Source organism: Molothrus ater, chromosome 3 (genome assembly GCF_012460135.2).
Source record: "Molothrus ater isolate BHLD 08-10-18 breed brown headed cowbird chromosome 3, BPBGC_Mater_1.1, whole genome shotgun sequence".
Lineage (NCBI taxonomy): Eukaryota > Metazoa > Chordata > Aves > Passeriformes > Icteridae > Molothrus > Molothrus ater.
The window spans coordinates 58,165,030-58,224,280 of NC_050480.2; the positions used below are offsets into that span (position 1 = coordinate 58,165,030).

Here is a 59,251-nt window from a genome sequence, read left to right on the forward strand (position 1 = left end):
TTGCCTCCACTCCCTTGGCTTTCTGAACACATGTTCATATTTTAAAATCAATTTTAAATTTAAAAAAGTATTTTTCCCTGAGCTGAAGATCTGAAGGGCTGATCCTAAACTGGGGTCTGTTCAAAAAGTAGCAAGTCTGCCTGGGGAGCCCTCCAAGCACAGAATGCTCATAGGCTTTTTCTTCTGCAATATCTGCTTAAACCCGCTAGAGCCTAACAGAGGTTAGAAAGAGCCTGTCCTGACAGCTTTGTCCCCCACATCCTCTGAGGCAACACTGAAGCAGCCCCTGCCCCTCATCCTATTATCTGCCTTCCTAACTAATTTAGGAAAAGAGTTGTGTAAACAACAGAAGGGCTAAAAAATATGCTTTAAAACAAGATGCACAAAGAACAGATTCTATTGTCATCAAAAGAATTTAAGGTGAATCTTGTAAGCTGATGCACTGAAGTGGGGGATGAAGACAGAACAGATTTTAAGATGGGCTTGCCTGGCAGCCCTAAGATGAGCTCAGTTGGTTAGGGCATGGTGCTAATAATGCCAAGGGTGTTGGTTCAACCCCCTATATGAGCCCTTCACTGAGGAATTAGACCCCAGGATCCTTGTGGGTCCAACTTAGAATATTCCCTGATTTTTTGGTGATAATTCTCCTAAACCAAATTACCTCTCAAATTAATCCTGACTTAGTGTAGATCGAATGTTACTATTTCCAAGCTTGTTTAGGTGATTAGTACTGAACAGTTTGGCCAAAAAATTTAATAAGATTTATTCTTGGCACACATTTAAAGGTTTATTCAGTGATCATGAACTTGTGATTTCAGGAGAACAACTGGTCACTCCAGTTCCACTGTGCTGTCCCAGTTCTTGAATTAGGTGACTTAACCATTCTTTTTTTTTCCATGAAATGTTTCCATTTATGTGACAAATATATGTTGCTTTGCAAAAGAAACTGGTTTGCAACTCTTCTACAACTAACCTTCCAAAAGATTTGTGCAATTACAACTTACATTTGCAAAAAAAGTGCACAGTAAGCAAATGAAGATGCTTGGAAATGCAGCCATGGGAAAAGGTTTCTACATGTCATTGAAATGTCTATAAATAAGTTTTCTCACCACTTATTCTAGTGGTTTAGCAATCCAGACTGTGGGTAACAGTGTATGTCCATGTAAACTATACCATTTCCATTGGCTTCACAGGGGATCTGACACTGAAACCAATGCTAAGTCTTGCATTTTTGTGTTTAGAATTTGCAGACAGGAGAACAGACATCTATTTGTAGTTGTACTCCAGTCATTTTTAACAACAATGTGCAGAAAAGTTAAACTATCCATATTCATCAGCGAGAGGAAATGCCTCATAAACTCAAAATGCTGCACTAAGGACCCTTTCAGTTTTACTCTTTATTTCCTTAAAGAATGCTTTGTTTCTACTGCTGTCTTGTTACCATTCAACCCTGAGAAATACAACCTGCATGCTTTACCAGTCTGCCCACCCCCAGATACGCTTACAGCCAAATACTGCTTCCCCTTCCCTTTTCAAAACAAACATCCTCTCACTGCTCCCCACTTGCTGCTCAGAAGACCCTACAGAAGAGGCCAGGGTACTTTGAGTCAGCACAGCAGAGTATTTTTATTTTTTTTCAGAGGAGAACCTACAGAAGGCTGAAATGTGCTTGAAACTGGCATACCTGGCAGGATAGGGCCCCACGAGTCCCAAGGGCCACCCTTAGGGGCAGGGTCTCCTGGGACCAGAGACCCCAGAGCTCTTTTGAGCACTCTTCTGACCAGCAATAAGAGGAGCAGTGGGCAGCAGGGAAGGACAGAGATTCCAAGGGTGCTTTGATGCTGCAGCTGGTAGCAGTTTCTGCTGGGAAGGGGTGAGACAGACAGGACTGACAGCCACCAGGCTGTGGATAGGCAGTCTGGGTCACCAGGGTTAGGCTCACAACTAACTAATGAGCTTCCTGCCCCCCTTAAAAATATCTTGGTTTTCTGCTGTTTACTTTCCACGACCACAGAAGCTTCTAGTTCTGTGAAATAAGGACTTCACACCCTTTTGTCTAGCTCAGCAAGCAAGAACAGCAGCCAGTCCACTAGTAACAATCATCAAAACTATTCCCTTGGCTTTTATGCTTCTTGAGGTATTTCAGGTTTGCATATCACAATTGCCATCCATACCAAGATGCTATTTTCAGCCCAAGAACTGAGTTGCTTATGTGTCCATTTAATTATCGGTCTTAGAAGTGCTTTGAAGTGTAAAGGCTAATTACAGAAACAGCAAACATTAAACCAAACTGCACTCCTAGAGTCACAAGTTAAAACTAAAGGGTACCCAAAAGTCAGTGTTTGGCCAAAATAGGCCAATAGAGCTTGTAAAGGCCACATTTTTATTCATGGGTTGGGATTTCTACTCTGTGAGGTCTTGCAGATAAAATGTTAACATAAGGACTTCCTTCTCTGAAGTCCCATTCCAACGATACCTAAAAACATTCACTCTGAAGACAGGCAAGGGGCAAAGTTGCATAACTGCTGGAATTTAAAAAGCAACAATACACGCTTGATCATATGGCTTTTGACACAGTCTTGAGCTCCTGAGACTTTGCTCTTGAAAAGACTATCCAAAAAACTTTTTTGTCTCAGAGCTCATACCTAAAATACATTTTTCTATCAGTGCTGCCTATAGAGTTGGGTGGGTTCTATTTGTTGAGGACACATAAATCATTCATTGATGTAAGTGTTAATCTGCTGTTTTCTAATTTGCCTCCAGGTTCTCCATAATCACCTCTCCAAATGACAGGAGGAGCAAGAATGATAAGCACCTGACACTGTTGGAAACCCCAGTCCATATCAGATCACACAGGGCACATATGACTTAACAGTGCAAATACAGCCAGGGTCTCACAGCTTTAGGGAAGTAACTAAGTGTATGTGATAGCTAGCAATAAATGTTTTGCTCCCTTGTAAATGGTGCCTGTTCTATTTAAAACTGGATATATACAGCATTTTTTTCTTCCTTTCAAACTAAGCAGAAGGCTTTTTTAAAAATTTAAATAGTTATTGTAATATTACTTAGAGCTGATGCTTCCTCCGATCGACCTCTAAAGAATCATTGAATCATTTGGGTTGGAAAGGGCCTAAAAACCATCTAATTCCAACTTCTCTACCATGGGTAGAGACACCTTCCACTAGACCAGGTTGTTCAAAGCCCTCCAACCTGGCCTTGAACACCTCCAGTAACGTGGAACCACTGCTTCTTTGGGCAACCTGTCCCAATTACTCACCACCCTCACAGGGAAGAGAACAGAGCAACTGAAAAAGAACATAAAATGAGAATTTTTCAGGGGAATACCTATTAAGTCCACAACAGACTAGCTGATGCCTACCTTAATAAGACATTTCAGTGCATTTTTAAAAACTGTCCACATTGATATTTTTAAAATGCATACCCATGAGGAGACTGACTTATTTGCTGGCTCACCCTGATAAGAGGAAGCAGTGTCCAGGTTAAACACCAGCAGATGATATAACTACAGAAATGATCCACAGATCAATAAAACCTATACGCCCTGAGTTTCCTTCCTGGAAATTGAGGAAATTGATGCACAGTGTATGTACATTATGTCCTTTATAGGGACACAGCAGAGTGTTCACACCTCACCTCTGAGTGAGGAAATTTAGATATCAGCAATAGTCCTTCCACTGAAAAATTCACACCATTACCACCTATGGTGGAGTCCTGTGTCCAGCTCTGGGCTCCCAAGTACAAGAAAGATATGAATGCACTGCAGTAAGACCAGTGAAGAGCTGGTGGGATGGTCCAGGCCAGAACTCCTGTAGTGAGAGGAAGAGCAGGGAGCTGGGCTTGTTCAGCCTGGAGATAGAGCATTTACTGCTGCAGCCTCCTAATGGGAGGGGGTAGAGAGGACAGAGCTAGGCTATCCCCAGAGCTGGTGCTCATCAGTAAGGCAGGGGACAAACACCACTTGTCATAATATGAAAAAAATTCTGATTAGATATTAGGAAAATAGTTTTGCCATGAGGGTGATTAAACACTGAAACAGAGGCCCAGAGAAAGTATGGGATTTTTGATCTTGGAGATACCAAAGCTTGACTGGATGAAGTTCTGAGCAACACAATCTAAGTTAGCCTGGCTTTGAGATGGGGATCTGGACTAGAAGATCTCTAGAGGTCCCTTCCAAAATAAATTATTCAGAGATTCAATGAGAATGTGTCTAAGTTATATCAGCAGAGCTGTGCCTCCCTATTAATTGTCAGGAATTTTAACCGTTACATGAGAATTTGGAACTGGATATATAATCGGCATAGGAAATTAGATTTTCCCCTTTAAATTAAACTGTCATGGTAGGCAGGAAAATAAGCAGGAATTGATAGTGCTCTGTAGTGTATTGTATAAAAGCAACTGCTATTGTTGCTTTTTCATTTCTGGATAGAACTTTACCTTCCCAAGAGCAACAAAAAAAGTATTTTGGAGCAATGTAAAACCAGGCAGGTAAGTCAAGTCCTTTTTATTTTCCTTTTGTGCCCCATAGCTCTGCCTTCTTCTATGCATTATTTGATTCTGGATCACATGGAACCTAAGAGCTGTTGTCACTGCTCCATTCCCTCAAGTTGCTGTATCTTCTTGTTGCCTTTTCCTTCACTTCCCCGGTTCTTATCCCTCCTTTTTCCACTCTTTTGCAAATGACAATAGCTGCCTTCAGCTGTACCTGATCCACAGATAGCAGAAGAGCCAGAGGGTAATCTGGCTTCTTTCGTGTCCAGGGAATTAAACTCATTGTTTATATGAGTTGCTGGAAATAATGGCTGTCACTGTATGAGAGAAGATCACCAGGACTTGTCCAAAACCAAGGCACTACCCCCGTAGGGGCCTGGGACTTGGACTCAAACTTGGGCTCAGACTTGGAACCAGATCATAATTTGGGAGCCAGGAGTCTATTTTGCAGCGAAATGGCTGTTTTGGGAGGCAGAAGAGAATTTGTGACAGTCAAACACTTGGGATCCAGTGGAAAGAGTCCCACAAACTATTTGCAGGAAAACTGTTGCCATTTGGTTTTTTATCCTCCTCAAAGCAGGGCTTGCATGCATTCCTTGTTAATATGCTGAATTGCCGCATCAGTTCTTTCTCCCAGTGGAAAAAGCCCATGGATGTCAGCTAAACCCCTGCATTAGCATGGCCACAGAGCAAGCGACCACCACAGCAAGCATGTTTGACCTCTGAGAGAAACCTCTCCTGCAGCCAAAAATGAAATTGACAAAACATCAGCGTTTAATACTTAGCAGGTGTAAATGGGGTAATTCTGAACCTCGGTGTGATAAATCTGTCCTCAGATTATTCTCTCTATATGCTTTCAAACTTCAGCACTGCTATGGCTCTTAGAAAACTGTATTAAGCTCAATGCAAAATTCAAAGTACTTAGGTATGTACTGGAATTAAAAGTTTATTTTTTTTAAATGAAACTGGTAACTGCAGCATTACATTTAGACTGAAAAGGCATCCCTACTTTTTAAAGTACAGAAATCAACAAACAATATAACAAAATAGGAAAATTCAACTAAAGAATGCTTTGGTTACCTCTTAGATCACAGTGAAATCATTTACTATGGATATGATCCACCTGTAATTTTAACTAAAACAAAGTTCATATGTATGTTATTCCACCTGTGTGTATAGGCACGTACAGAATATATCTTTGCAGCTTCACTTTTTTGAACTATCTGTATGTAAGTGAAACAAAAATAAAATTTACAGGTCTTATGGGACTCACTGATTAAACTTAATGAGCTAATCTGAGATTTACTTTAGAAATTTCAAATAATCAAATAATTCATACAAAGGGAAAGATTCTGATCACTAAAGGAATATGATTTGTGTGCAACCTCTTTGAAGGATAAATTCAAATCAGCTTTCATTGCAGTGTATTTTACAGCAGTTGTTACAGACCTCAGGTAAGGGTGAATGCCAAGTTCCTTCACAGGCCTTTGCACTTAAACAGGTAATTATCATTTGGTGGTATGTACAGGAATAAGGACTTTTTTTTAATTGGAATTTTTATAATTTCCCACGACACAATTTGGATTAACCAGAAATAGGGGGGGAAAAAAGACTCATTTTTGGCTCCTGTAAAGCAGTGTGGTAAATAAGTGATAGAAAGCTTTGGCTCCTCACCTGAGATACTAAATTAATGTTGGCAGTTCCCAAGTTATTGCAATGCAGATTAAACATGTTAGCTGGAGCTGTCAGTGCCTGACAAGCTGATAGGAATGCTCCCTTTTCTTGGAATTACAAAAGAGGAGTAGGAAAGTTGTAGGAGTTGCATCACCTCAGCTAGATGATACAGGACATTCATCAAATGTGCTGTCATGTGGAATTGAATAAGCAGGGCCTAAAATCAAAAAGCTTTCAAAGAAAACTCAGAGTGGCGAATAAATCTGAAACAAAACTTAATTTTCAGAATGAAAAATTCACCTCAAGAAAACTGAATAAGCGAAGGATCCTGGCTTTTACAAAACTCGCCCTGTGTGCATGCACGCGTGCATGTGTGTGGCTCCTGTGGTTATGGTATAGGAGGCCATTGAATTATCAAACCAGTAATTTTGCCATTAGTTCTTCAGTTTTCTTCTTGCATGCATATTCTGTGGTCAAATCCATTAGTAAGTTAGAGTGATAAACACCTGGAGTCTATCAAAAACAAAGAGAGTCTTATTCTATATGTACAACCAGCCTGGCAAACATAATGAGCAAAGACTAACCGCATAATACAGAATTCAAACAGGAATATGTTTTTTATGATGTGCCAGCATAAGGGAGATCAAAGACTAAAGCCAAATAAATAGCAACTGGGTACCAGCAAAGGAAACATATTTAGAACGTAAAGTAATCAGAAACAAACCCAGTGTATGCCAACACCCTCTGAATTCAAAAATAACATTTTCCTCAATTTCATTAAAGGTTTGAAGCCTGGGAGATTTTATTTTGATTTTCAATCTACTGTTTTTATGACTGGAAGGGAACTTTCATTTCTCACAGACAAAGGAAAATGAAGAATCATCTCTTCACCCCATTGCCTACTTCCATAGGGTGCTTTTTGGAGTTACCCCACCACCACCTCCCTGCTGCTACCTGATTGAATTTTCCTTGGATGCTTTGTGGAATTTGCCAGCTCACATTAAGCATTTATTGAGCTCAGCTCCTTATCTGGAACATTGCCTGGCAAACTGCAACAATCTGTCTGGCACCTGGGGATTGACAGAGCAAATTTTCCAGGTGTTAAAAACAGACACCCAGAATTACAAGCCAACACTATTTTGTGAGACAGTTTCATCTAAAGGGAAAAGCCCAAATGACTAATTTCCAGTGTTCTGTTTAGTACCTGCAATGTATCTACATAAACAGTTCTAAATGACTACTAGTACTAAAAAAAAACACTTGCAGGGTGGGGAGGATGGTCGAGGGGCTGGAAGAAGGAGCAGGGAAAAGATACAAGGGTGGCAGTGAATCAACAGGCTGAGCCTGAGGGCAAACAGCTACATCTGTGCTTGATTTGTCAGGGATTTACATTAGTGAAACTTTAACTCTTCAGATGATAAGTAAGATTACACTTACAGAACAAGTTTATGCAAATAAAGCTTAGTCTATGGAGTGTGTGAGTCCAGACACAGTGGATTTGGCAGGTTTCACTGAGCCTGGTGGCTGGGTTTAATAAGTGCATTTACATAAAGGATTAGGACATCTGGAAAAGTAGCATGGTAGTTTACTGAGATATAAATAACGTTAATTGAGAGGTCACAGTATGCAAAACACTCCATACATGTAAATGAAAATCATGGAAAATGATGGGGCAGAGGCTTGCATCTTGCTCTTGCTATACCAAGCTAAGCATTATGTACTCAAAGGCTCATCCATGCCTTTCTTAGTCCTGATTTCACTCCCCATCACAGAACCCCATTTCATGATCGATATGACAAAAAACAGTGCCTTTTTCTTAAAATCCAAAACCAAAATCAGTGGTTCACTGGCATCACTTCATCAGTGGTAAACTAGCATCAGGAGATACATAGAATTCAAAGGATCTGTAGGAAATTACTTAAAAACTAAATAAGCAGTGTGCTAGATAACTCCATTTCACCCCAAAGCCCAAAAACATGCTCCCATAGCAACAAAAAACATCTCTTTTGAGCAAAAGAACACTGAGAAGTCTCTTTACACCTAATTCCAACTTGTTTTAAAAGTTCTGTGATACATACCAGAATTTTGGCTTTGCTAACTAGCCTACTTGTGAACTGGTGAGAATGAGATAACAAGCCATTTGCAAGAGCTATGCTGTACCTCTGCATTAATTTATGGCTTGGTAGGCAATTTTAATTCATTTTCATTATTCTTGAAAGTATAAAATTATTGTTTCCCAGCTTATCCAACAGTCCAGCAGAGCACAGGCAGACCTTTTGCAAACTACTATAGTGTCCTTATATTTATATTTCAAGCTCCTTCCAATAAGTATTTTTTTAGAACAATTTAATATTGCTTATACAGAGCTAAAAATGGCTTGCTTTGGGGTTTTTTCCTTTCTCCAGGTTTTTAATAAGTTTTTCTGGTTTTTCTCCCAAGCTATTGACTACATGCAAACAAAAGATTTGTCCCCATATATATATATATATATATCCATTGAGACATTGCTCTGCACACACACTGCACTGAGGTGTACAGAGGAAAAACAATGGTAAACTTTTGTGCAGTAATGTACTCCTCTTTTGGTTGTGCAAAAGCCCTCTGTGAAGAGACTTGGCCTGAAACCTGTTTAGAATTGATGCAAAATACACTGAAGAAATACACATTCACAAAGCAAATTATGTCTATTCTCTGACCTCAAAATGATCAGTTTTGCTCCTGTGCAATCCAATTATATCATTGCTATATTTAGATGGAGTGAGAAGCTGGTTGAAATATGGAGCAGGAGCAGCTGGGCTTGTGCAGTCAGAGGGAATGTTACTGCTGTATATATTGACCTTATCCAAACAATTCAATACATAAAATGAAAAGCCAAGACATATAACCATGAGGTATGAACATATCAGCAGCCATGTTCGAAAGGGATTAGGTTATGGAAGGGCCAGTTCAGCTGTGTGCTGCTGCTGGCATCTGTTAAGAGCACGGGAAAACACTCCTCATGTTTTGGTCAGTGAGCCAGATGTATCACTTCATTCATCCTTGCAGTTGGATGCTGATAACATCTGAAAGCAAACAAAGGTGATGATTTGGAGTGGCTGCTAGTAGGCACGCAGTTCTCTTTCCACTTATCATGCTCTGCTTTGGTTGGATGTTTCCCAGCAGACAAGATTATAACTTGCCTTAGAAAAGTGGTCATGTTCACTAAGAATTACAAATTGTGGTCAGAGTCCAAATGTAGATGAGGCTACAACACCCCAAGAAATACAGCCTAGCATGGTTCTGTTTGTGGACTTCTCACCTGACAAAACACATGCCTAAGTAATTTCTTTTCCTCCAGGGTTTATGATAGACAAATGCCAGCAGTCTTCAGCTATTTGGTTCTCTGTGTGTCTGGACTAGTGAGCTCCAACCCATCACTGGCACAGTCTGAGGGGCTTCTGGCCTCCTCTGCTCCTCTTTGGCATTCAAGCCATGACCCACTCCTGAGTCAGCTAGCTTTCTAAACTCAGAGTTTAATTCCATGATCTTTGAGAAACATTATAAAAATTATCTGCCATTTACTGTAAACCTCTCCATCAAATTCCAATTATTGTCAACCTATTAAATCTATTTTTGGTCCTTACTGCAGGATATTTATGTCCAAAGGAATGATTTAAATATACTGCACAGTAACTGTGCAGTAGGTTACAGGGAAAGTTGCCCAAGAGCAGCAGCAGATGTGAGCTAGAGAGGTTTTGTTGCATGGGACAGAGTATCTCACACCACTGTGAGTAATTTTGGTTAGGGCTGCCTGCTGTACAAACTTTCTCTTTTTCACATCTCAGGATGTTTGTTGTTAAGGACACTTGGTGAAAAGAGTCCCATTTGCCTTGAAGTGATGATACAGCATTTTCCTAACACAGTATAAAATGTACAGAAAAGCACCTTATTATTCCCTGTCTCTGACCAAGTTAATTGGATATTAGCATTAGAATCATGTTAAGTAATCTCTGTCAAATCCTATTAGCTCCCTTACTCTCTTCCAGAGTATCTGCTGAATGATACAAAGCTTGCAGAAAAGCTAATCCCTATATACCTTATGAGAGCAGCCAAAGTATTTTGTTTGTCAAAGTAAAAGAGACTTTCAGGCTTCCCATCATCCACACCACAGGGACAGCTTACCATTCTCCCATAGCAGCCTCAGCAGTAACCAAGAGCAGCAAAATGGAGACACTAACCTATGCTGCAGCCATAATTTTCACAATTGTTCATAACCTGAGTTAAGAATTTAAATACAAAGAATATACTGAAATCCAAAGCTATAGTTCCCACAGCAGCTATAACTCAGTCACGGTATTTGGACATACATTGTGGGGTATAGACATAGCAATGCAAAACACTAAAGCTACCTCTGGTTATGGTTGGCTGGGGGAACCATAACTCTGAGTTTCCTGACTTTTGTGTTAAGATCTCAACCATAAATATTGCTTTAATGTAACTTTGTGCAGTGGGTTTACATTGGCATTGGGAGATGCTCATACGGAAACAGCAGAGAGTTAGTGTGGATGCTTATTAAATGAGTAATGCCTTTAGAATAATTGCTGGGGTGAAATCATGGTCCCAGTGAAGTCAAGACACACAGGGTTTTAACTCAAAAACATCTTATTCAGGGAAGAAAGCAGCAAATAAATGTCGCAGTGGTTTTGATCTTTATTAAACAGGAAAGAATTTCAGAGCAGTTCCCTCTCTCCAAATCAGGGCTCTAAAGGAATAATCCGTTTATTCTAAAGAGTGATACGAGTCTCAAATAGCATATGGCTGGGGGGCACATTGCCTCCACAGAAAAAAACTTAGAGGTTATTTGTTTTGTTTGGTTTTGTTTTGCTGTTTTCCACATTAAATATCCCAAAGTGACTATTTTTTCATAATTATTTGCCAGCTAAAAAGAATGTCTTACTTATTCTGACATTTATCAGTTTATGGCAGTAGAGTTAATAGTCTCAGAGATTACCCAGCAGTTGAAAAAGGTCACAACTGAAAAATTTTCAGCAGAAAAGTTTCAGCTAATCTATGTAATTCAGTTGCTAATTTTTGAGTGCTTATTTTGAAGGAGAGCATGCAATACCATTATTTTGCCTGCTAGGATGCTAGAGAATATTTTTTCCTAGAGGATTGGTTTTTAGCTTATCATTAGTTACTTGAACGAACCAGCTTATTTCATTATGGGAAGAAAAAAAAAAAAAAAAAGGAGAGACATGGGCTAGTCACAAGAGGAAAAAAAAAGTATCATGTAGTGTGTAACCAGCCAGAGGAATTCTCCTTTTGTGCCAAACTGCCTTGTGTTTTCAGCTGGGAAAGACACTCCACAAACCAATAGCAGATGGTGGAGCTGAAAATAGGTGCTTTACATGTTTGATTCAGAGCTAGCATTTTGTTGTCTAGTTGTCTCACAATTTTGCTCTGTGTTATGTTGTGCAATCACATGTGACACACTGAAACCAGCCTTACCATCCCAGTGTTTTCTGAAATGGGATTCTTGATGCCATGGGCAAGAACTTGATGTGTTTACTGTTCTTGGAAAGGCTTCCTCCATTGGAAGCCACCCTTTGAGGAAAATTTCAGCCAACTTATCCTTATGGGAAGGGCCAGTGGTGCCACTAGAAGAAATCTCTGCTCAAAGACTCTCTGGGGAAGAAATCCAGATTCCTTGGCAAAGGCTGGTGTAGAGAGGGAGTCTGTGGAGAGAAAGAAAGGGTGGTCTCTGCAAAGTGGTTTTGAGCCATCCAAATACAATGCCACCAGCTTGCTTGCAAAATAATATTTTCCAGCTCCCTGCCAAAAAATGTCATGTGGCAGTACAGTATTTTTAGCTGCATGAGTTGAGTTCTCTCTCTCTTTACTGAAGCAAGGCTCTTAGATTGCTTTGCCATGAGCATGAAATGGTGTGTGTTGGTGAGGACTGAAGTCTGATTATTGAGTGACAAAATCTCAGAGTTAGTGCCTAATAACCCTATTTAAGGATGAAGGGTTTTATTCATTAATTTCAAATCTACACCCTTCCATGCTGGTCAGGCAATTGCTCAATTAGAATTCCTCATCTGAGGAAAGAAAAGGAAGTGGGGAAAAAAGGGCAGAAGAAAAAGATCACTGCATGTCGATCTGTGATAACCTTCTTCCTTGAGACTGTTTCTATAATGCTGCAGTTGCCTCTTTCTCAATTTTTCAGAATGTTCCTTGCATGGAAAAAAAAAAAAAAAACAAAAAATCCAAAACCATGATAGAGACAAAAACATGAAAACAGGCCTCCAAGATTTCCAGATAGAAGCTAATAAATGCAGGTCATTAGCTTCATGTTTTTTTCCAATTTAGGCCTAGTGGCCTTCTCTTACCTAGGAGCCTCTTTCCTCAGTGACGTTTTACTGAAGCACGATCTCTCCATATTCTGTTTTCCAAACTTTCTGCAGTCAGTGGATGCCATTCCCATAATTTCACATATAATGGCTCTCCCAACCCACATTAAATATACCCCCCCCCTTTATTGTTGAAATCTGTGTTATAAATGTAAAAGTATGAAGCTGAGACCCTAACCCAAGTCAGGATAACAAGCCTGACCACAGTGCTTCAAATGTCTTCCATGAGTTACTTTTGTAAGTACGCTTGTAACCTCTAATCTAAAAATCAGTAGGAAAAATATCCATCAGCTCCAATATTATCAAGTGTTGGGACAATATGACACAAAAAAGTTCTTGTATTCAGTGCATCAGATTCAGTAATCAGTGCCACCACTAGCTCAGTCCTCATACAACTCGTGCTTCACTTTTCCTAGCTACTTAATACGACTAGTTAGAGGAGTAGCTGGCTGGCATGTCCCTTTTGTGCCACATGTACATTAAAAAATGTAAATATTTTGTTGTGATTAATATTTCCAGTGAAAATATTAACAAAAATATGTCAGAAAACTATGGCAACTCAAAGCAACTGCGGAGGTTCCCCCAAAACAGTCAGTAGGAGCACATGTGCACTGGCAAACATGCTTAAAAGGATAAGCAAAACATATTTCATGAATTTTGCTTTGAAGAACAAATATATTCATGGCCATTTTACTCCCAAAATAGGGGAAATGATGCCTGCTGCAATGCAATATAATATTCTCTGGAAACAAAGACCTGCTATGTTTTCTTAACTGCATATTAAAATAACAAAGAAGTCTAAGCAACAAGATATGGTGATTTAAATTTCCCAACTGAAATTTTTGCATGTGTATCTTTGGTACATGCTTTGGCTAATTAAAGGAATAGAACCAAATGAACCTTAACATAAACCCTTAAGAATATTACAATTGCAAAAATTGACAGGAAAGCAATCTTGTTTAAAACACTGAAGTATTCTGTGACATAGGCATTTTTAAAAGAGGTTTTTACTTTGCATTTGACACAGCTTTGTGTTTGTAATTTGCTATACAGTTTTAATTCTGCGTTTTGTAGTACTTAAGGTCTGGGTATGGGTTTTGTTTAATTTTTAAAGTGTTCTGCTTATTTTTTGATCTCTGATAGAAAGTTAAAAAATTAGGGAAGTTTTAAAGACTTGCTTAAAATATTTGTCAGATTTTTTGCTTAGCAAATTACAAACTTCTTGCACAAATGTTAAAGAAAATGCATAACTTACCTACACACAAAAACATAAGTCCCTCTATATAGTTCCAAATGGATTTTCCTTGAGATTTGCATCCAAAGTGCCCATCAGCTTCAGAGACAACTGGAATCTTATGGCACTATCACCCCTTCCTGCTACCAGTTTCTTCCTGACATGCCCTAAACGAAGAAGCAGGACCAGCTCAGTCCCTTGGGGCCTCCTTGGAGGCCCCCTTGGAGCTCCCAGGTAGCTCATCCTCCACTCCTGGAACGGAGCTCAGAGTCCCTGTGTGAGAGGGGCCCTTCTTCAAAGAGCTCTTCAGGCCTAGTCTGTTGGGCTCCAAAGACTTTAAAATCAAGAACCAAGATATGCAAATTATTGAATATGTTAAAAGCTAGGCCTTCCGTGGCCATGTGAAAGCAGATCTTTCTCGCAGCATGAATCTTCTTGCAGTCACCAGCTTCACTTTAGTGGCAGTGCACTTAGCAATTACAATTTAGTCCTTTTCTAATATTTGCATTGACATACTAATAATATGTCCAATACCTGTAGACAAAGAACTGATACAGGTCTGTGGAAACTACGGAAATCAATAGAGCTGCTTTAGACCTGGACAGGTTTATGTGGAAAAGAAATCTTGTCCTGTACTTCATACAAGGAATCTTTGTTGCTGAAAACTGTGCCATAATTGCAGGTTTGTTTGGTTTTTCAGCTTTCTTACTGGGGCAAGTGCAACATCCTGACCTCTCTCTTTCTTTCTTTTGGAGGCTTTGTGCATGATAGAGAAGTATTTGGCAGAGGTCTGCTTTCTTTCTTTTTACCGTTTTAAGATCAATGATCTTTCTCTAGGGTACTTTTGGATGCTGAAGCAAATGTGATTCGTAAATGCAAATTTTTTTTCTTTTTTAAGGATATTTACAAGTTCAGTCACCGTCAGGTTTTTATTTAAGAGGATCATTATCAAATGCTGAGCCGGAATGGCAAATGCATTATTTACTAGGAGGTACCCTATCCTGTAAAAAAAAGAGAATTTGCATTCTATAAAAATGCAGAATAAAACCCCATGCTGCTTCAAGCAAAACAAAACATGCATCTGATGAAGGAAAAAAATACAGTTAACGTATTGTCAAGAACAGTATTTTTCTCTTAGCACAGAGCTAGTAGTGTTCACAGACCTGTCTTCTCTCCTGTTTGCTCCAGTAGTAAAAAATGGGAAATTTCAATAATATCCCAGAGGTCATCCAAAATTTGAAGGCCAAACCATTGCTGTAAAGGAAAATGAGCGATATCATTGTTTCGGAGATGTGGTGGTTGAGCTATGGTTCATGATACAGTTCAGCTACACTGCACATGGAAAAAAACTTTCAAATAATTTATTTTTATTTCTCTGCCATGCACAAGTTTGTAAATTCACAAGCTAGAGTTTGAGAAAGTGTGAAAAGGATTCAGACTGTTTCCTACAGTTTGCAAATCAGGACCAAAAATTTTAATCCTTGCAAAATCCGAGGGAATGGTTTAAGAGGCTTCAACAGCTCTCTAAGACAGGTGGTACCAACACTCTGAAAATGTAGCTCATTTTGGAGCACAGTTTCTGGTGGCTGCAATCAAAGTCCCAGGTATGCACAAAACCCTTTTCAATGGACAACATAGAAAGCTTGGCTTCTCTGCAAGCAACATCACTGCTTGAGTCTGAGTTGGGATCTCAGCTCAGGCTTATCCTGACTACTTGGTGGGTGGCCTTGGGCAAAACTCATGCACTTGAACAGCAAGAAGCACAGCACAAAGCAAAGCAAGAACTGTTTCTTTTGTTCAAAATCACAAAAGAAAAATGTTAACAGTACTAATCTGTCCCTAGAATTTTAAAGAATTTCAGAAACTATGATTTCAAGCACCCTTTGGTTCCAGTCAGCGCTCAGCATCAGTGGGCAATATCAGCCCAAGATAACCACTGGTAAAAAAGACCACAGGACACTCAGAGAGAAGAACTAGATCTCTACCTTCTGTTGCCTCCAGAAGAGTTTCAATGCAAAAAGCATCCAAGACAGAGCAACAGGCAAGCTCAATGGGTGTCTGATCTTCCCCACCACAGGTACGGTGGATATTCCACCAGAAGGCTGGAAGCAACCTCCAGCAGGCAGCGCCAGTGGTGAGAATACCAGCAAATATGTAGCTGTGACAAGAAAATTCTAATTTTTATTTTCTAGTATTTGAGCTATCTCTTCAAAGAAACTTTCATACCCTCTGGTGTGAAGGAATGAAATGAAATTCTGGTGGGCAGATTCTAAACTCAGGAGGAAGCATAGGGTGACTGTCAATTCAGACCTAAGGAGACAGTGATGAAGAAATTTTACAATCTTTTACAAAGATTCTCTTCATTGTTTTAAGGAGATTGCAGGAAAGTCAGAACCAGCTGAGCCAAATGCAATTCCCAAACTTGTTGAATTTCAACTGCTGCTGTTAATGACATCCAGGATAGAAAAAAAGAGTCTTATAACTCATTATGTACTTGTTTTCACCCTATTATCTTCCTCCAATATATGTGTTACTATAATTCATTATTTTCACACTTATATTTGTATTTTCATTTGCCTCCTTCACAGAGTACACCAAGAAACAGATCTATTTCTCTAAAATGTAAGGATATGAGAATGCAAAGGCATTTATTCAGACTAATACCTACCTTTCCACTCATATACAAAAGGAAGAAACTGAACATCTTGTTCTCCTGGTGCTTCCTGTGAGATCACATCATCCACAATGTCAAAGTCTGGAAACTTCATGTAATCAAACATTCATAATGTAACAGTTTCCTTTTACAGTAACACAAAAAAACTGGTGAAAGAGCAAAACACAGCTATGATGAGGTCTGGTTTTCAGCATTTAAACCGGTGTTCATGGCTCTTGGGAAAGAAGGAAAACTTTGCTTGTGACATTTTGCAAAGGTGGTAATATTAAATCAACTCTGCTAGTTTTGTCTGAGAGCTGGCATGGATTTACTCAGATAACTTCATCCAAGTTGTTTTTTGGCCAAGGAGATCTTAAAGTTAAAAACCAGATAATCTAGTAAAACAAAATAAAAGGCCTAATTAGTGATGGTAGCTCTGGCCTCATAAGAAAATAATGTGATGGATTTGGAACACAGATGAGAGCAATAGCTCCACAGAAGTGTTATTCCAGCCACAGAAGGTCTTAAATACACCTTTTAAAATGTATAATATAATGCCAGATGGTTGAGCCACATCTGAGATTTTCAGGGCATTCAGTATGCGATCAAAGTTAAGCAATCACTGAAAGAGAATAAAATTGCTAAGAACCTGCCATTACAGTTAATGTGTGCACTGAAAAAATTGATTCTTGATCTTGTTCAGTAAAACTCTTGGTGGGTGGCATTTCTGTGAAATAGGTGTTAACTGGATTTACTCAGTTTCAGGTCATGTTTTTCAACTGAAAATGTAGTTCTTTCTAGTACTTTAACAAAAAAAATTAATATAAAGCAATAGTTTGTATAACTAATAGCCAGACTTCTGTATTCTCTTGTTATAGTCAAAATTACATTCAGCCCCTAATCTGAGTCTGGATAGTTTCACTCATGAACATGACTAATCCCTGGCTGGACCACTCTGCAGCATCTGATCAACTGGAAGGTCTCAGAACACATCTCAAGTTAGTCCCTGCACAGCACAGATAACCTGGTGCAGCTGCTGCCTCCCCTCTCATCACTTCTGGTTAAAAAGTACATGGTATGAGAAAGTTGTTTTAGCTCTGTTTCTACCAGGCTCTATATTATCCAGGGTTATGGTCCTTCCTGTCTGCCCTCCTCAGGCTGCAGTTGACATTTTCATTGCACAAAGTAATTAATTGGCCATTATAAAAAGGGACCATCAGAGCCTTAATTTCAAGGCCAGATGTTGGGACAAACAGTTAGGAAAGGGGAGACCTCTAGTGACTTGATCTGACTGATGATCACCATCAATAGTGGTGAAATTATTTCATAACAGGAAATATTATACTGGCTGGTTGCTTAAGTTTTAATATAAAACTTACTTGCATCTGAACTGGACCTGACTTTTTCAGCAACCTGAGGATATTTTCATTTTTATCCTTTGATGAAATTAGGCTTTAAAATATTTCAACTCTTTTGTTATGCTAGTAGAAAAACATCAATCAAATTCACGCAGCTTCTTTTGACATCACACAAGATGTAAGAGGGGAACCCTCTCACCCACTGATGCCATTTCCTCCAACAGAACGAAAAAATCCAGATCAATTCAACTAGCTTGGCAGGCACAGAGGTAAATGTGCACACAAAGAGAAGAGGACAGGCACCAAGATGAAGAGAAAAGCACCGTCCAGGATGATACCAGAAATCCACCACTCCTTCTTCTGCCCCCAGCCAGAGCATGGTGCTGCCTTGGGGTGCTATGGCCTGCCTTGGTGACCCTTCCCTCAGCAGCTTAAATTTGGGACAAAGTGATGTTTTCTTTGAACTGAGAGAAACAACTCTCTTTCCTTAAGAAAAGAAAAATGAAACCCAGCAGTGTTTGGGGATTTCCTGAGCTGGAACGAATCAATCTTCAGCATCCAGTCCCAGATATGGCAATAAACAGTCACAGCATCTGAACCACAGCTCTCCAGTGAAGTCTAGGAGTAACACAGAGCTGCTGCCTGCTTACCAAACTGGGAGTCTCCACCAGTATCTAGGCAATTAGCAATGCTCTGCCAGTCACCTCTGCTATAGGACTTCAAGCATTTGAGTATCGTCTTTACTGTACTGCTAAGCTGCAGTATGACTAACAACACTTTACAACACTATTTTAAGCTCTATTTTAAGCTCTATCAAAGTAGTAACCCTAAAGGAATAAAACCCAACCAAGCAACAAACTTCACAAAGTTTGTCACATTTCTCAAACCTAAACAAAAACATATTCTTCAGATGATTTTATTTTACACCTTCTACATATTTTTAAAATCAGAAGGCACTGAGATGGTTTCTCTTACATTATTCTGGGGATGAAGAAATATACCCCAAACAAATTTTTACATAGATAGATAGATAGATAGATAAATAGATAAGATAGGAATTGCAGAGCTCCTAACACTTTTCAATACACTATAATGATTCACCAGCCAAGCCAGTTTAGTCATGCAACAATACTTGGTTTCTCTTCTCTGCAGCACCTCATGTCAAGGAAGGATTATAGCAACAGCAATTTGTTTCAGATTTACTCTGTCAGATCAGCTGTTGATGGCTTCAGACCACCCTAATCTGGGAGAGAAAATGAAGCTCTCTGTTGACAGAAGAGCCACTGGAGATTTTCTTGAGGCACTTCATTGTTTATGTAAGACCATTAAGGAGGCTGGGGTGATATGAGTTCAAACTCTTTTTCAAAAACAAAACCGAAACAACTTTAGATTTATGATTCTGTCTCAGTTCTCCTCATGAGATATGATATTCTTCTTAACTCGGATTAAACACCAATTGTGACTACTACAAAATCTTTGGTTTCTTCTCATAGAACACTAAACAGTAGCTTAGCTTGGGGAGCTGTAAATAAATGAACTGCATTTTGAAACAAACTCTAGAGTTTACATCATCTTTACTATAAATTGTAAATTAGGTGCAATGGAAGTTACAGTAGATCTTTATATGCTACTTAGAGGTAAGGCTTTCAAAGACATCTAAGGAATTTAAATATCCAGTTTCTATTAATTTGAGTAGAAAACTATACTCAGCTCCCTCAGGTAGTTTCAAAACCTTCATCTTAAAAGACCATTTTGTAAACCCTAGACTATTAGATCCTTGGAGAGATTCCCACTGAATTTAGGAGAGTTAGATCATGCTCTTACTGCCTTTCCAGAACATGGTTCTCCTCCTTGGGCAGGCGTCAGGGTCTGCAGCACTGTGACAGGGCCCCAAATGCCTCCCTTCAATCCCCTAATTGGTCACTGGAACTTTTTCTTCCTAGAAAGAGAGTGAAACAGGTTACTGTAGTGCACAAGCAAACTTAGAAAGACTCCAGCACCTACCTACAGGGTCTGTAAATTTCCAGATTTTCTGGATTGATGAAGCCAGCAGATACTGTAGTCTCTTCACATACCTGGAGAGTGAAAAACAGGAGATTTTGCCAGATACCTTCAATTCTGGAAGAGAGACCCAGGGGAGGGCATTACATTATTTTATACTGAGGTCAACAAGACTGCCAAACTGCTTACATGAATGGCAAAATTCCTATTGTCTGCCATGGTGCTGGGTTGTCCCCAGGCAGCATATCTGAGTGCTGTGGGGAGCTGCAAACCCCCAGGCACCAAAGACACCCTCTTATGGGGGCTGTGACCCCCCATAAACTCTGACCAGCACAGGGAAGGCACCTCCCCCCCCCGAGCTGTGCTGACACACTGTAGATGTCCCGACTCAGGACCTTCACTCCAGGAACAAGCCCTGGCTGAGAAATGTGTTCAATACCTACAGTGTCATTTGAGGGAACTTGTTAATTCTCCATCTTCGCAGGAATGGGCTCTTTTCCACAGAACTCATTGGAAGCAGAAGTTAAACTCAGGCTTCATTTGTGCATGAGATTTAAGTTTGCTTTTTCTCCATAGGAACAATGCTATTTTAGAGTTCAGATGGCATAATGCTGAATATTGCAAAAATGAGAAAATAACCACAGGTAGTTTTAAACCAAACACAAAATTATATTAGTTGCACTTGAATTTAAAGCCAAATTTTTGATTAGGGCTCCATTTATTGGCAATTCTGGGAAAAGGTTTCAGTATAATCCCCAGTTAATGAAACCTTTGCTAGTGAATATCCTTTGTCAACACTGCATTTAATGTGAGAAGTGCTTATACCTGCTAGATCATCAAAACCTGAAAAGCTAATAGACTCAACTGGAATGTAAAAAACAGGGAGGATTTTCATAAAACTTTAATAAAGGGGTTTGGCCTAAAATGGTGTAGGGTGATTCCTTTAAAAACAACTCTACTATTATTATTCTCCAGTTTCCAAATACTTTTTTGCCATGAAAATTGACAGACAGCTATGCTAAATATATATATATATATATATATATATATATATATATATATATATATATATATATATACACAGTAAAGTATTTCTTGGAAATGTTGCACAAGTAAAACAAAAAAATTCAGTTGTAAAATCCCTAGAAACCTAGCCAAGCTGGGCCTGCACTTTAGATCCTTTAGGTCTAGTTCATCACTTACAGAGCCACACAGTTTACTTGGATCTTGGACCAAGATCCAAATAGACTGGCCCAAGAGAAATCAATCTTGACCACTGCTAGCAAGCAGCCAGGGGAGATGCTGGTTTAGTTCATTGAAGTGCTGGACTCATCTGCTGCAGGTTTCTTTCCATTTCAGTGCTGGAATCCATAAAGTTAGAGGGTTTTGAGAAAATGGTAAAAAAGCAGGCCCCAAAAAGCCAGCAAGGACAGAGAAATGCCAAGATAGCAGAAAGAGTTTTAGGCTGCAGCTTAGACATGAGAAATAGAACAATAAGCCTATGTGGTTTGTCCTTTTTGGTTGCAACAAATTTACTTAATGTATATTTTAGAAGGCTAACATGAACGAACCATTGTGTTAGAAAATAGGCCACTATTGTTTTAACCGAAGCTACATGTGCGCCATGAAATTGGGTAGAAGTAATGTCAATATGCTTTTGCTCTATGTGTGATTGGCTGAAACTTGGAAAGATTTTGCTTTATGCTGTGTTGTAACATCACGTTTCTTTGGCATTCTGTTTAAATCAGTGAGCTGTTCACATCGAGTGTCTCCATTGTTAAGTGTTGAGACTGATGTTGAAATAAAACAGCTCAAGACACTGATTTTCGAATGTTCCGTCCTGTTCGAGTATGTAAATAGTTGCCAGTGGCATTCAGGACATACAGTGACTGACAGGAGCATGACAGAGAGTTGATCTAATCTGCTCTCCATCCAGCATATCCACCCTCTTCTGCTGCAGGGGCAGTTGGGGTTTACCTGGGTGGGGATATCTGTTTCAGAGGCATTTTAGAAAAACTGTCTTTCATGAAAGAGCTGTAGGATGGTGTTTTCCTACATATTTTTAAGAGATTCCTGAGGACAAAGGTGAAGTTGTTGGTCCTGTTTTTATGTCATTCAGAAATGTTTAGGGGCTATCTCCTGCTGATAGTGTTAGAGGAAAGGTGTTTCTACTTTAAGAAATTTGACAACTGCTACATAGTTCTTCTTCCCACAACTTGAAAAACTGCAATTTTGTAGTCAGCCCCCACACTGCTTTGTTTCCTCTAGTCTGATGAAATTATTCTTGCACCACAGTGTCAGCGCTGCTGCTTATCCACCTGAAATTTAGGTACTCCCTTTTCCTGCATGAGTCTTGACATGAAGCCACAAGGTCCAGGAATCCAACAGTGAGAGAGACTTTTAAAGAATTTTTCCCACTGCATGTAGCATGTGCTGAGACAGGACTTTGGAAATTCACTTAATGCTTCCATGAACACAAGTAATGTGTGAACGTGCCTGTGGCTGTGTACTTCCCTATGAAACCTTAGAACTAGGATTAAAGTGACTTTCAGGTCAAGCTGGATGATTGCACTAAAAATGAAGCACTTTATTTTTCCTTTAAAATTTTAAAATCTTCATTTCAACCATGTTGACTTTGTGTTCACAGAAACAGGAATGCTCATGGAAACAGTATTAAAAATATTTTTAGATACTCAGGAAAAGCAAATTTTGAAGGCCTACAAAAAATATTTGCAGTGGAAATCTCATTCCTCTCATTCAGTCAGGAAACAGAAATACACTATATGCATTGCAAAGCCATTACATCTGCTTGAAGTGTGCCAAGAACTACTCATAAATTAACTACAGACGTAGAATACTGTAAATAAGTTTGATGACAAACTAATCAAAATATTCTCAATGGCAACTCAAATTTTAAAAAAAGCAAAAGTGAAAACACTTGTTAGAAAACAAAGTATCACAGACTGCATCTCTAACTTGACTGTCCAGTTAGCAGAACAACTGTGGTACTTTCTGTCAAGCATATCCCTTGAAAAGCTGACTGGTAGGAAAAATTTTTGCTTTATGTTTCTTCCCTTTTGCTTGCCACATTCCTGCTTACTTGACTTTCTCATGATGATGCTGCCTGAGTCACATCTATGGGACTGCACAGTGAAAATCCTAGGAAAATAAGGGAACTGCCCTTCACCAAGGACATATCCTGGGTTCACTTCTACACCAGCACACAGATTTTTTCCCGATTTCTTGCAAAAACCCCCTCTCAAATTTATGTTTGAAGTCCCCATTTTTAAAAACACCTATGGCCATGTGTAATTTTTTTCTTTGAAATGTGCCTTAATGTGGTGCAGACCTGTGACTGACATTAAGCATGCTGTAAGCTTGCTTTTCCATAGAAATTCTTTCCTGAATTTGAGCTTAAGCACCCAGTTACCAGACAGAAAAACAAATTCATAACCTCTTCTGTTCCTAGTTTATTAAAGTTATAATCATCACAGTGCCATACTGTTTAATACCGTACAGCTAATCACATCCTAAAAAAACCATATTCGATTGGTATCAAATGTTAGGAGAGTAGAAGCCAAGGTTATGATATCTGCATTTGGGATTTGACATGAGTATAACATCACCCTTGTCTTCTTTCTTTCAGCAATGGGTAGAAGAAATGTGAGCAAAACAATGGATTTCAGTGACAGGTGATGTGCTCATCAAACTTCATACACATTCCTTGAAATATGGGCTCATCCAAACCCACACCAAAGCCTGCTAAATGTCAGTGAATTAGGGGTTTGAATTCCTCTCCAGAAGCATCACTTTCTTGGTTGGTGAGGAGAAAGAACCATTGCATCAGCTAACAGACCTAAAAAGGAAAATCAGTATCTATCTAATTTGTTCTGGAATCGCAAAGTGCAAAATTTTTCTCAGTATCTATCTAAATTGTTCTGAAATCCCAAAGTGCAAAGTTTTTCTTTCTTTCCCATGTAAGAAAATTTTTCTGTGAAGCAATAGGGTTATTTAAAGTTAAGCAATAAAGCCTTAAAGTTCAGCAATAGTGTAAACCTCAATTTTAAGTTGTGTTCTGGTGAATAAATTGGTTACCAAACTAAAACCCAGAAGCTGTCTTAAAATAACTTTACATTTCACAAATAGGGTTGATCAAACATAAAAAAATAGTTTTCACAAGTAAGGAATGCTGTAAGAAAAATTGTGAGGAAAAGATAAAACCTGGAAGTGCTTCTTATAAATCATTTATTATATTATAAGGAAAAGGCCCAAGACTCTATTGTACAACCAAGGATGACAACAACAAGGCTTCAAATGTATTTTTGACTCCATAGCAAAGAGGAAAACCGCAGAAATAGAGTCACAAGTAACAAGTCCAAGAGAGAGATACAAGAAGACTCATACTATGAAGTGCAGAAAAGTGATAAAGCCAAAAATCTTCACCTGATTTGGCTAGCAATAAAAAAAACAAAACTAAAAAACCACAAAAAATCTTAATAAGCACAAAAGCCAACATAATGTAGGATGAGATGACAGAGATTAGAAAACAAAATAAATAATTTTCTTCCGTATTTTAAAAAGATGTTATTCTTTCCAATGCAATTGTAAGTCTGAACACAACTCTGAGGGGTCCTTGGAGACACAGCATGAGGGTTCAGGCTGATTTTATAGCAAAAGGGGTGAATAAGGGGGTGAAGCACTATGATGGCAATTGAAAAAGCAATGAGAGTGTTAGTGAGCCACCGAGGCAAGAGCTACAAAGGAATAGGGAGCAGAAGACAGTGCCAAACTGTGACCATGTCTCACCGGGACAATATGCTAGTGTGGGCTTATGTGCTCGTGTGCCCTCAGCACTGGAAATGTTTATGACATTTTGAAAATTAAGAAATATAATAGTCACGAGTATAACGTAAATAAATTTAAATATAACAGACTCCTCCTGCTTCCAGCCAACACAAACTATGAAAAGAGAAACTCAGGGACAGTCTGCCTGTGGAAAAACAGATTATAAACACTTAGACAAAATGGAAGGTAAGGGATTTCGCCATTCTGGGGAGTATCTTGAGGCTTAACCCCTTACACCAGGAAAAGCTTTTTGCTATTGGTTCAAAGCAATCATTCTCTGGACCCTTGTTCAGAAGCCCATCACAGATGACCAAGTGAAGGAAAGCACCCCTGCAGACAACCCAGAAAACTGCTGCTCAATGCTTGACCCAGGAGGGCCTTTCCTAAGCCCTCAGTTTATAAGCCCTGAGAGCTGACCAGTATTCTGGCTGCTCTTGTGATATTCCCTCCATTAGCATCTGTCTCACCATTTTGTGCTCTGTGTGCAAAGTCTCCACAGACCTTGGTGTATGCTGGCATTTCACCAGTGCTTCAGGTGCACAACCTGTGACCACGGTCTCTGGATGCTGTCTTAAGATTGGAAAGTAAACTCTGCAGGTGTAGCATTGTTATCACCATGTTTAGCCAAGGAACATAAAGAACAAAATCAGTATAACTCAAATACTGGCTATTTCAGAGGAAAAGAAAACATAAATTATGAGACTTTAAAAGATCTGACATGCCTGCAAAAGAAAGAAATTACATAAAAGATGCACAGCATTATACCAGTGGATCAGAAAGTGAAACATCAAGAGTTAAAACTGGAGAAAAAATACACCTCAAGAGGTTGAGATATTACTGTAAAAATTCTTTTCTATGGAAATAAAATTGCCTTCAGTACTATGTTCAGTTTTCATTGGACAAAATTATTTCTACATACACAGTAACAAACAATGTTGTACTGTCAAAAAAAAAAAAAAGATGATGTTGAATTTTCCTCCTCAGGATTTCTTAAATGAAAAGAGCTACATCTTTTTCCTTTTACGTATAACATTATATGAACCTCAGCCTCCTTTTATGTACTAATTATTCAGAAATATTGTCTAAAGAGTCCAGATATATTTTAGCATTTAAGTTGTCATGTTAATCACTCTCATTGATTATGAAAAAAGAAATTTCTTTGTCTCTACTTCTATTTGAGGGAAATATTTTGAATTTAGTTAAAAAAACCAAATAATATTTATTCTTTTATAAGAAATAATTATTCTTGGTTACCTAAACAGTCCACCAGATCTTTTATCATTATATCCAGGAAACTTGCAAAAATCACTAACATTTACATTCATACTCTTAAGGCACAGTTTGGCCCAAGGAAAGGAGCAAAAGGCCTGGCTTTTCTTAGGACATCATTCAGACATATGTTTATTTTAAGTTCTATTTTCTATAATCAGAATTGCTTTCATCACAGAGAAGTTAAAAGGAGACATCTCAATAACTGCAGTCACAACAGATCACAGAAAGCAGGGCACAGGAAAATACATTGAATCATGTGTTTTCTGACTTGAATACCGACTTTTGATTCCTCTGAATTACATTTGCATAGTGCACACCTCAAAGCATTTAAGTCATTATTAAGCTCTTTAAAATCTAGTTTTGTTGTTTTGTGTGAAAAATTTCCCCATTAGACTAGACAGTGTTAAGCTTGCTGGTGAGCACAGGACTAGCACAGGGCATAAATCCTTTCCAGGCTCTGAAACACTCTGAAAGGGCTACACATCTGCACTGCAAGCTGTGTATCTCAGAATTTCCTTGTATCTGAGCATTTTTAAATTTGCTGGCTTGTTAAAAAGAAAACAAATAAAAACCACAACAAAACTCCCCCAAAGCCCCACAAACAACAACCCTTTATTACTTTGAAAAAATGAAAGCTTTTACTAGTAAAATACCTTCTTGCAGTGCTCAAGTCCTTTAGTTCAAGTCCAACAACCTGAACTAACACTCAAAGCAAAGAATGTTCTTGCAAATGCCCAAAGAAGAGGTTTGTGTCTGACTGAAAAGAACCTATTTATTAGAGTGAAACCTTAGCCAGATTTGTTTTCTTCTCCAGCAAGGACAAGAAAAAATTAATTCTGACATTCCTTTTTCCCAGTGTATAAAAGTGTGTAAATAAGTTCTCATCTCTTTATTTTGCAGAAGCACAAGTAATTCTTCATAGGTGAGTTTCCCATTTATGTTCAGAATTGTACAGAAGCCTGTACGCGTTCATGCCAGAAGAGGGATAATTTTATGCAGTCGGCAGGAGGGGACATGGCTGGCACTCAGAACTTATTCTTTACTACTTCATGTCATTTTTTGGCGGTGGGAGAAGGGCTCTCTTCTGAGCTGGCATAGAATGGTGGAGGGAGCAGCCAGGTATTGTCGGGGGTTTCCTGTGTGAATCATTCTTCTCTTTCTTGTACCCTCTGTCATTAGTATTGCTGCTGCTACTGTTTGTTTTCTTATCTCATTGCTGTTTCCAGTAAATTGTTCTTATCCCAGCCAGTGACCTTCAGGTTTTGTACCTCCAGTTCTTCTCTCCATCCTGCTGCAGGAGAAGGAAGGAGCACATGGTTTGGGGAGAATCAGTGGGAGCACTGAACTGGGAGTACCATTCCCAAATCACAACATGGTTCCATTCTGTTTCATGCAGCTATTACAATATTACAATATTGAATCAGGTCACTGTTCACTAATTATCAGTTCAGAAACACCATGAAATACTGCTCAGTTCTTCTAAAATCAAACTATTTGGCCTGATAAAATTAAAATAAAAAAGAAACAGAAACAAACCCTGGAAAATATCTTTGTGAAACTTGCAGGGTTTCAAGGAGACATCACAAGAAAATTATTTTCTTTCTATTGCAGATTTTTTGAAAATAAAAAACTGGAGAGCTTCTAATCTAGAAGTACATTTCAACAAAGATGACTCCACATTACAAAAATAAATCTATTAAAATATTGATCAAAAATATATAAATAAGTGCTACATAAAATTTCATCTCTGTGAAGTAGGGATTTTCAAAAGAAAATAACTTGCATTTGAAATATTTTTTACCTAGCTGAAATAGAAGGTAAAAATGAAGACATGCTGCACTACAGCTGCTTGCTTGTTAGGAGCCAGACTCCCTGCACACTTTAGTCCCGTCAGGTAGTACCTGAATTCCTTAAGTAATCCCACAGAATCCAATAGGAAACCTCAAGGAGTAAGGTACAACTCTTCTGATTAACAGTGGCAGAATCTGACCTTAAGGTCATTTTAATAAGCGTATTGGTTACTTGCCATTTCCTAAGTATCCCTTTTCATAACACATTCCATAAAAATAAGTTCTAGAAAGATATGGTTTCTCCTGCTCCAGTACTCCAGACATTTGGAAACCCTGAAGAGAACAAAAGACGGCCTGCTTGTCGCAGACACATAAGTGATAATGTCATAACCTGGATCAGGTACCCACAATGAAGGACACCCACAGGGAGTTAAAGTCCCTGTCCCACAAGTTAAAGACCCACAAGTCCCAAACACACCCATTCCCCTTCAGTATCTTTGTAGGTGTGTCTAAGCACAGATGTTGAAATGTGAAGTTGCTCCTGGTTGTCAAATTCCTCTTTGCCCAGTGTCATGAGCAAGTTTATATTCTGAGAAAAAGACAGACAAAAATATCAAGCTATTCCTTAAGTACCAATTTAAAGTTCTGCCATATCAACAAAAAGTATCTTCTAAAGTGCAGAAATATCTTATGCAAATTGAATTTGTTGGTAGTATTTGAAAAGTAGACAATAAAAATGTGGTTTTTTCTCCCTCTGCATTATCATCTAGTTATAGTCTTTGTACAATAAGAAAATAGCACATGGCTTATGCATAGACCTGTCCAGTATAGAAAAAATGGAAAATATGCAAACCAACTCATGCTGTCACAGAAAAAATACTTCAGGTCTTGAGTGCAAACTGCAATATCCTATAGAGATTAATATAAGCATGCCAGGTTTATGGTTATTCGTTATTGCACTTCTGGGAAAATAGAACAATATATCTTGATAGTTTTAAATACATATTAGATCCTCTGAGTCTCTTCTGATTATTTAGCCCATATTTCTGTCACTGTATTTCAAAATGACCTTAGAGGGAGCATTCTGAATTTGTGAAGTTAGGAGAAAAATTGGCAAAAATAACTTTAAAAGGTTACTTAAATGCTGACTGAAGCAGTCTCTCATCAGGAGACCAGGCAGAAAAGGGAAAGCAGGAGCAGGAGACAGCAAGCAATAACTTTGAACTGACCCTCAAGCCTCAGCTACCAAATGATGCTCTCAGGATCTCAGAGACTGCATTTCCCATAATGGGAAATAAATGTCCATTGTATTCTGCTCAATTGAACAATTTTCTTTGGTCACAAGACTCAGAAGCTAAATATTTCTAGCAAACACAGGTACTTACAAAGTCTTCTTTTAAAGTCTGTTCTTATTTTGGCCTTGGGAGGGCAAGAGAAACTTGGCCCACCCCATTTAAAGTGTAAACAGATCTCTCAGTAGGTACAGAGGAAAGTGAAAATTAATTAGCCAGCTTTTCTTTTGTCTTACAAAGTTGATGGGGAGGAGGAAAGGTCTGGAGAAACAAAACTCCCCTTGCATAAATCCTTTAGGAATATACCTGAATAAGAAAAGATGCCAGATTACTTCAGAGATGTAGTCTGTGCACAAACTGAACAGAATTAGAGAGCAATTCATGTTAACTGAGATAATTTTTAATGTATTTCAGAGGAGCATGTCATGGCCTGGCCTAAAAGATGGAATAGGCATTATCCTGGTAGGCATGGAAACCATTGCTGAGGAGGTCAGAGTTTCAGCATGTGAGGAAGGAAATGAGTATATAAGATGAATTTTGCAATGAGAAATACAGTATTAGGTAGAACAGAGATTGGTGGTTCAGAGGATGATGAGGAATTCCCCACCAACACAGGTGGTTTGCCAGCACTTTGTCCTCTTGCACTGTTTGGGCACGATGGGGTGACTCAGGGTAGCCTAGAGCTGTTCCCTTCTACAGACCCTGTTCTCGTCACTGGTGAAACCCTTGGGCATGCAGTCACCTCTGAACACCTGAGCCTGGGATGTCTGCAGATGCACCTGTGGAGAAAAGTGAGGTACAGCCTGGTAACAGCAGCAGTGAAAAGCTAAACATTTCTTACCTATTGCCTTTTGAACTCACCCCAGCTAAATGATCTTCCCTGGATCTTGAGGATGATTTGTATGTGATAGCTAAAAAACTGATTATTATTTTGTTTACCACACGCAGCAGCTTGCAGGGTTATAACCAGCATCCCTGGACTCCAGTTCTCTGGGGATTTTTGCTGCTTTTACAGCCCTGGAGCTGTCCCCTTTCAGAAGGTAGGACTCCCAAGAACTGCATGTTTTATTCGCAACATTGACATTGATAAAGCAGTCCACCATCTATTTCCTCCTGCATGTAAGCAAGCTCATTAACCACAACAGCTTTATTTTTGTAATTCAGAAACTCTACTGAACAAAAAATCAAAACACCACCCCAACCCAAAACCTATATTAAGTAGAAGTTCACACTTTGAACTCAGCTGGTTTTACATAGGTGTGTCCAAGGTGAAACTGTGACCCCAACATTACCATAAGCTTCAACAAAACCTTGAGGTGGGACCTGCCAGTAACAAGAGGGGGCTGAGAAGAATAGAACTCAGTGAGAGATCTGGTGAAAATCTCCCTGCAGCATCAATCCTTGGTAGCTCCTACAGATAACCATGTGTTCAGGTCTCCATCAACAAACACTCCAATTTTCTGAACTCTTGGTGTGTTAGCCACCAAAAAAAAAGAAGAGGAAGAAGAGGAAAAGAAAGAGGAACAAGGAGAAGAAGAAAGGAGAAGGAGAAGGAGAAGAAGAAGAAGAAGAAGAAGAAGAAGAAGAAGAAGAAGAAGAAGAAGAAGAAGAAGAAGAAGGGAAAAGGAGGAAAAGAAGGAAAGCAATGCTGGGTTTAAATTTCTTAGCATTTCAGCCTGGAAATTGCACAGAGACTAATGAATCGGCCCAGGCCCCCCTCCATCCTCAGCTAGATCTGCATCCAGCATTCCTCTCTATGTTTACAGTTGGGAAGAAATTGAATTAACTACATAGTATTATTTTAGCATAAACGAACAGGAAGACTGCACCAAAATTGATGACCCAGTGGGTGTTGCCCCTCCCTGACTGTACTGTATATGCAGAGCTTTCTAGACTCAAATTTATTGGTTTGTCAGAAACCTTAGTTATTTTCATCAAGTTGAGTTTTACATTAAACATTCCTCAACTTAATTGGAACCATGCAGACACATTTGGGCAGCATCCATACTCCTGCTCAAATAAAAGGGGTACTTTGTTACAAATTCAGCATACTTCGCTGTTAAATTATATTTTTCTAGCAATTACAATTAAATATGAAGTTCACACTTAATAGTAGACCTTGTAATCATGTGGGAGCAGTTCTCCTTCCATGATCATCATGCGTGAGTGGGAGAAGGGAGAGCACTGTAGCCTAATTTTAATAATGAAATAAACAGTTGTGCTGGTGAGTAATTCAGGGATTTTAAGACAGAGCATAGGCAGGATGGAAATAGTTTAAGGAGCTTATTTAACCCTCTCACCTGCTACTTCTAGCTCACTCAGGAATTCCCACCAACCAATTTCAGACAGAGAGGAACAGCACCAAGAGATATGGGAAGGGGCCAGGGGGTAATATCATGCCTGGTTTTTCTTGCTTTTAGTCTCCTTGTGAAAGTTGTTGAGGACAGCAAAATTAAGTTTGCACAAAGATTTTAAGGTTCTCCTTTTTCAACCAATTGGTTTCTGAATTTAATAACAACAATTTTGTAAAAATGCTCTGCTTTTCTGGCATTTGTCTTGAAAAAGAGGTAATGTTGTTCAGAAAATTGAGACATTTTAAATTTCATTTGTGGTTTTATATTTTCATGTTTGTTCCTGTAAAAAACAGGGTCTTTCTATTATAAAAACAGAGTGTGAAATATTCCAACAATTACATGTTATGGTGGTATTTCTACTATCTTGAGACATGTTACTACTGACATCTCATGGAATTACAGAATACAAACAATAGTGAAAAATACAAAATATAAACCTTACAGGAAAACTTTCTCATTTCTAATTTTTTTTTTCTGAAAACAAAGCTTTGAATTGGGATTGGTACATGAGGAAAACATGAAAGATAGAGGGGTCTAGGCTGAGAAGACACTGGGATGAAATCTGCTTTACTAAAACAAAGAAAACCTAAGATTAACCCAAAGAAATTATGTCTGCCCAGCTCAATCTAATTTCCTAGTCTTTGCCCTTAAAATCTCTTGCTGTCTTGCAAATTAACTTAATTTCCACCCTGTCCATTATAGGCAACTGAGCTTGTCCTCCATGAGGTTGATTCTGCCTAGCTACTATCACCCATCAGTGACAACCCAAGGCATTCCCTGCTTTCTCTCTGCTAAGCTAGGTTCAATATGTTTGAAAGAAATCTCCAGGTATGCCCAGCTCAGAAGAAAAGTAAATTATGAGACTGATGCTCTGTCAGCAGTTCAGACAAGCTGCCCAGCCAGTGATGGCAGCACCCTGCATTTGTGGACATACATTTGTGGCCAGTTGGGGATGTGCATTATCCTAGTTTTGTCTGGGAAAGAGTTAGCTTTTAAAATTAAAAATTAATTTTTTTTAGATTTACTTTTTTTGTAGCTGGCACAGTGATGTGTTATGGACTTAGCATGAGAATAATGTTGATAATACACTCATATTTTTATTGTTTTCTAAGTACTGTTTCTACTAAGTCAAGGATTTCCAGATTCCTATGCTCTGTCAGTAAAAATGCTGGAGGGGCACAAGAAGGTGGCACAAGAGGTGGCACAAGACAGGACAGCTAACCCCGACTATCCAAAGGGGTATCCCATACCATATGGCCTCATGCTTGGCACATAAACTGAGAGGAAAGCTGGGTAGGGGCTGCTGCTCAGGGCCTGGCTGGGCATCTATTGGCGAGCAGTAAGAAACTGCACTGTGCATCACTTGCTTTGTATATTTTTTTTTATTATTATTTTCTTCCTTTTTTCTCTTATTAAACTGTCTTTATCTCAACCCACAAATTTTCTCACTGTTACTCTCCCCCATTCTGCTGGTGGGGGACTGAGTGAGCAGCTGAGGGATGTCTAGTTGTCATCTGGGTTTAAACCACAAGATGCATATGTGACATGGGCCATGGGGACAGGATTTTTGTCCCCAGACATGTCTTCCACACTGAGCATGCTGCGGAAATCTGCATCAAGCATCTGCTGGCTGAGGCATGGAATTTAAAGGAGTGATTTCCTTCTTCATCCTGCACATGTATCCTGTTTGCGCCCACCATTGTTGTTCCTACATAAAGCACGCCTGGAGAAGCCAGTTCCAGGCAGGAATGTCTTGGTTGTCTAGGATGGGTAAATTAAATAACTCAGAGCTACTGAAAGCACTATCCTACAGTGCTATCACCCTATTTTTGATATTGCAGCAGGGAATTAAACCTACAGGAGCACACTGTTCTCACAGAGCCTGCCTTACTGCCTCCCTAGAGTGACCTGCTGAACCCTCCTGGTCAGACCCAGAGCTGCCATCCCTCTTGGTGGACTGGTCATCCACAGAACTGACATCTCTCTGGAGGGTTGTAGGGCATAGCAAACCACTTGCCCCATTCAACCTTTTCTGCTTTCACTTCTCCTCTTTGCTCTTGCAGCCTTCATAGTGGTAAATACTGGAGAGCCCATCTACTTCAATAATAGGGGAGTGCTGCTTGAAGCACTGAGGATCTCTTCAAATGCTTTGGGGGTTCCCAACATAGCTCCAAGCCAGAAGCACTTTTACTTGGTACAGCTTAGCTTCATGTTGGTCTCATGGCACTTCTTTCCACTGCAAGTTCATTTTAAGCTGGGAATTTTTTTTTTTTTTACACTGGGACTTTTCTACAAAAATGACAAAAATGACTGCACAAACCGCACATTGAACTTTGGAATCCATACTGTTTGACTAGTTTTGAAATTTTACAAAATAATGATCCTTACAACATCCAAGGGCTGTCTCCACTCTGTTACAAAGTCCCAGTGGGTTCCAGACGACTCCAAGGCCAGCACCTTGTGGTTTATTTCTCAAAGATTCTCGCTGCCATGCTCCAGCTCATGCTTTCTCTGAGGGTGGCCAGATTTCACCACACATGGACAGCACAAGGAAAGTTCATGTGAAAAGAAAAAAACAGAAATATTCTACTGAGCCTAAGTCACAGCATTTCTTTCAGGACTTGAACCTAATTCCCCATCCTTCTGCAAATATGCCTGAAAAGGCATTGCATGGAAAACAAGACTGCATTGCAGCAAAAGATGCCTTCTGCTCTTTAAACAGTCCCTCTTCAACAACACATATTCTCATCTGTGCATTTTTAATAGAAGCATAATTTTTGTCATATGTTGTAATGAATAGCATACAGCTAAATGGTGCGTATAAGACTGTAATTCCATCTGGGAGTTTGTTGACATTGATAAACCGCTTGGGTTTTGCTTTTGTGGTTCATGCCATTACAGCAGCTCAACAGGATTACAATCCTGTTAGGTATAGCTGGTTATAGGCATTATACCATATGATAATGATTGTATGTTTCATTAAAGAAAGTATTTAAAAATTAAATTGAAAATTCTCATCAACAGTCTGATAATATGGTACTAAAAATTATATTTATGTTATTACCTGAGTTGCTGTTCTAGTTTTTTTTTTTTTAAGATTCCTCATCTCAGGCAATGAAAATACTTTAGTTGGATTTAATTATATCTATGCTGTGGGACCAAAGCATTTCCCTTGCAATTTTGTGGCATCACTACTTTTATAGGATATGAAAGCCAGAACATTGCATTGCCCATGAAGAAAAGTGAACCAGACAAGTCTAGTAATTTCATAGTCTAAACCAAGTCATACAGATACAAATAGGGAAAACTGCAGGTTTACATTTTTTCCTGTAATTCCCAGTCACTAGCAGTGATAGCAGTGGCAGTGCTAAGGGTGGTTTAAAAACCCTGCGAAAAGTAATATTGTCCTTCAATTCTATTGTAATTAATAGATCAGCCAATCCATGTGTGCATTCCCCTGAGAATGAAACTTATGTTAAAACACATTTCCCTCTTGTCCTCAAGTAAAAGCATTTCCTCTGTGAAAAGGAGCTTTCATTCTTCTGCACTTTACTCCCAGTTTGTCTGGATCACCATGGGTTTTAAAAATTTCAGTCATGCAGCCCATTTCTAGCATGGCTTCACTCTGCTAATTGGCATTTAGTTCACAATGAAATAACTGCACTTAATGGCTTCAGCAAAGGCCGGATGCTCTAGGCTGGATGAAAGGGAAATATTTCTGATATGAACTCTTCCACTTATACAAACCACTGGAATGGCCAACACTGCCTGATAGTTGACTGGAGGCACTGTCAGATCTGATGTCCTGCTGCTTCTGTCATTGTTCTCTGTGGAAAGGTTATTATCTGTAATACCCCCTGCACTAGATTTTCAGATTTCGCTTTTTGCACCAAGCATCACCAGCAGGAAAATCTCAGGGGATGGATCACAGTAGCCCGCAGGCACAGGGCACACGGAACAGAAAGCAGCTGCATTTATTGGACTGGATGAACTTTAAAAGTCCCTTCCAACACAAACTATTCTATAATTCTTCCCCTTCCTACTGCTGGCTTTACTGAGCTGCTGCTCACTCAGGACCCACAGGTCAGTCTCAGGTGCCTTGCTGCTGCTCCCAGACATCCACTCTGTTCACACACAGGAACTCTTGAACACTGCAAGAGAGTAGATACATACACACCATCTCCAGTCAGCAAAACTGGGGAAAGAAACTAGGGGATAAAACTGCCCAAAGAGTCAGTTGAAATTATTCTGCTGAAGCCTGCACTGGGTCATTGTCTGGAGGCTCCGCAGGTGATGAGAAACTTCCAGGCAGAGGAAGTATTTACAAAGCATCTGCTCTAAAGGCCAAGCTACCATTTAAAGTGTTAGGAGATATTGGGGTACATTTGCCTGTTTATCCCCATTTCATCAGTTTCGGACTCCACTACAGACTAGGAAAACTGAAGTTTCAACGTAATGGCACTTCCACCCTGTGGCTAGAACCTTCTCCATAGTTCAAAATCTTTGCAGCCATAGCTTCCACAACAAAATCTGTGGAGATGTGGTGCATACTGGCAAGAGATGTTTGCTAGCAGTGTTTAAACCAGCTACCCACATGACAGAAGGTAAACCTCTCAACAGAGCTTTTTGCTTCTATAAGAACATAGACCAGAACTGATGGTTTAATTAGTGGCATGTTTCCTTTCTTCTCTTCTGATACTCTTAGCTGACAAGGCTGTATATGCAAAATGTTTGAATGCAAACAAACCTACTACTTCTGAGAAAGCCACACAATGGCCAGCAAACAGTTCCAGCATTGATGGGGGAGTGAGGGGGCTGAAGCAATAGAGCTGTGACATGTGGTGAAGCAGTCTTCTCCTGGATCCCAGGCAACATCCAACAGCAACACACAAATCTCCGGGGTGGGATTTAGAGTTGCAGCTTTTTCATACAGAAATTCTCTGGAGATAAGGTGGAAGGAAACGGAAGGCAACCACCAATGAATCTAGTTTTGCAGTGATTGAAGATGCCTAAATCCTTTCACTCAACATGTGTACTAAATTCTCATTAGTCTTAAAATAAAACAATGATCAGAAAAGATTAGTGTATGGTTCCTTCTCATCAGGGTCTGTCTTTCTCATCCAGATATATCTCTACATTTGGCCAAACAATACAGATTTTTCCTCTGTTAACAGTCTACAATTACAACAATTCCTGTGAGGACAAGATAGAAAGGGAGGAAGGCTTGAAGGGCCAGTCTTCATCCCATCTTGCACATCATTAATAACACTGTCAGTGAAATAATGAAGTCATCCACATTATAAATGCAACCAAGAGAAAACAAAATGTGATTCAAGGTGGGATCAGTGAATGACACCATCAGTTTTTTAAAATAATATTTAAAGTAGGCAAATTTGATCTGAAACCATTGAAAGAAAAATTTGGGAGACCGTGAGGTCATTTTTGCAGTACCCCTTTCGTAAATGTAAAGGCACTTTGCTGTAGGTTAGGATAGGATGGAGTTAATTTTCTCCTCAGTAGCTGGAAGGGTGCTGCGTCTTGGTTTCAGGATGAGAACGATGTTGGTAACACACTGATGTTTGAGTTGTTGCTGAGCAGTGCTCACTCCAAGTCAGGGAAGCAGCTGTGGGGCAGCTGGAGTTAAACCACGACACACATCAATGGAAGTTACACTACATACACACGTAAAAGAGTCAAAATTAGTGTATATAAGTTATGATACTGTTTTCTGATGAGTACTGAAAAATTCCTGGAAAAACACTTGATAACTGTTTAATGGTTTATAATACTTTCAGCTGAGTGATTTCCTGCTCTAAGGGGAAACATGGCCCTGCAGTTAATTTCACTGTGTTTGGAGAAAAGGCCATAGAGAAGATTTTTGGTATTTGTTTTCGAAGCTTAGTTTTATCCTAGGATGAGGAACTCTAAGCATTTTTACAATGGCTGAACCAAGAATGTGCCAGACATTATTGGTCACAACACTATGGGTAATGCAGCTACTAATAATTTCTTTACTTCAGGAGTCACAAATTAAATAATCCAGAAAAAATTAATCAGGGAACAGAAAGCTAAGACTGAGTAACTCAGATTCTAGGGCAGGCATAGTACATCTATCAGAATTTGTAGGCAATTTGCAGCTGGAGCTGCCAGGGACAACTAGAAGGTGGTGTTCTGTCCCATGGAAGGGGTACAGCCATTCAGCAAACCCCCTTCAGCTCCTTCCTCCTTCTGTCCTTCACGATCAGAGCGCATCTTTCCCATACGGTGCTGATCTTGGCACTGATCTGGAGGGAAAAGAGTTTAGAGCTTATCTGTTTCACATTTTGTAGAGTCACTTTGTTTCCAACATTTTGTGAAAGCAAAATTTTGCGTCTTTCTTAGGGTTGGACACATTTGTGGCTTTGCCCACATTATATATTGTGATGGCTAGATACAATGCCAAGTCCCAGCAGCTGGTCTGTACAAGGGATGGGTATGTGATTCTGATTCCTTATTATGAAGGAGGGAAGAAATATGTGTCTCTATGTCTTTCAGAGTCATTTAGAGGGAAGAAAACACCTTAACAATGACTTTTTAAAATGTACTATTCTGAATAGACATGCTGTGGAGAAGATAGCAAGGATCTTCTCTTGTGTTAGATGTTTCTACTCCAAATAAAATTATTCCTAGGACTTCATAATCTCCAGACCTGATTTAACAGTTTCCAAATCACCTTCCACTGAAACCAATAAGAACAACGGGCCCAAGTGTGTATTCGCTAATTCTTCCTTTAAAAGTAGGGGCAGCCACAGTGTGTTCACATTTACTGACATTTATTAAACTGACTTTCAGCATTACCAACTGGCCACATGGATTTTGCAGTCTCATGGACTGCAATTTGAGCTTTGGGATATATTCAACTTACACACTGAGAGCAGAACTGCAGCTTTGGTCAGTTTTTAGGTGCTGTGCTCAGGGTAAAGCAGCCATTTGGTACTGTGTACACACTATTTTTAAGCACTGCCCTTGCCTTTGATTTTCTTTCAATGCCTTCCCCCGCATACAGCTCACTAACCAGGCACAATCCACTTCTTTCTATGTGGTGATTCCTGAGGTTTTGTTGTTGGTTTGTTGGGTTTTTCGGAAGGGAGATTCTCCCTATTCCTACCAAATTTGGAGAACAGATAAATACTAGTGGCTGCTACTCAGATTTCAGCAGACAAAACCATGGAACGAAGAAACAAAAGGTTGTTCAACTCAGGCTTTTCCTGTAAAATATTAAGCCAGGCCTACTTAACTGGGGTACTCTGACTTATCACTCCCTGAGGTGTCTTTTTTCACAGTGCCATGAGGGTCCATGCACGAGAGGTATGCAGGCACCTGGACCAGTCTTCAAAAGCTCCCCTTGCAGTTCCGGAGGAGTAGATGCTTCATTTCACTCATCCTTTAAATATCTGCTTTAAGATGAGATAAAGTGACCCCATTTGTGTTTTCCATTGGCCATAAGGAGAGTCAGGGGTGCTTACTGTACCTTGTAGGTACATAGGTTTTGTGTACCAGTTTTTAAGTCATAAAGAGAGACACCAAGGGAGAGATGAGGAACCTTACCAGAGCCTTCTTGGTATTCTGTCCCATGGACTGCTTCTGCATTTTACTTTAGAGTGTCATTCAAAAACAAATGCAAACAAAGACTCAAGAAATTACTGGGACATAAAGGACCAAACTTCTTTCTCCCTATTCCCAGTCCAGGATTGTACACACTAAACTACAGATCTCTGGGCCACCCCTCCTTCTTGCTTCAAGATTTCAACATTTACACTGCACAGGTCCTGCTTCAGCAGCACTGGGGAGACACAACCTACATATATGGATAGAAAAGGCTGGATTTGTTCAGAAGATAAAGCAGTTAAAATCACTTGCAGAAACTTTCTAACACAGGAAAAAAATAAAAGAATGAATATTTATTTACTGGAATAAAAATATACCAAATTAATGTACTACACATTTTAAAGTACTTAAGGATCTCATATTTTTAAGCACAAGAAAGTGTGAAACTCTGACATCATTTTATTAAAGTCAAGAAAGAAGTGGGTAGAGATAACATGAATGTTTGCAAGTACATTACCTTCTTGTGCAAGGGAAACGTGTATGCACATATGCACTTATATGCGTGCAAAACATACAGTGGGGGAGTTAGGAAAGGAAACAATTTAATTTTTCTAGACTCACCAGAAAAAAATAAAAATAGATTATGGTGTATTTTTCCTGAAAAAAGCAAATTAAAAGCTGTAGAATAACAATGAAGAAATTTCTTCTTTGCATCAGCACAGATTTCTAAAGGCTAGCTATAGGCTATAGTATATAATATGATGAATTTGTAAATGTTTTCATGAGTAAAAAAAAGAATATTATCTTAATTAATTGGAAAAAATTAAACTACAGCAAAAAGCAAATATTACCTGCTTGATGCAAATGGCAGCAGTTGTCATGACTTTATGCATAGCTCATATTTAAAATTAGCTCATATTTAAAGCTTTAAGGATTTGTTTGTGTTTCTCATAGTCTTCCTGATTGCCTTAATCTTATTCTATCATATTCTTCTAAATATGGGAAGTTTACTTGGAAATGTTTATTTTTTTTTTTTCAGTTCAACACAATTTCTTGAGATAATTGTTTTAACATTGCCTTTATGGGTGGGCTGTTCCAAGGTCAATGTGGCACATCAAAATTTTCTTGAGAGAACCTGTTGAATTTCTTTGTGACTTTTCTCCCAGGGCTCAAAACCTTAAAAATTATGTTTTTTCTTCCCTGAGGTAAGAAATGAGAGCAATGAAAGCTACTGGCCTTCTATGCAATCTAGTCAAAGCTTCTTCAAGGCATTTTCTTTCCCTGTGTTCTTTGTTTTATGAGTTTTCTCTTGGCTACCCAAATAATTTTCAAAAAAATTCAGCACAATTTCACTAGTGACTGCTCAACAACTATCAGTGAGGGGACTTTAGGTTGTCCAGGCCTTTCAGATGGTACAAACTGCTTTCAGATCCAGGAACTGTTGCAGCCAGAAAAAACTGTCTCCTTGGAGATGGAGGCTGTGAGAGACCACAGGGCTTCCTACAAGGACCAGGGAGATATTGCTTGGATAAACTTTTATAGGTCTGAAGAAAATTAATTCATAATTCAGTTATAAATTAGCTCACTATCCACATAAACCTGTTTAAGGAAACCAGAGTTGGCACACACTGACACTCTCCCAAACCCAGACACTGCAGTAGTCACATCACAATTATGAATCTCTTGTTGGCACATCATATGACTGTCAAAGTAAAGGATGATGGCAAAGTTGTTTGGAGGTCAATTTATCAAATTTTCTGATTGAATTAAATTAAACTTCTGCTCTATTATTAGCAGTAGATGGTGACTTTGTGTACAAATTTTTGATCCATGATACATAAATCTAACACAACATAGTCTGTGTCCTAAAGGTATGTAGAAGAAACACACCACAGAAATAAAAAGCCACACTACCCTCACTCTTTGGAGCTGGTGATTTGAGGGACTGATTTGCTCTACACTTTATAGCAGTCACTGGCAAAGCTGGGAAATGATTCAAGACCTGTGTCCTAGCCATAAAACCATGCTTGCTCTCCTGACATGGAAAGAAACAGGAACATGCCAGAGATGCAAAGCAAATGCCAAGTAGAATGGGCCCCTGAAGTATTTTTCTCCCTAGAGAGAGATTAAAGCCTTGCAGTACTTATAAACACCTGCCTAATGATGACAGAATTGAATTTATTTCTTCTAGCAGCAAAAATGCCTCAGAAATAAGATACTAGATGCCCTGTTGAGATCATCCAAAACAGCATGTGTTGTAGTTATCACAAACTTCAGGTGATAGCCCGAGACATCTGCAGCACATGTACAATTTGGTGAACACTAAGGTGCAGCTTGTAGAAACTCTGCCTGGGACCCTCCAGAGACTGTAAAGTAGCTGAGACATGATAAGACTTGAAAGAACACCTCACTTCATGATCCTCCATCACTACCCCTGCACAGCAGCTCCAGTGGAAGCACTGCCAAATGCCTAAGCTGTGCACCTTCTCCTTCAGCTTATCACACTCTTAGGTTAGTGAAAACACATTTCTGAGGCTGGGATAATAAGTTGGAAGAGTGATCTTAACACAGAACTGCTGCACCTTTTCCTCTGGGAATCAACTGTCCTCCAAAAGCACTTATGCCACAAAGTATTTCTAAAAGAAGATTGGGATTCAAAAATGTTAATCAAATGCAACATTTTAAACAAAACTTTCTAATTCCTCTTGACAGATCTACAAGGTCAAAAACCAAAGTTGTGCCATAACCAGCATCCATAAGAACAAGTAATATCACACCTATACAAAAAAAACTTTCCATCTCTACCATGTGTAAAATTGGTATGAGTAAAGGCAATGTCCATTAAACTAAATTTGACAGTGATGTTAAAGGTGAGGGGCTACAATTTATATATTGCCTGTAACACAGTCAAATTGCTGGTAGAAATGGCAAAGCAATCTAAACCACAGCCAGCCGATATTGTTGGATTTCTTTTCTCTTATTAGAAAAAAAAGTTTTCATGACTTTTTATTGATAGAAGACGTAATCAAAATGGTCCCTTTTGACTGGAGAGATTTAATCATGCAGGTTGAGGAGCAACCCTCTTTGCAGGTCATAAATTAGGTGAAAAAGATCCATGTTTATTTATTTTCATTTCTTCTCCTCTGGACAAAAATCCCTATTTTATTATCTGGAACAACTGGCAAATATTTTAAAATATGGTCCTTACAAATTTAGCTTCATTCCTCAGATGTCAGGCCAACAACAGCTAAAAGAAAAAAACCAAATAAATTCTTGCCCCGTTCACCCTTTCACCACCTTCACAATCCTGTTCCTCTCAGGAAAACTTAAGAGAACTGGTGAACATTGCAGTGTGCCAGAGAAGTCAGTGCACACAGGCTATTTTAGATCAAAGGGAGAAATGCCTTCTGAAGTGCCAAGAGCTTCCTTGCTATTATACCAAATAAAAGTGCCAGTTCATCTTTTCTAATGGATTAAATATTATGGAGAGAGAATGTATCTAATAAGGGCAGAGCTGGGTGACAAAAGACATTATGGGCTGGACAAATATAACTTTCAACTCCTTTTGGAAATAACCCATCCTGGTCCACAAAGGTGACATACTTGGAGGGCAATAGAGAGAACATGCCAGCTTCAGCCCTGGATCAACTTCAGCCAGTAGAAGATAAGTAGATTCAAGAGCGATGTAATTCCCAGGATGACATTGTCACAGAAGGTGCATCCACTGCAAAATCAGAGCAAGCTCAGAAAGAAGAAGCTCAAGGACATTTTAATACAATTTCCCACAAGTAAAGATAGAAAGATAACTGTATAGGTATATTCATGGTTCTCATATTTTCAATTCAAATGCTAACAAAAAAGGTTTTTTAATTCTTTCACTTCTGAGCCACCCTTAGTCTGCTAGACTGCACCTTTGAGCTGTCTGCTAATCAACCAGATTCCTAAAAAATCTTGCTCCCTGACTTCCAAAGGATTGTAGCAGCTACCTCCTCTTGACTTGCTTTCTCTGCAAGTACTGATTTATTTTGTACCTTTTCAAGTCTGTGGCCTTGAAACCAGAGGCTCTAGGCAGCAATTTGAGCTCTTTTAGCACTCCAAGGGCATGCCCATCTGAACTTTTTCTACCAGAAATGCCCCATGTGGTGAGACCAGTGTCCATCACCCAGGCTTCTGTCTCACACAGTGGCTGTTGCAGAGGTGGCTTAAGGAGAGCACATGAAAAAGGCCACTATCTGAAATCTAACCCTCATGCTCCTTCTGCATCCTGCTGTTAGATTTCAGGTGTTAGAAATATCACTGCCTTCCCAATAGGATCTGGTTTGCACCTTTTATCCATTAATTTGTCTAATCTATTTTGAAACTCTTGATGTGTTCTGACTTCACACTTTCTTGCAGCAGCCAGTTTTAGGAGTTTATTACAGGCTTTGAAGAAAGGCACTTTTAAAAACCTGTTTTAAATTACATCCGATCAGTTTCAATACATGTTCCCTGATCCAGTACTGTAGGATTTGGTAAACAAGTTTAGCACTCATCTTCTGCACTGCCTTCTTGCAGAATGCAGAGACAAAGTGTAAGTGATACTCAAGGTGTGGAGGCACAAAGATTTTCTACATTGGCAAAACGTACTCTTTGGTCTTGTTCTCAGTACCATTCCTGATATGGGCAATTTTAGCTGCAGGTACACACTGAGACAATGCTGTCAGAGAACTGCTAACTCAGCATGGCTTGGACTGTTCTAAAGCATCACAGAATTGTTTTGGAGACACTTAAATTAACTCCAAACAAGAGGTTAGATCACAAAGCCAGACAGGATAATGCCATGCAGAGGTGCTTGCTTAAGCCCTGGAAGATTTACAGCTACACAAAGGCAGTTGCAAACTCCTCCTAGATTTGGTAGCAGCTTGTCCATCTAGGATGCCTACAACCACAGCACATCAGGTAAAGCAGGCAGGCCAACAGCCCTCCTGAGCATTTGAAATGTCTTCAGAACAGTACCTCTCTTTTTGGGAGCCTTCTTCCCTCTCCCCAAGCTCTGTATCTAATGTGAACAACATCTGCCCTCCATGTACAACGGAGTTAATAATTACAAGAAAAAAAATCACAGACTAGCAAATTCTCCACAATTTAAGACTTGTTTTCAGTCATCAAGAAACTTTACCACTATCCCATCTGAAGGGCAAGGCATAGCTGTTATGTGTTAGTGGAGGATGGAAAGTATGAACAACTTCCTCTTCACCCAGTGCTGCATGTCTTCTCCCTCCCTATGTATGCCACTGATGCACCTCAGAAAATATTTATGAGTTTTCATTCAAATACTTCAGCTGATAAATTTAATATCATATTCCCTGGGGTAAGCAAAAAATAAAATATTGCATTGGCCTTCGCACATGCGGATATTATATTACTTTACAATGAAACCCAGCAAGCTGCACGTTACAGTTTTTACCACAATCTCCTTGGTAGGAATGTTTCAAATACATTGCATATGTGTGAATACAATGTAAGCATACTGAAACGCTTTGAACACTGTAATACATCAGACACTTGAGTCAGGGAGGGAAAAGAAAAAAAAAGAAAAAGCCTTCACCTATCTTGGCTCTTATCTCAAGTCTGTGCTGCTCCTTTATATGTTTGACAATGGTGTTCTTTGGTCTGATGGATGGCGCTACTTACAAGGTATGAAGCGAACTTCCAAATAACTGGATCCTTGACCACATCCCCCAGACCTGCTAGCTTGTTCATCAAGTATCTCTGTAAAGGAAAGCAGACGAGAGTGCTTGCCCTGTGTAGTACATCTCCCACAAAAACGGATTAAAGGTGTCGCAGCTGTACAACAAAGTCCTTGGGTTTAGCAAACACATTTCCACACACCGTAAAAGCCCCAACACCTGACGTGCTGGGGTTTTACAGGGCTGCAACGCTGGAAAGGAGGCATAGAAGCCGGCAGCACTCAAAGGCATTAAAGAGTCACATTCCACATTGGCTTCCTGCGCGGCGAGCCCGCCGGGATGAGCGCGGCCGGCACCTGCTCCCGCTGGCCCGGGCTCTCCCGGCCCGGGGCTCGGCTGCCACCTCCTGCCCGGCCCGGGAAGCGCCGCCGGGCCCCGCCGATGTGCCCGACCCCAGCCTGCCCCAGCACGGGCACCCGGGACAAGCAGAACGGGGGCTGGGGTCCTCGTCCTCCCAAACGGGACTGCTTCCCCATTCTACACTTTGGGAAATTACAACTCATAAGCTACAGGCACACGTCCACGCAGACCTCCAGTCTGAGACTCTTCTAAACTCTTGTTTTTCCGGAATAAAGCGCTCCTGGTAGCTTTCTGTGCTTAAACCAAAACGTCCATATGCGTGAGCATTATTCATTCCTAAAGAATAAAGCAAAAAAGGCAAAGTTGGTGCATCCAAGGAATGAAAACACACAGTCAATGAACATTTCCAAATGGCTTACCAACCCCCACACAGGAGCTTGGCAGCACAAATATTCATCACCATTTTTAACCATAAAAACCACAGTCTTCATTTGGGTTTGTTGGGCCTGGTTTTGAGCAGGAAGGTTGGTTTTTTTGGTGGTATTTTTGGTTTTGTTGTTTGGTTTATTTTTATGCACACTGCAGATTTCAACCCAATAGAACCTTGGATCATTCATAGGGTCTGCTGGTTTGCCTTCAACCTTCCTGACACAACTGTAGAAAAAATAGCATGTGACTGCATGTTTAAATAACACATACATGCCAAGAGACTTTAATAGGATGGCGCACACAGCCTTTCTTTCCCACGTAATACCATCTTGAGCCTTGAAATCTACCTTTAAAATGGCACACCCATGTGTCTGCATGCATGCATCTTTGCTCTTCCACTCTTCTGTCCCTTGACAGTTGTTCTCCCTATGCTTTGCCACTCATTTTATGGATTTTTATTGGCAAGAAATCAACGGTGGGAGAGAGAGGGTCACCTCGAGGCTCATGGCCAGATTGTCTCTGTCTCATTGACTTAGCCTCTTGCAATTGTTGCTCCACCTCCACCTGCTACTAACCATGCTGACCAGTCTGCCTCTTCTTTTCTTAATATAAGAAAAATTACTCAAAATACATGTCCAAACAGTAGCTTTAGGGGTGTTTTCACACAATTACAAGTAGAAGAGGCACATATATTTCCAATAACTTTCATCTGAAAAGGACATGAATATGGTCTTGAGGGTCAGATAGAATGATGATGCTGTTCACAATGATCAAAAAAGGATCAAGACATACTGGTTTTAGAAGAAATTGTGTAAGCTGTCGTGCTGAAAAACAAAGGGTAGATAACCATGAGGGAAGAGTCAGAACCAGCTGAGATTTTTATTTGGAGGGAGGGATGGAAGTCAGCCTCTGCAGAAACAGGATTTGAATTTACATGGTTTTTTTCAAGTACAGTAGCTTGCTAAGTTTTGTGCTCATAAAGGTACTTCTTGTACATGTGCTGACAAACATTCTATTTTGCTGCTCTGAAAACAGCATAGCTGAAGGTTCTTACTTGAATTTTGTCCATTCAAATACATGGATGAAAAGGAATATATACCATAGCTCTACTGACATATGAACATTTTTATATATATGGATATCTAAGGGTGTTTCATTTTTTTTTTTGTGGAGGGGTTCTACAAAACATGACCTCAATTCCTTAAACACATAGTCTTAAAACTAGAAATCTTTTATTTTTTTCACCCATTTGCCTTCCTAAACCTGTCCTAAGCATCTGCATTATGTTATCCAACACACTGGCTGCTAACAATACAATCAATACAAAAGGTTACTTAGGGGTCATGGATTTTTTTCTGCCCTCAAAATACAAAGCTTATTTTAACAGAGATCTGACCGCTTTCACTGCAGAAAATGTCTTAGAACCACTCAGGTGAGAAGGAAAAATAAAGCATACTGGAAGTATGATTTTTTTTTTTTTAATATGAAAAGAGGTAATCTAATAAGCATTTTTCTGCACATCCACATAATATATGTTTTTTTAAGTTTCAGAATTTTATGATAAATTTTATAGGGCAGGAACCTGGCATGTCAGGAACTGACACAAATACCTTTTTCATCACTTTTGGAAAATAGTATCTGTCTGCTTACACATTAGCCTATTGTAGAACATCAACATACTAACTCTATTGCTCTGCTTCAGTGTAAAACTTACCTTACCTTAGACCTTAGTCAGACTACAGCAAAGATGAACAGATTCCTGACACTGACTGAACTATAGGACAAGCTAGGTTAATTTGTACCTAAACATTTACTCCCTCATAGATATATTTTTATATAACTCTGTTTTGTGCCTCTTAATCTTTCAGCAATAGGAAATACTAAATATCAATAAAAGAATTTTTTAAACAAACCCATCAGGTACAGTCCTGTTGCGGTTTACCAATACAATCCAAATTGTGTTTGTATTGTAAATTTATTTTAATTAAATTTTTTCAAAAGCATACTTGTTACTTTAAGTATCCCCATTTCATGTAATATTGTGTTGCTCAGAGGTCTCAGTGAAAATATTTTAAATACTTTTACTTACAAACTATAAAAAATCTCTCCTAACTGTTTTTGAATTAAAGAGGAGGGGAAAAGCTCCTTAAGAAAAAGTGATTTTCAGATTAGTTTCCATTAGTTCATATAATATGACTTGGACGCTTCCAGAATGGAAAGAAGGAAGCATGGTAACAAATGGCTGAAAGTTTAGATATTTGTAGAGCGATTGACTTCTGTAAAAGATTGTATCATAATTTAGAGTAGATCAGGTACATGAAGCAGTTGATGTCCATGGTTTTTGTGGTGGACTTTCATACAAAAATATGCACCAAGAAATTCAGTGCACCAAGAAATTATGAATGCATGTGGGATCATTACATAAAACACATACTAACCACTCCATCTGCTCAATTTATTAAAGAGAATCTCAAAACAAACATTTGTTTATTGACCAATGGCTGAAAACATTTCTGTGTATTTACTTAAATGTCTAAAACCATTGAAAAAATAATTTGTCATTACTTCTGCTTTCCTTAAGGCTGAAAAATACAAACCACATCTGATTTTACCTAACATCTGCTATCTGGTTCAATGGTCTTGATGCCTAAGACTTTTAGCTGTTTGTATTTTTCATATATTTGTAGCTTTGTAGATTGCTAATGCATGGCTGTAGCTCCTAGTAATTTTCCTGTCCTCTTCCCCTACATTTAGGAACAATAAGCTAACTCCTAAACACATTACTAAAATATTGTTTAGTCTTATTCCAAGAAGAGGACCAGCTACAAGGATGTTCTGTTATACAACCAGAATCTGGACTAGAGATAACAGAACTGGGGCAAAGAAGCCCTTGGCTGCATCCAGTGAGGCAGTACCCTGGGAATTATTACCTAACCTTTTAACTGGACAATATGCAATAGGTATACTAATCAACTAACCTTATAAAAATTATAGAATAACTGTGCCATGTTCAGGTTTTGCCATATTGTGTACTTGAAAGCTTTCAAGTAAAGGTTTGCTTTTATGTTATCACTCTAGATGTGTTAGGGAAGATTTGTTCTATTTTCCAGGCAACAGTCTAACACAAATTACAAATCTTACTAAGGCTTCACATCCCAAACAGAGAGATCGTCAAAGCTGACAAATAGATATATGTTCAGAATTCCTTCACATCCTCTTATGAGAGACCTTTGTAAAGTCTTCAGGAAAGGGAGCAGGTTTCAGGGACAATGCTTGCACCAGATTCAGGAATACAGACACCTGAGGAACACTGGCTTGCAGCTCTTTCAAAGCAAACAAGGAACAAAATCAGACAGAGGCAATTCTTAGCCAGAAGTGTTATTGAACAGAAAATATCGGGGCTTAATTTTTTAAAGGATATTTTGTGGCTTATTATTAAATATATTTTTTTCTATATGTGGGATTAATTCTCACCCTTCATAAAGTAGTTAGTGCATTAAATAAGACAGGAACATCTCTTCTCTTGGCAAAGCAGGCAAAGTAAACAATGCTCTCCAAATTAATGGCTGAAGCCCACAAAAGTGCTTGTGCAGCAGCAATTTGCTGCTGACAAGCCCTGATGCCCCAACACTTGTGCTACTGCAAATCACACCAGCACATTACAACGGGACCCTGCTGTGAACAAGCTGTCCTAAAATGAAATTACCTTCAAGTGAGCTCTCAGACCACAAGCACACACACATCCTTTTAACCAGAAGCAGCAGATTAGCTGTGCCACTATCCCAGACTCCAAAGGATTGCAATAGTGAAATATGCACCGTCATGGGAAACAGGGGAGGTCAGTATAACCAATTCTACAGGAGCTGCAGTCAGGTCCATGACTCCATCAAAGCAGAAACTGTGCAAATGTGGTACTGCTGCTGCTGTGCAGATACTCAAGCTTTTGTGACCTACAGCAAAACACACAAGCAGAAAACAGTAGTGGTCCAGATGACACACAGGTGGTTCTGAAAGAAAATTAGCCTAACTGGTTTCAAGACTTATATCATGTAGGGTGTTCTCCAATGCCCTCTGGGGGTCTGTTGACACCTTCACAATGACTTACCAGATTGTCTTCAAAGGACTTCATTAGCTTTCTACTTCACAGTGAAATATATTTTAGGCCTGTAAACACCTACCCTTCCATACAAAACCACCCAAGCCTGCTATTGTAGTTCAGAAAACAAAAATAATTCTGATGCTTTTGCCAACCAAAAGCCACAAAATATACATCGAGAAAATCATTCTATGTTATTCGTTTCAAAAGGAAAACATGAGTGACATTAAATATGATGAGCAGAGGAAAAGTCAGGGTCAGTCCTGGAACCTAACTCTGAAGTCTTCATTTTCTAATCCCATGTTTAGTGCTGTCCAACCACATCCATTCTGGAGATCAGTAACATACCCTGTTGGGCAGGAGGGCTGCCCCTGAATCCCTCAAGTAGAATCCCAAAGCCTACTCCTCCAAAATCTTGTCTGAAATCCTGTAGTACATATAAAAATCAGTACATGTTCTACTACAGTAAACAAAAATTACCCTTTATCAAGAAAGCACGAAGATATTGATTCTCTTTAGTCTACAAAGCAGAGGCCTCAGAGAAGTATTTACTAAATGATGCAGTATGAAGGAGTAGTAATCACTTCTTTGCCTCAGCCAGTTTAGAAAAATAAACCTTCACAAAATATCAAGGTGAATCAAAAGCCTTGGCTGGAATTTGGATCTCAGGAAATTTTTGAAAATAAACCAAACCCTAGGGGTTATTTTAAGCATGAAGCAAACCTAATCAGTTCTCCAATGCTTACTCTGAGTAAGCTCCAAGGTCACTTGGTAAAACTTCAGTTCCTGGAAAAGTCCTAATTTGAAACCTAAGCATTTTGATAAGAAAATTTATATTTCAACCTAAATCCTTCTTTCAAAAAACATTTAGGAAGTGTTGATTCTATTCCAATGAAAAAAACTTGGCATGAAACTATGCCATTCCCTATTATTAACATTCATTGCTATGTAAAACAGTACGGTAACACTAAAAAAATAACATTCCTGAATGTTCACTGAGGTGTCATTCTTCTGCAGCAAAACATTGCCTAACAAACTTGCTTGTAAACTACAGCTCCCCTTACTTGAATCCCTTCAAAGCAATTAAGAGGAAATCCAGTAATCCAGCTACCACTAATATTGCCATTACACTGGTATAAATCAAGCACAAAAACCATTTTGATGGTATTTTTTTCACACTAAGTTAAAACATGTTAATATTTTGAAAACCCAAATGGTTTGTGTCAGCTGGGCTTTTCTCAACTGGGTTGCAGGCTTAATACATATGAATTAAATAATGGAATAAATCATGTTGGAAATGATCATTGAGTCCAACTGCAAACCAAACACTGGCAAGCCCACCACTAAACCATGTTCTTAAGTGTCACATCTACAGGTCTTTTAACTGCCTCCAAGACTGCTGATTCGACCATTTCCCTGGCATTTTCCAATGCCTGACTGTACTTCTTAATACCTCACCATGCCATTTTCTCTTAACCTGTAACTTGCTACTTCAGGCATGAGACCCCCACCTCATTACAACCTTTCAGATGGCTGTAGAGAGTGGCATGGTGTCCCCCAAGTCTCCTCCAGGTTAAATAACCTGCTTCCTAACTGGCCCCAGACCCTTCACAAGATTTGCCAGCCTCCCTTGAACAAAATCAAGTACCTTAAGGTCTGTTTTCTGAGAACATGCATTAGTTTACCAGAAGGACACAGACCTCACATATTTGAGCAGGTGACTTAATCAAGTACACCTGAAAATGTTACTACAGAAACCTTCTCAATAACCCACGTCACCCAAATCTTGTTACTACAAAGTAGTAGATAGGGCCAACACTAAAGAGATCCTTTAAGAGCCAAAAGAGCTGTAAAAAAAGTGCATCTGAGCCCAGCTGGAGAACATGCCTGCCTTTGCTCTCACACTTATGACCAGGGGTATCAAGAGGGGTTACAAACCATAGGAAAACTTTTAAGCTGAAGAGCCTGAAAACAGATAAACATTTTTATCTCCTCAGCCACAGGTGCTCAGTCCCAAATGTTCACATTCATATCTTACACATCAGCATAATCAGCAATTCCTTATGACTCATTCCACTTACAAGCCACTCGGCAGAAAATTTAAGACATGTGAAACAACTTGCAGGAGGGCAAATCACAGTCTGAATCCCTTGCTTCCAAGAAGCAGACAAAAACACAAGTTCTGAACAACTACAGAAACCAAAACACTGGGCAAGTTAGGAGTTTAACACTGCCTAATCTGAGCAAGTGGGAATTTAATTACTTGGCTACCCTACCTACTGAGAACTACAGAATCAGATCTAGAAGTGCATGACAATACTAGTTAGAAGATGCTATCACTCACAATTTTAGTAAAACACATACTGTGTCCATTAAATTCCCTGGATGATTTAAGAAAGGATTTACAGAAATCCTGCAACATCTCACAATTATTGGGAAACAGTTAAGGCTCTTATTTGTCTTGGCAGAAGGACCCAAATTATTATCACAGAGGCAGCAATACTTTAGATAAGTTACTCAAAATCCTAGAAATACAGACCAAAGCACCACCAAGCAAGGACAGTATTTAACTATCTGCATCATTGCAAATTGAATATGTGCTATGTTCTAGCTGGTAACTTCTGGGGTAGAAGAGAAAACAAAATTATGCTAAAACAGGAATAGTGGCAGGGATCCCCATGATCTTTTTAGCAAACTTATTTAGTTAAAAGACTAATAAACCACATCAACAAATGCAAAGTTCTTTGCATCTTCTGATGCTACCCTTTGCAACTCAAAAGAACTGTTCCACAGACACGAAGTAATTAATCACACATACACTAAACTGGTTCAAAATTTATTTGCCATTCATTTCTTGCACTTGAAGTACTCTTCGATGACATCTTTGGCCTGAGATTCCTTGCCATAGTCCTGTAACACAAAACAACCCATTGTTAACGTAAAGACAGACCCATCCTAAATTTCACAAACTGTTTTTCATAAGGACAAATGAGATTCTGACACTTTTTCACAAGAAATTCCCAGAATTCCACCCAAGTAGGCTCAAGCAATTTGCCATTTTCTCCCTGCTCCTTAATAAGACTATTCTAATAAAGTGCAGCTCTATTTCATGCAAATGAATGAATGAAATTTGACATTGACACCCATTGACAGGAATGCAAACAAAATCTTTTCTGCTTAAAGAAAATCAAAGCATGTGAAAAAGTAGCATAACTATGAAAATGCATGCAGAAGGCACTAGTCTTCAAAGTGAAGATGTAGCCATCTCTTGGGACCTCAGAGACCACAAAGTCTTCAAGGCTCGTACTGTGGCTTTACTTTGCCAGTGTTATTGTGAATTAAGCTCCGCAAAACATTTTTAAGTTGAGCGGACACACTCAACTGGCTTTTGTGTCTAAAGCAAAGCTTCCTGTCTTCTAGGTAGGCTTTCCTTTTAATTATTACTAGCAGGTAGGCATAGATACTTTGAGGACACAACTATTAACTCACAAAGTGTGCATGAGGAAATAAACATGACAGGGACTATGATACAGGAAAGCAGCTTCAATTCACTATCAACAAAAAATTTAGGAGCTGTATTTAACAGTTCCTTATCTAAAGCAACCTTTGGTTTACTACTTATTTTCAGAAGTCAAGAAATAAAACATAATTAGTAATCTTACTTTGACAACCACACAGCTGCAGCCCACCACTTTGCGAGGTTTTCCTTCTCTGTCGATCTTGCAGAGACCCACCCATTCGCCCAGCTTCTTGTTGTCATCAACCTGTGCAGAGCACCACACCATATTAGAGCTTGCCATTTCTGGCACGGCTGGCTCAGCCCAGAAGCTGCTGTACTGTCAGAAGCATTGGGTAACGGATGGCTGCTTTCCTCACAGGCATCAGCAGAGGGAGCCAAAGTATCATCATCGTACAGCTTGAGCCGTTCCTCCCGCCTTTCCTCCCGCCCTCCACTCCCAGCAGTAATCTTATTTCTGATTATACAGGACACCAGAATTCACTTAAAACTGTGCAAAATAACCAATCCACATCCCTTGCCATTTACTTCCACAGGTTTTCTACAGCGGAAAAATGGCAATCACACAGAACTAGAACAATCTGTTGCTAAGTTAAGTTCTGCCTCGGCAAGCTGAACACAGAATTACAAAGTGTTCTTAAGGTTCAGCTCTCTACATGCTGAAGCAAGTAGCATAACTGTTCCAAACTTTTGTTACAAGTTCACTCACCTTTATTAAGTTGATCTGATGTTCTGCACAGAGCGCTTCAACTAATTTTACATACGTGGGTTCATCACAGTTTGAAGCCAGAACACAGAGATGGGCTTGGCGTCTAAAAAAAATGAGAACTGACAGATGTTACTATAAGCACTAATTAAAATTTCTTGATAATCAAAATCAAAACTAATTGCATTCAGCACATGCATTTCTAGAGAACCAGTTCCTAAATTTAAACTTACGGTTATGAGACACCATTAACTTTTGAAATACTAAATATACTTTTGCTGTGATTTGTCACTTTTAATGTTATTTATGGCTATTACAGGCTATTCATATATTGTTAGCTTTATCCTCAGATTCTATTCCTGTTTTGAAAGCTTCTAAAAATCCTACTATATTATATTCTCAGCCATTGAAAAAAGTCTGATGACTGGATAAACAGGTCCCCTACAGAACTGTTACAAAGTAACCAAGTTACAAGTCACTTTTTCTTATTTACTACACATTATAATAACGTAACATTAAAATTTTAATTACTTTAAGCTTGAATTTTCACACCAAGGTGTTTTTAAGTTCTTCAGAACAATCTTTTCTACTTACGTTCAGAGAAGCTGTAATGACAGGGCCCCAATTCTAATTAGGATCTTTGTATACTGTGGTACAATGTTAAGATACCAAAGGGATACCTGACAACAGAGAGAGCTGAGTAGGTCTTCTATGCTTAACCTAATGAAATGTGACCTCTGAAAACAAGGTCAGTTTTCCCTAAAAACACCTTCTTTATTAGGAGTGTCATCAGAATGCCAGAGATATTTCCAAACAGGAACCATCGCACACAAATGTGTAGAAACCTCACACACATAATCTTAATATACAGCTTGTAAAGCAGGAGCTGAACTCAGAAGAACTCACACAAACCAGCTGTCATTTACCTCAGCTGTATTTCTCTGCCCTTGCTTAGTGCCTTGTCCTAGAGGTTTCTGCATACAGGTTTGTCAGACAGCAGTTATCACTCACAGGACGAGTGAAGGGGTATCCGACTAACTGAGATGTCATCACCCAAACACTGTAGCTCTACATTTAAGCAGATTTTTCTTGCAAGCCAAGTATGGATTTGCAAATAAACACACACGGGTGTGTATGCATACCTGTATATACAGATATACTTTGCCCTACAAAAGACCATAACTGATTATCCAATGACTGGCACAGAAGTTCAACACTGTTTCGATATTGCACCTTGACAATTTACTTACTGTTGCAATATTAAAAAAAAACCAAAAAAGACACCAAAAAAAAGTTTAAGAAATCTATGCATTTAAGGCTTTTTCATAAAAACGAAATTAACTCTTCCAGGAAAAGTCTGAAATACATATTAACCCGATTAAAATCATATAAAGTTTTGAGAATCCTTTATTACTTCTTAAAATATAAAGTTCTTGAAACCTAGATTTTCAGATTTTCATAGCCATTTACAGCAGGCACGATTAATATTTCCTCACAAAACTCATACACTCATATGAACACTCGGTGGCACTGGGGCCACAAATCGACAGAAATTAATACACCAGATTCTGCTGCTTTTCAATAATTGAGTTTAGTTTTTGTATTTTAAGATTCCTCTTTAAGGCCCCAAACCAGAAGTCACAAAAGACAACAATAACTGTCAGAAAGCTATAATCTTGCGTATGTTTAAACTGAACACCTGAACAAAATGGACACTGCAAGTGTTCAACACACCTCATCACAAGGTCTCACCCAGTTTTACTATTCACAGCAGAGAAACTGGTGACACCACACTTACTTGTCCAAGGCTTTGGCTGCTTCACGGATACCGCGAGCAAGGCCATCGTGGATAAGTGCGGTCTTCAGCACTTCTTGCAGAGCTGTGTTAACATCCATTACACCTCCAGCAGTAATGCTAAAGAAAAGACACACAATGTTCTGAGCATGCCAACAACTTTTAACTATGAGCAAAAGCTTCCCGTTCACCTGCAAGCATCCGGCCATTAAAAAAGTACAGAAAAAGCAAGTTAAAGCACTATGCCAAAGGAAAACCAGACGAAGGACGAACTTGAGAGAAGCTAAGGCATTAAATCCTCCTGGCGAGCCACCGGGCCATGCTGCCTCCACGCTCCTTTGGGGAGGAGAGGACGCCATGCGCACAGCGGCCCTGCCAGGCGGACCCCGCACCCGTCTCCCGGCCTGCAGGAAGCACGCAGCAGCACCGCGCCGGGGCCTGCACACACGGCCACAGCCAGAGCTCCCGAGCCTGACGCGCCACGGAGTGACCCGGCCCCTCCGCCCGCCGCCCCCGACGGCCCCGGCCCTGCTCACCCTTCCTCGGCCATGGCGCTCTCGGTGGGTGCGGTCCCCGCCTGGGTTCCTACTGCAAATACAGACACAGGCCGCCCCGGTGAGCGGCGCCGGCCGCCCCGGGGCCCCCGCCCGGCCCGCTCCCGCCGCGATGCCCCGAGGGCCGGGGGGATCCCACCCGGCCGGGCCCCGGCGCCATCGCGGACACTCACCCGGCACCGCCGCGCGCCGCTGCCTAGAGAGGAGGCGGCGCTCCCGCCGCGCGCTCTTATAGTGCCACAGGACCCCGGCCTGGGTGCGCGCGTGCGCGGGTCGGGGCTGCCCGCCGCGGTGCCTGATTTTGGGCTTGCCCGTCTCGTGTCCGCGGCAGATTAGTGGAGGTTTGAAACCAAGAGCTGGGAAGTGGTTTGAAACTGAAATTAAAGGATGGAACTGAGTAGCTGTAAGCAACAACTGCAAGGTGGCTTTGTCAAATACTCTATGGGAGATACCTCTGCCGTTACCAATGGCTGACCCCAGCAGTCGCAGCAGAGGCCCTTCCTCAAGGAGGGTTTAATAAAGCCTCACAAGAAACTCGGTTTGCTACTTTCCTTTAGGGAAGGAACGGTGCCAATTAAGTCTCCGAAGGAAAACTATCACCCAAGACGTTCCATAAAAAGGAACGTTGTTCTTTTAATGGAGAAATAACTTTTAAGTGCCTATAGTATCCATTTGATTTGGAGGAGCAGCCTCTGGGGGGAACCCCAGCTGTGGCAGCCGGGCAGGGGTCACCTCGGGGTGGGTCACGAGCCAGGGCTCACCTGGGCTGCTTCCCTCAGGCAGGATGGGCACCCAGTGCTGCCAAAGCCGTCTGGCCTCACTGGCACCATCTCTCTGTCGCTGGTAGCCAAGAAATGGGGAACATGGAGAAAACACCCTAATGCCCCTCTCTGCCAGCAGGCCACAACGCTGAGCTGCAGATTGGAAGCCTCATAAGTGCGACTGCTCAGCCCTGTTCCTGTCACACATGCACAGGTGGTTTAGCTGATGGCGAGTGCAGCACGGCCACTGCACTGACACGTGTTCCTCGCTTGGGTGCTGTCAGTCTGACACGGGGCTTTGTCCATCCTAGCTGCTTCAAGATGGATGACTGGACTGTTTGGTACTCTGCATGTCACTATCTTTGTAAAAAGTCCATAGTGATAAAATATAAGAGAAATAGGTAACAAAAATTGATAGCCATGGTTTGTGGCTAGTGCAATCAAACATATTTGTCACCAGCGTTGTTAGCCACTCTTTCCACAATATGTTCTTCCTTGGTCTTCCTGGTGTTGCCAAGCAGCAGATGTAGGCTAAATACAGCTAGGGAAGGGACACTGTGCACAAAGCAATTCACTGGAGCTGGTCAGGGCAGAGGAAGACAGAGAGGAAAAGTGGAAACTGCTCGGTTGTCTTGGAGCTGCCCAGGTCAGCCTGCACAGCTTTTCAGAGCCTGCCTGGGGAAATGCCTGGCTGGAGGCTGCAGCACTTCCAGGCTCCAGCTGTGAGACACAGCTCATGCCAACTCTGAGGCAGTCACCTACATTTACACTACAGAGATCTAGAAAGGGCAGAAGCCAACCTCTGAGCAAGTCATGGAGAGGGAAGCACAGTATGGGGACTGTGCTCACCCTGCAAGCTGAGCTACCAAGGACAAAGTGGATAGAAATGACACTGCCCACTGCTAACATGGCAGCCTCTGAGATGCATTTGGCACCTCCAATGCTGCCATATATTGCTTGAAACTCTGAACTGCAACTCCTGTTGCAATACCCCAATGTGTTGTAACCACTGCGGTCCCAACATAGATATTCTAATTTAGCAGCTCCTGTGAGACATGTGGTTCTGACTTCTTCCCTCCTTCCTCCACAAGAAGTAGCAACATGTAATTTCCTTTGCACTGCTCAGAAAGCATACAAGCACAGCACACACAAATAATACTGCTTGTTTTTTTTTTCCATACCTTCAGGGGAGAATATTTTTCCCTACATCCACCCATCACTTAATCATATTGTACCTTTGAAAAGCCTCAAAGGCACCTATCTACAGAGTAGTTTTTGCACTGAGTTGAACAATATTCCATTATCTCCCCTAAAAGTCTTGAAAGGATAAGAAGTCTGTATGCAGCCTACGACACATCAGTATCTCCAGGAAGTGCTATATACATTCAGCCCAGGAGATGGAAGCATGCACATCTGAAAGCTTTGTATTACAGCAAAAATGATAATAACAGTCTAGTCTAATAGTCTAGCAGCCAACCACTAAAAAGCAGTTTTCCTAGAACAGTTGCAAGAAAACAAAGCTATGCTGAGATGAAAGTTATGTATTTGTAGAGAGGAGTTTTCATTGGCACTGAACTCTGTGTGGAAATGTTGGTATAGCCTAGTAGGAGTCTGTTATTTTTGTCTAATAACTAATGAAAGCATGTGATCCAGTTGGAAGGTCTGCTTCATTGCACAGCATGAGCTGAGCATTTATGTGGGTGTTCTGCATGCTGTCGGTACTACTCCACCTGCTCCACCTTCCTGTCTATATTCCTAGAAGCAGTAGCTAATTTCTTAAGCTCTGCAATTTCCCTTGGAGTTATGTTCATTGAGCACCCTGCAGTTCAAATACTGGCACACAGCCATGGGGAATGACCTTTTTAAACCAAGGACTGCAGTCCTGTGCTAGAAGTACTTCCACCTGCAGCTTCACTGAGCAGCCAGCTCCAGCAGACGAACTCTGTCCTCTCAAAATTTGGTTATATTACAAACAGCATAATGTGCTGCCTATAAATTTGGATTTGGGGAGAAGAAGATGAGCTGCTGTCACATGGCATTCAAGAATTCTTATTCTCTCCAGCCTGCTGTTCTGAGTGATCTATTTGGACTCACCATCTTGCTGCATGTATTTAAAACCCTTTGGTTATAGCTACCACCCTTTGAGCTTGCCATTCAGTTCCTTGACTCTCCCTGACTGTCTCCCTTTCCAGGCTGGCAGCCTTCCTTTCTTTTTCCACTCTGATCAAAATGGGAACTGAGCTTGGGGACTTTTTCAGAAGAGCAGTACTGCAGTGAGACTATAATGGTTCACTCTTGTCTCAGCCATCCTCTTCCTGCTCCTTTTCCCATTATCTCTCCTTGTCTCTTGCTCTGGTAACATTTATCTTCCCCTTGTATTCACCCTGGCAACCACAACCCGTCTTC

General features: G+C 39.9%; 1 protein-coding gene and 3 non-coding genes across 4 annotated transcripts; all 4 read right to left on the reverse strand.

Annotated features, from left to right (window-relative positions):
- Window positions 1-52,332: 52,332 nt before the first annotated feature.
- RPS12 (ribosomal protein S12) lies at window positions 52,333-56,316 on the reverse strand. Its single transcript, XM_036381188.2, has 6 exons — window positions 56,258-56,316; window positions 56,067-56,118; window positions 55,534-55,650; window positions 53,739-53,841; window positions 53,175-53,276; window positions 52,333-52,422 (listed from the first exon to the last, which is right to left on the reverse strand). The coding sequence occupies exons 2-6, from the start codon at window positions 56,078-56,080 to the stop codon at window positions 52,360-52,362; spliced, it is 399 nt and encodes a 132-aa protein (XP_036237081.1). The 5' UTR covers window positions 56,081-56,118; window positions 56,258-56,316; the 3' UTR covers window positions 52,333-52,359.
- LOC118685778 (small nucleolar RNA SNORA33) lies at window positions 52,766-52,900 on the reverse strand. The gene has a single exon (XR_004980035.1). It is a non-coding gene; the product is annotated as a small nucleolar RNA SNORA33 (small nucleolar RNA).
- LOC118685779 (small nucleolar RNA SNORD100) lies at window positions 53,343-53,429 on the reverse strand. The gene has a single exon (XR_004980036.1). It is a non-coding gene; the product is annotated as a small nucleolar RNA SNORD100 (small nucleolar RNA).
- On the reverse strand, window positions 54,720-54,794 carry LOC118685781 (small nucleolar RNA SNORD101). Its single transcript, XR_004980038.1, has one exon. It is a non-coding gene; the product is annotated as a small nucleolar RNA SNORD101 (small nucleolar RNA).
- Window positions 56,317-59,251: the final 2,935 nt, after the last annotated feature.

Excerpts from the sequence above, each read along its gene's own strand:
- RPS12 (XM_036381188.2), bottom strand. Across the intron at positions 53,277-53,738 it reads ATCAGATCAACTTAATAAAG|GTTGATGACAACAAGAAGCT; the intron begins GTGAGTGAACTT and ends TGCTCTGCACAG. Across the intron at positions 52,423-53,174 it reads GCAGCTGTGTGGTTGTCAAA|GACTATGGCAAGGAATCTCA; the intron begins GTAAGATTACTA and ends TTTGTGTTACAG.